We start from the raw sequence: 72089 nt of genomic DNA on the forward strand, positions 1-72089 counted from the left end.
GATAAAAGGCACTGAACTATGAAGCGGTCCGCGCGGCGCCATGTCGTGGTCACAACTCTAAAATCGAATTTACAGGATATCGTAAAAATTAGGGCGCATCATCGTGCGGGCCGGAATTCTGTGGGGGGGGGGGGGGGGGGGGGGGGGGGGCACAATGACGGCGAGGTTGGGCACGGGTGTCCATTCCCATAAATAAAATAAAAAAATTGATATATTGCATTTTGAAATGCATGAAATGATTTCTAAATCAATTTAAAACCGCCATAAATCAGTTTGGTTTTTTTATGTCGCTCCGGCTACATATCAGGGTGAATCAAATGAATCCTATGTATTTATTTTTTGAAATAAAATGATATCTGGGTAGGAAGAAAAAAAAATATCCCATCACTCTGAATCTCACCTGAGATAACCCTCCTGTTGCACCGTCGACCTCTCTACGTTTTATTATTCATCTATTAATCTATTTATTTTTTTTTACAGGATTTTCTTCTGCGTCTCGACCTGGAGATATCGAACGAAATTCTGTATTTTCCTCCCATGAGCTCTAGCAGCTCACTGTGGACAGATTCACACGGCCCGCACTTCTATGCTTTGCTTGATTTACTTCATTGCCTCCGGTGTCTTGTCTCCAATATGTGCGTTGACGTTTGCATTAAGTGGGTGAATATGTTTTTAATCCTCGAATCAGTCAGGGCCTGTTTGGAGAGCAGGAGTTTCTTTGGAGCAAAAGTGAAACACACAACCTTTTCTCTTGTCAGCCCCCCCCCCCCACCACCACCGACCGTGAGGCACCAAATTTAAAAATAATGGCCCCATTTTCTAGCAGCGAACTCGACCTTTTAAGAATCCTAAAAGCACGGTCGAGGCCCCCCCCCCCGCTGCCTCTTCTGCTCGAGTGCCGCTCCTCTCTCCATTGGTTGCCGTGCACTCTGCTGCGGCCTAGCAACTAATTCTGCAGCGGACGCCTTTACATCGCGGGCCGGACACCCACTTGCGAAGCGGGGAAAGTGCCCTCAGTCACGCACAGGCCTTTTCCATGGACGCAGCGCCGCGTGCAGCAGACGGGGGTCCAGCGCTACGAGGCTTTTTCCATTTTCAATTCTTTTCCCTCCATCGTCTCTCAATGCAAAGCGCAGGGCTTTTTTTGGGGGCGTTTTGGGACGCGGCTAAGTGGATGACTATTCCGTTGACCTTCAGAAGAAAAGAAAACAAAACGCGGCCGCGTTTTGGATTGGACGGCTCAACTGCAGCCGGACCGCCTGCCACCGGCGAGCTGCACAAATGAACGGTGATGACCGTCTGCCGGATTCATGAGGGGCACTTTCTTCTTCCCTTTGTCTTTCCCCCGTGTTTTGCTCTGTCTGGTGCTCTTTCAAACACACACACACACACACACACACACACACACACACACACACACACACACACACACACACACACACACACACACACACACACACACACACACACACACACACACACACACACACACACACACACACACACACACACAGAAGATTCTATTAAGATTAACCCGTACGGAATTGTACAAATAGAAAAAAAAACGACTGAAACTTCATCTTCTGCTCCAAATAAAGAATACTATGCTCAAGGTTTTTTTTTTTATATCAGCCCTCGAGTCTTTATTTTCTAAACTAAACCAAAAAAAGGAATCGCCCCAGCAATTTTCTGAATACCTGCCGCCCAACAATGAACGCGCGCAGAAGACTATTTCCTAACCGTTATATTTAATATGCACGGGGGGGCGCAAACCCAACAAATCCATTTCAGCCGACGGGCGCGCTCGGCTGAAAGACAATGAGAAGATAATTCAGTATCACAATCCGTGTTTTTATGTCTTGACGACCAGCGCATGGAGTGATCTGATTTCAATCTCAATTTGGCCGGAATGTTTAAGTGTCGTTTTAATGGGGGCAATTTTCCAAAGCGTAAAAAATAAATAAAACTTCACAACCTTTTTACTGCGGCTACCCACAGTTGTGTTAATGTCACACGACCACGGTTGCCAAACACCCCCCCCCCCCCCCCCCCCCCCCCGCCAATCTCAAATTTCTAAAACGGCAGATGAAATCGAAACAAAACCCCACCGTCCTCTGTGTCGGGTCAACATTTTCCCGACATAATAAGTCCGACGGGGTTTTTCCGTTCACGCATCCGGCGACTTGCCTCTTTCGTTTCTCCTCAGCGGTGCCACACGCCTCTACATTGAGCTCTTGGGTTTTATCCGCACATCCCTCTCAGTCAGCGCTTGGCCGGTTCTGTGTCACAGTTCCCATAAGCCACAGGCGGTGGTCGGTGCACCGAGGTGCCGCATTGATAAGTTTCAGTATCTATAATTGCCTTAAAAAAAAAAAAAAAGAATCGCCTTGTTCCAGGCTTATTGATGCCGGGAGCTGCGGACGGGCTGAAGGCTTCGTCCCTAGCTGCCGTTTTGAAGCAGTTTTTTCATTCTTCTGCCGTCTTAAAAAACAGAAATGGTCTCGGCCCGTCTCTCGTTGTTTCTAGCTCCGTATCAGTCACAATCCCCGTCCATACTAACGCGCCTAAAACGCGGAAGCACATTGTCTACGAAACCAAACGTACCAATGGCGGAAAGACTTTTCGACGTGTGTGAAGTGTTTCGCCTGTCGCGACGCCACTATCCGACGAGAAACCGAACCCGGGGGGCCGTTTCCAATCGCCTCCACTGTTTGTGGGAAAAACTCCCGAGTGGCGTGGGACGGCGGGCGCACTGTGGACTGTGGATGGACTGTACATAGCCAAAGGTTCCACGAGTGGCAGCGGCTTCCATCGCCTGTTCTTAAATGCACATTTACTCTTCCCGATCCTCTGCACCTCATGTGCCTCTCCCTCCGTCTACGCCGACTCCCGGCGCTGTCGGGTCTTTTTTTCCCCTCTCTCTTGGGCTGTTCTCTTCCCTAAACCGCTTTATTAAACCACACGAACGCGTCAAATAGCCTTTTGGTGCAAAGTGAGACGTGTCCAATGTGTCTATTGTAAAGTTACAGGATATCAAGCAGTATTGTCAGGTTATTTGATCCGAGCTGCGATTCCACAAATTGAAATGTGGCTTTCACTCATCACCAGGGAGCCAGTTTCAGTGTTTAGATTCCTGGATTCTCATCGGCGGGATAATTTGATTTGATAAGCAACTAACCAGCCAAACGCTCACATCGGATCTAAATCCAGGGTTTAAAAAAAAAAATCTCATAACCGCCAGAGAGACGAGGCGGCGAGATCCGTCTCGCCCCCGTTCGGACTCTCGAGACAAACAAACATCCCTTCACGCGGGCCATCAAGCGGACGCTGGCGGGATGCGGTTGCCGCGGTTGCCACGGTAACCGCCTGCTTATGGAGTCCCTCCCTAGTTGCATCTGTCCTCCATCCGAAAGTTTCCCCACGTCGAACGCATGAAATTTTTTTTTAAAAACTCGGTCAAATCACGTCAACTGGCCGCTTCCACAGCGGCGGCAGACGTCGGTCAGATTTTTTGTTTCCTTCACACGTTTCGTGGGCTGCGCGACGCCTTCCACGGAGATCCGGCGCCGCGCAACTCAGGAGGGTTTTTGGCTGGGTTTTTTTTTTGCAGCTTGTGCATTTGATTGCAAAAAGAAACGTCGAGGAACAGGAATCAGCTTCCCGGACGGCAGGTCGTTTGTGACCGGCTTCCCCTTCATTTTCTCCCAGCGTGGCGTTTGCACAGTTTGCCTTTGCTTCCTCTTCAAACCCCCTCTTGATGGAAGGTACTCTCCGACCGGTATTGATCACCTCGCACAGGGGGGGGGGGGGGCTGAGGACGCATACATGAATTGCAATTATGGCCCCTGCCAGGGGTTTTGACGGATCTGGAAGCGGAGCGAACGCCTGCGTCCGGAAAAACAACGCTGCTTCCTTCACTGCAGCAAACAGCCCCGGGACCCGGGAGCAGCAGGTGTGAAGACGTGTCGCAGGAAAGGCCGTCTCACATTTGGATAATATTCAGAGTCCGCCAACTTGTGGCTATCTGCTGCTACGTTAGCCTCTCAAGGTTTTTATCCTTCCACCTGTTTTTATTGTCCTTCTCCAAGACATCTAATTTTCAAAAAAGTCGTGAGGGAAAAACCGCAAAGTTGCTTTAAAAAAATACTAGGTTGTAAAAAAACACAGCGATGAGTGAATGAAAAACTTGCATCTGGGATCTTGGTGAAAAACTAAATTGACTACCATATTTGTTGACACTGGTAAAATCAAAAGTCACTTTGATGAGCTAATATCAGCCAATAACTCGGCTGAGGTCCATGTTCGGCATGTATATGTCTAGTTCCACATGCTTTTTAGTTGTTTTTTTTTGTTTTTTTTAAACGAAAGACGTACCAGTTCAAAGTACTGTCACCCGGGATTTCGCTCGCACCGTCGTGCATGCGCCCCGTGTGCACGCACGCACGCGATGCGCGGCGGCTGCGTTTGGCCTCATGCTGCGGGCGAGAGAGGGAATGTGAATTCATCCAGATGCGCGGATGACTGATGGCTGTGGACAAGGACACGGGGCGACCCGGAGACACGGGGCGGACCGACAACCCACGGTATCCATCACCATGTCAAAAACATGGTTTTCTTGTTGAATTTCAAAAGAAAAAAAAAAGGACAATGCCAAGGCTCCGGGCTGAATCCACTCGCCCCCCAGCGAGTTCCATCGACTCACTCCGTCCTCTTGAGGTCGGGGCCGACCGGGCGGGACGGAGCCCGACGCCACGGAGCAGGAGAAGGCCACGCAGCATCAGCGTCCCGTTTTTTCGCGACCGCCTCATCGCCACGGGAACGCAAAACTGGAAAATGCGCCTCCCTCGTCACTCAAGAGAAATGTCACACCGGGTGTTCGGGTCTTGTTCATCAACCGGCTGGCGGGTCGTCTAGGTTATTTGACCGGTCAGCCCCCGACACAACATTTGCGTCCGACGCGTTTGCTTCGAGAGAAAAAGATCACGTGACACAGCCTCCGTTTCCAGATCATGTACTTCCTGCTTGTTTTTTCCGCCGTCGCTGATGTGTATCGACAGACCGTCAGCGGGGGAGGAGGTGCGGCGGCTCATTATGATAATGTGACCTTATCCGCCCGACTGACCTCTGCCGCTACTGTCGAATGACTGACACGCGACTTCACGATCAACGTCAAATGTAACCCTCAACGCTTGGGGGGGGGGGGAGGTCCGACACAATCGGACCCAAGATTATTGAACTGTACTTTATTTTACTCTCAAACAACATTAAAATGGATATTTTAAAATTACACTTGCTTATACGGGTCTTATGAAGTATTTCCCTCCCGTTTATCAAAATGTATTTGATACTCACTTGCTTTTCATGTATTGCAAGTACTGTAAATCCTCATACTGCGTTCGCCTCAGTTACAATATAGCAGTGAGAGCTTTCCCACTGTATGTTCTAATCATCACCTGAGAAGAGTTTTATTTAGTTGATTCCATTGCTCGCACACTAAAGAGAATTGCCGGCATTTTTAAGCTTGTACAAAATAGATATAAATACCTGGTCACTGTGACAACAGGAGTTCTCTAAATCCCGTCCTGCACTCGCAGCACAAAATGTTCGATGAGCAACGCCCACTCATAAAGCTCAATATAGTTATATATTGTTTTGCTGCAATGTGCCAGTTGTCTTTTTTTTCCCCAGCATTTTATTTTCGGTGCTTTTAAAAAAGGTGCAACCAATGGAGACTATAGTAATTGAATGGGAAAAGGGAAAGAAATGATACATTAAAAGGGAGCACATTGCTGTCTTGAAGCAAAATGGAAAAATGTACATTTTCAGTTATGGTTTACAAATGTCCCTCTAATATTTCTTGGCGCGGTGCTCCTCTTCATGATGGATGAAGGCTGCTTTCCCGGTTTTATTCTGGGGAACTTATGGAATATTTAGACGACCTGCTATAGAGGACCTTGGGGCTCGCGGTGTAGTTTAATGTGCCCGAGCGGGAAAGTCCGAATTTTTTTTGGGCGCCTTGGACAATTCGTCCTCCACAACCCCCCCGCCCCCCCCCGGGAGACACGGAGACTTGCAGACATGCTGTGGAGATGAACCAACTCAAGAAGCATTTAGTCGAGCCTTTGATAGATTTTTTGGGGCAAAAAACACTTCAATTCGTTCTTGCCAAGAGTAAGATGAACAGATCGATACGGCTCTCGTGTCTGCACATATAGAGTCGCTGGGGCGGCTCAAACCTGACTCACTCCAGAGTTCAACGATAGTACCAGCGGATCTAAAGCGTAGGAACCAACACGGTGGATCCTCTTTAGTATCAATCTGTTCACAGGCCGAAATGTGCAAATCACACGTTGGGGATTGACGAGGAGTTAGGAGCAGAAACGGTGCGGCGACTTCCGAGGGCCAATCCGAAGTGACCTGGACGCGTGTGTGAGGTTTACAAGTTGAGTCGAATCATTTAAAGGTTTTTTTTTACAATGCTCACAGTCTCCCATTTTACTAATTTCGGTTCACCCAGTTGTCGTGTACACGTTTGTACATTTGATTGTTAAAAAAAAAAGATTTGCTCAGTCTGCGTCTGCGCTTCCCTCGGTCCCGGTCCTTCTAGCTTCTGATTGGTCGGTTCATGAACATGTGATCAGTAATGGCGCGGTGTAACCAGGGGCAGAGGTTGTTGTTGTTGTTGTTGCTGCTGTTGGTGATGTGAACTTGCCGAAGGTGAACAACAAGTGCGAGTGCCACTTGAGGGATATCCGTCTCCATCCCGTTGCTCCTCTGATTACGGATAAAGCCACACGCACACAAAGCACACAAAACACACACACACACACACACACACACACACACACACACACACACACACACACACACACACACACACACACACACACACACACACACACACACACACACACACACACACACACACACACACACACACACACACACACACACACACACACACACACACACACACACACACACACACACACAAAACTGTAACGGACAAAACAAACTGCAGCCGCACACTGAGCTCAAATCACGAGCTGAATGAGACTATTGATTGGCGAGTTGGCCGGCTGAAAATTTTACATTTTTGATGAAATACGCGTATGAATGTGTCATTTGTCAGGCGACTATGCCGAACGTCCATCTTCTCAACAGTAATAATTGGCCGCTTCCGGCGGGGTTTTCAAGAAATCTGATTACATCTCCTCGGGCTTTAGGGAACAACTGCGACGGCTTGGTTTCCACCCCGTTCTCACAGTTTACGGACGAAAACATTTAATTGTGCAATCTTGTGCAGATCGAGGGATTGACAAATCAAGTCCTCCGCACAGTTACGGGCAGATTCGGAATCCCGATGGAATCCCATTGACGATCATTAATAAGGTGGACGTCTTATTTTACTCTTTTTATTTCTCCCGTCCGCAGCCACTTCACTTATTGATTTGCTCACAATTCCTTGGCGGAAGATTATATGAACCGCCTGCGTTCATTAAAAAAGGAGAAAAAAAAACGAGGGGGGGTGTCGAAGAGTGGAAATATAGCGACGCCCCGCCGAGTCGATGATGATCACACAGACCGGGGGGGGGCATGACGGTAATCATGCCCTGTCTGGAGGCTGCACAGCCTCCTGGTGCATAGAGACGCCGTCCTCCTCGCCGCCTCTTGAACAAAGAAGCTCTTCCTGGAAAATTGCAATTAGAAAATGACTCATGTTGCTCCACTTCGCGTGGGAAATATACGGCTAACCACTTTACACCACCCGCCAATTACAACAGGAACTTAAAACACTGGGAAACGTACTTAAAGTCTGAATTTGTAAGAGTCTAAATGGTCTACATGCAGACGGTTTAATCGCGCACGTGTGCAGCGTGGGCGGACTTTGAATGTATCTTTTTCAAATTGAATTATGCAAAAACATATGTGGAAAGTGAATGACCGCGGCAACCGGGCCAACAGTAAACCCTCTGCAATTAGCCGTTATGAAATCGCTCGCCGCGACCCCCCCCCCGCCTGCCTTTCACCACACGTGTCTATTTCAAGACTTATTACGTTGGAACGCAAGTAATTGGCGACAGCAAACACGTTTGCACGCAGACCTGATTAGGTTCCGGGGTCAACGTGAGGAGGAGAGAAAGAAAAAAAACGCGGAAAGTACGGAGGGAAATTGGACTCGAAGTGGTCCCAAAGCACGCGTGTGCTCCGGGATCTACAAATGAACGACAAGACGTGTAACGATGGTACGTAGTTCTGGGACACACTCCGGAAATATTTACTTCTAAAGATGCGAAAAGGTCGACCCCGGGAGGATTGTTCTCGGAGACACACGCGGTCGGCTTGTTAGATGAAATCATCTCTGAGTATGTGACTGGCTTAAAATATTAAACAAGAAAACCTGACTACGTCTGACATTCAGGCGAGCGCCGACCCGTGGAAGATCGCCGTGAGACTGTCCAGACTGACCACACGATGGTCGGATACCGCAGATGTTCTTTTGCCCACAGCAGGAGAGAGAGAGAGAGAGAGAGAGAGACGACTACACTGCAGTGAGGGAAGAAAACCTTTCAGTTCAGCTTTGTGGCTCTCTGCAAAAAGCTGGACAGTGTTTGCTTTTTTTCGAGAATTTTTTTTTTGGAGATAATAGGAATAAATGGGAAGTCACACAATTGATATGAGAGAAAAATGATCTTGTTTTCCGTTCAAGACCATCAGATGTCGGGGGTTTTGTTGTTGTTGTTGTTGTTGTTGTCTTTGTCGTTGCAGAGGAAATAAAGGATAGTGAACAATTCTGTACATGGCCAATAGTAAGTGGACACCCCAGCGTGCAGGAGCCACATTATTAGATCAGTTATGGTCGGGCATTTTTCATGTTTAGTTGATTGCTATGATCACCGTGATCGGCAATGTCGATCCGTGTGAATCTGCCAACATCAGCACCGGCTCACCTGTGTGTGGGAGGCGGAGAGATCGACCGTCTTTTGGTGACGTGCATTCTGCCTCTCAGCGACTTCTCTACTTTTGCTCCCTGAAGTCACTCTTGCAGCCAAAGTGGTGAAATAAGTTCTGCGTTGCAAAAAACTAAAAGTCTGACCAAAGCAGTTATTGTCTCATAGCTGCACTCTCTAACCCCCCCCCCCCCCCCCCCCCCCCCCCCCCCCCCGTCACAAAAATGTCAAAAAGTCACGGCATATAGTGTGTTGCAAGGCTAAAGTGAAAGACGTGTCAGACTGAGACTATTTCTGATAATAGGCACTTATAATTTAACATGGGGGGGTTAGTTCTTTCTCCGTCTATTGTGCCTGAACAAACTGAAAGGCTACTTTTCCAGGAATGAATCATAATGTGGAACAATTCAACAAGGTGAGACTGCATCAAATGTAACTTCATGGGTGGTTGTCAAATGAAGAAAAATGAGTGAATGAATGATACTTCAGTCTGACTTTTTAAGCTCTGCCAAAAAAAAAAAAAAAAAAAAAAACCTGCGATCATACAGCAAGTCTGTTACCAAAAATGATACGCAGAGCTGTGTGCTGAGAAATGAAGTATACGAAAGCCTGTGTGACCACTGACACGCCTGCATTCACAGCTCCTTCCCAAATAATTATGCAACACGAGGTGGGATCAGGCACAGGCCTCCCACTCGTGCTCTGATGAAAACCACATGTGGCCGCGAGGAGCACATCTCCTCCACCAGGGCACCGATGTGCTCGCGTCGGTGACGATGAGGAGGATGGAGGAAGGCGGTAGCACAAAAAGCTAATCTCTTCTTCTTCTTCTTCTTTTGGTACCAAATCAGCTCTTGAACACTGCATTGGAAGGCTTTCCTCTCTCTCCATCTCCATCCCTCTCTCCTCCTCCTCCTCCTCCTCTTCTTCTTTTCTGCCACATTCGCGCGCGCGCGCGCTCCCTCCACGCGCAGCCCGGGCGCGCACACGAGGACCCTGCTCGCCCGTGCGTCGCGCAGGAGCCCCTCATCTACACGCCGACGGTGCCCGCGCCCGCCTGTGTGATCGCCGGCTGCCTGGCGTCCGTCCCCGCCGCCGCGCTGGATGCTCTGCGCAGAGGACGTTCCGCCTCCGCCGGCGACTGCGTCGATGTCCGCGGCGCGATCCAAGCCCGGTTCCCTTTTGGCATATTAACTTTTGCAACGCGTGACCTTCTTATTTTTTCCCTTTTTTTCCTGGAGAAGAGGGGCGGGGGGGTGGACCTGTTCTGACATCATGCTTTCCATCGGGTGATGGGGGGGGAAAAAAACCCTGTTTGACTTCCAGCATCCAACTTGGGACTTGATGGCACAGTCTTTCGCGGCGGCTCTGGAAAGTTGCACTGCGTCAGGCGCGCAAACTTTACAAGCTTCTCCCTTTTTTTGTGTGTGTGATTATTATTAGTATTATATAAAATAAATAAATAAATGAATGAATGCAGGTGAGTCAGCCGTTGACTGAGAGGCGCGCGGAGCTCCACGCCCCCCCCAGGTGCTGGGGGAAGGAAAAAGGAAAGAGACGACAAACCGGAGGGAAGTCGTGATCGGATTGCAGGACGGGAACGGACCGATGAGACAACATGGGTGAGTGTCGTTTGGAGATGAGCCCCCCCCTCCATCACCACCAGTGCGCCTATTAGTTGACATCACTTGTGCTACAGTGTAAAATGTTATTCATGTGACATCTGCAGTGATTCAGAGCAGGACCCCCCCCCCCCACTGTTCTCTGCGAATGTTCCCTCAGATTCAGTTTTTTGAAAAGCAGCGAGGTGCTGCTCCGTCCTTCCTTCCTTCCATGTCCCTGAATATAAAATAGGATAAAATAAATAAAGAAAGAATGCTGCAGCCGGGGAGTGTTCGTGTCCCTGACTGTCAAGGGGAAGACGCGAGAGAGACAATATGATCGTCTCACCCTTCTGTCAATTTATGATGTGGGCCAGTGTTTGTGGACCTGTGTGCCAGTGCACGTCGCAGCTAGACACACACATCACCTCATTATCCGTCAGGAAGGAAAAAAAACGATGGTCTGCGCTGTTTGGTGTGGTTTTTTTTGGAGGCTGCAGTGACAAGTTAATCCACACGCTGAACTTCGACGGTATGAAATGTGGTGAGAGACGTGTCTGTCTGTCTGTCTGTCCTCTGCGCCCCCCCCCCCCCCATCCCCCTCCTCATCCTCAACCACATCCCCTCCTGTTGTCCCCCAGCTCTCCTCCTCCTCCCTACATGGCAGCTCCGGGCACCTACAGTCTCATCCCACACTGCCTGTATCCATCACCACCTCCCCCGTGCCAGTGATGGAGGGGGCTCCAAAGCCTAAACAAAGCCTCACAAACCCACACTTCTCTCCCTCGCGCCGTGTTCAGATGCAGGGGGCTGCGCAGCTCCAGTCCCCCTCCCCCCCCCATCCCCCTAATCGAACTGTTCAGAATTGCCTCTGAATACGCGATGAAATGATGCTGTCACTTTGAAGGAGCTTCCCCCCCCCGATGTTTCACGTCCTCCCTTTTTTTCCAGTGCCACACACACACACACACACACACACACACACACACACACACACACACACACACACACACACACACACACACACACACACACACACACACACACACACACACACACACACACACACACACACACACACACACACACACACACACACACACACACACACACACACACACACACACAGTGATGTTTGACAGGAGATTATAGATGCAGACAGACATTGGGAGTGGATTTGTTTTAAACTGCACCTCGGCGCTTCGCGTCGTTTGCCCCTCGGCTCCCCACTTGTTGAATCGCTGCTGCCGTTTCTGTTGCATTTTCTCAAATTTCCCACGTGGTGGTGAGATGGATTGCGCGTCAATTCCTTATATTCACTGTGCAATCCGTGCGTCTGTTGTGCGCCTTCCCGGCCTCAGTCTCAGTGAAGTACCCATATGCCTCATATCTCATCTCATCGTATGATTGCAGGCTGCAGGGATGCACGCTGCTGCCCACACATCTGCACCAATTTGTGGCATCTTCTCCGTAACGTGCAGCTCAGTGCAGCGCTAATGAGCGCGGCCCTTTTTTAATCACGTCACCACGATCACCATTATACAGCCCGACGAGCCAAACTAAACGGTTGCACTTGTTGGAGCATCAACAACAACACAAGCTCCCCCCCCCCCCCGCTGTGTCCGCACCATCCCTTCGGGCGCGTTGAATGAGAAATAGGCTTTCGCGCAGTCTTCAAGGACGGCCAGTCCAAACCCCGAATTGGACAGTTAAAAAACTTGACATCAGCATGATCTGATTCTCCCGATCGCCCACGCGACAAAAGGGGGCAGTGGCAAGTTTGAGAGCACGCAGCCGTCTGTTGCTGTTCAGAGACGCTCCTGCAGTTGCAGTGAATCAGTCTTCAGTGTGAACAATTGTCCTCGCGGATCCCTCCAGATGGCTTGTCTGTTTTGTGAACAACCGACCGGCCATAGCAGCAGAATAAGGGGCAAATCCTCCATGTTTTACAAACTCGACGACCTCGACGCTGACGATTTTTGGAATTCACGTGACCTGTGACGTGTTCGTTCACGCCTCCTCCAAAGACAGGCGAACAGCAGAGGACAGAGAGAGTCAAGTGCTGATTTATAAAAAAGAAATACTGTGGCTGAAGCCGTCAATAAGGAGGATTCTGTCAGCGTGGAGCACGTGTCGATTCCTCATTTGGAGTCTGTGACTGGAAGCCCCCCCCTCACACTTTAGCAATATTCACTTCGCCACTGCCCACGCATGCCATCAAACCATCACAACACGGCACATCACGTTGAACCCCACCACTGCAACTCTGCAGTATTGAACTGTCATCGACGGCAGACACTTCTCCCAAGCGGCCGTTTTTCCCTCGAGAAATGACTGTAAAAGACTCCCACCCCCCAACACCCCCCAAAACAATGTGTCCTGCATATTGAGCTCCCGCAGCGAAAAAACACGGGCAGAGACACAAAAGTGAGAAGTCTGGCAGTCGAACACACACAGGGAGCTGGGCTTTCACCACACACACACACGCGCACACACACACACGCGCGCACACACACACGTTTTTTTTTTGAGTCACTAAAGCACAATACTGCTTACATTAGGTTGCCATGGTGTCGTACGTTGGATTTCAAAAAAAGCAAAGAAAGAAAAAGCCCTTTGCAGCCTTAACGAATAAAGATTATACGTCAGTGCCTTCCATAAACGGCGTATAGTACGAGACAGATTTGTCAGTTTATTTTAAAGCAAATTTGCCTCAAATCCCTAGTTTTTCCTTTGAACATTAAATATTAAAGGATCAGTGCGAAGGATTTAGTGGGCATCCATTTGAAGAAATTCAATCTAATACTCATAATTAGTTTTTCATCAGCATATAACCACCTAAAACAAAATAGCAAGTGCAGCGGGCGGCTGCAATGTTCAACTTCGCCCCTAGGTGCCACTAAATCCTGCGCACTGGAAACCCTTAACAACAACCAGCCACATCTGTAGGAATCATTTATGAAAGTTCAGCTCTTCTGCTTAACCAGGACCACGTGAGTGTCGTTTTAATCACGTGGGATTGATCGTAAACATTGATAGCTGCCATATTTTTAACTCAAATATTGCTCGCTCCCGAGTTGCGTGACACATCGCCTTTTTTTCTTCTTCTTCTCTTCTACCCGAGCTGCACTCGCCTCGGAGCCGCGAGAGAGGTCGGGCATGAACACATTAGACAGGAATCTCTTATGGGAAATAATCAGACCGTCCCAACTCTGGCAGCGAAAAGAACAGAAAAGAAAAAGTGAGCTGATGCAGGAGGCCATTGCTCAAACTAACAAGCTGACTGAAGTTAGGTCTTCAGGGTCTCCAACAAACGACCAACGCTGTCATGTTGTTCTGATGACGACAACCGCTTGGCTCGAGAGGAAGGGACAAATAAACAGATGGGGAAAAATGGCTTTTCCCTTAATTTTCTTTTTCACTTTGTCTCACAAAAGTTTAAATCACAGAGATGAATGTTCTCCCAGACCAGGAGAACAATCTGGACGTGTTTCTGTGCCCAAGTTTTATGTCAAATCTATGTTTTACATTCAATGAGCACGGCGCTTTGGTGCCAGAGGCCGGATTGCCGTCGCTGAAATGTTCGGTGGAAGGATGGGAGGAATTGGCCCTTTTGTTCTCCGACCCGCTGTCATAGTTTTTCCTCCACGTTCCCTCGAGGGAATCCGCCAGGAAACGGACAGGTGGCTGACGCGCTATTTCTGGAGGCAAACCGAGCCAGTGTACGGTGAAGACAACGGGAACAATTAAGTTCACTCTGATGGACGTTGGGACTGTGTCTGGTCTGAGCGAAGGTCCAGGTTTGTCATGAATCTTAGAAATTGGCAAATACATGTAAACTGATCTATTGGCTGAGACAAACCACCCCTCCATCCCTTCGACCCCCCCCACCCATCTCCACCGGCGGTACCCACAGTCAATCACATCTGCAGCAGAGGGGGGAGGACAGAGGACACGGGGAAGGACTAAACTTCTTGTCTGTCGCTCGTCATTCTACCCAAACTTTACCCTGGAACATTATTTATTTTATATACCAACATTTTGGATTCGTTCCCAGCGACACATTATTGAGTTAATAGTGACTTTGCAATTTGCGAACATTGCTGTTGCTCGTCCAGAGACAGTTAGTAAAATATGATGTAATGAAACTTCAAGATCAAGTTCGGTTGACGTTTCCCGTTGTCCTGTAATTTGGAGGGAAACGGACGATAAAGCACAGGATGAATTGGAGCGTGGATACGGCGTGATTGACAGCTGGTACGGTCCAATCGGTGCATGGTTGCAGGTGTAGGTGGGCGCGTAGTGGACGAGCTCTCGGTTTGACCACACACACACACACACACACACACACACACACACACACACACACACACACACACACACACACACACACACACACACACACACACACACACACACACACACACACACACACACACACACACACACACACACACACACACACACACACACACACACACACACACACACACACACACACAACGTCTGGTTGCGAAAAAAACCCAAAACAAGATGGCGCCGGTCAAAATGCGAAACAGGAAGCCACACACACCAATGGGTGACATCACGCTGGGTTGGCGTGCAGATACGGTTACATTGTCCGTAGCGGACGTATCTCTTTTTGCACATACAAGCAGCATAAATTAGCCTTGATAAGACAATATAAATTCACTATACGTTTACAATCAGGTAGGCAGACTGATTGGGGGCGGCTCGGGGTGCATATCGCTGAAATGCCCAAAGCTGGCGACGTGTTTTCTCACTGGTTGGCTTCCCCACATCCCCGTGGAAAGCCCTGGTCAGCACTCGTATCGACCAACGCGGCTCCCTGCACAGAAGCCAATAACTCGTGTTTGTGTGTCTATAGGAAAGCCAGTGGCAGTGAACTTCCTGGCGTGTGTGATATCATGGGCCTTTGAGCCGAGTCCAGATGTCAAGCGCTGCGGGCGCACGAGGCACAACACCTATGGAATTTTGCCGATTGACCGTCAGAGAAATGAAACGATCGACCCCGAGCCGCGCGAGTTCAGCGGTGCGATGAGTGATGTCGGGAAAAATTGACATTTTCCTCCATACATCCATCGTTTCAAAATAAAAGAACCCAAAGGTTGACTGCACTTCTTAAATGTCATCCGATATGCTCGGTTTCTAATGGCGCTTTAATGATTTGGGGAGACGCAATAATCAAGTTTTGCGTCTTCGTGGCCAACAAGTTAAACTCCTGCAAACATATACGACAGATAAGATGGCAAGCTGTTTCATAACTTAGATTATCGTGTGCCTTTTCTATATTTACGCATTTCTATCAGGCACAGACATCATGTCGGATCATAAAACACCGCGGCGACATAATCACAGTTGTTTTTCCATCAGTGCATGTGTTGTTTTTGTGATTCTGCATTCATATTTCATACAGAGGGGGTGCTCAAATACATTTAATGTTTAATAATGGAAATGTACGAGGCTGGAGCTCCTCTTAAAAAGACATTTTTCCCTAGTGGACTTCCATCCAACACTTCTCATTAGAGCCGTCTTTTTCCACTGCAGGCGGCTTCCATGGCCACGCACAAAAAAAAACCCCTGCTGGTGTAAAAATGTTGACATTCAGAATAACCAATTAGCCTTTTTTAAAGGTCCTCCTCCTCGCTAATTATATTGTACACCCTCGACAAGCAGAGTATGTGATTTCTACTAATCGGCCGCAGGACTGAAGCTATTAGCTTCTGTGAGAACCGTTGGTTTTTTCGTTGGGAGTTCTGTCATTTGTTCTTTGGCCTCTCAGATTTGTTGTGAACAATTAGCTGATTAATCATGTCGCACACGCCGCAATTTAATAATCACCTGGAGAAAAAAAAGGAACCGTGAACTATTCAGTCATCGAGCAAAAATGCAAAACAACCGTCCTGTTCCAGCAAATCAGATTAGGGGAAAGGAGACAACAAGCTATTTTAACGTGTCTGAAGAAAAAGATCTACTTTAATCAATCGGCTAATTACTTAACGATGAATCATCATCAGCAGGTTGTTTAACCTTACTTGTAATAAATAGAGACATATTCTGTCGTTGTTCAGTTTTGAGGTTTGTGTACGTGAAGTTAAAAAGCCTAAAGATAGAGGGAGCTCCTCTCCCCGACTGGAAAACACTTGAAACTCCCGAAAGGCCTCATCCGGAGAGTCAGGCCGTACCAACAATGACGCCGGCAACTTCTTCCAATCTTCCCTGTACATTTTCTTCGCCAAACAGAAAAAACTCATCCAACAACAACAACAACAACAACCCCAAATGATCGACAGACCACGCGTCTGATTTCCTCTAGCCCAAATTCAGAAAGCGATGATACGCAATTTTGACGATTGTCATTTGGCTTATGTGCAACCGTGGCCCTCGTGTGCTGCAAGTGGTTGACCAATCGCAGCAGCGTGGACCGGCGGGCCAATCAGAGCAGACTGGGGTTCTAGCGGGAGGGACGGGGGGGCCTTAAAGAGACAGCAGCTGAAACCAAGCTTTTTCAGACTCTTTTCAGAGGCTGAAAAGAGTCAATGCAGAAACGTTTTCTGAACATTAGAGAAGGTAAACCTTTTCAAGCAGTAACCCAAATCGAAAATATGAACCTGAATGTGAGCATGTCACCTTTAAAACACTAAAACTACAGGTGATACTAAGTCTAGGCCTCCATGTCATTGGTTATCCTCCCTATACCATCGCCAAAAAATGACAGATGTACTACAATTTATATTTAATCCCATTTTCTGTTTTAAATTCCATCATGTACAGTGTCGCCGAGTGGATTCCTGCATCTAGAATTGCTGGGCAACTCCGACATTTACGGTGGAACGAGTGCATTTCACTCGGCCGGGCCCCTCGATCTGCGTGTCACACTCTTACCTGAGGGCATCTCAATTTTTTCTTTATTTCATGCAGGAACATTTCCTCTCTCTCCCCTGCAGCAGACCCCAGAGGCTGTTAGCTTTCCTGTGGCTAGAACACTTCCCCCTAACCGTAGTGGATTCTAGATTCACACCATCAAAAAAAAAAGAAGAAAAAAAAAGCTGGAATGTAATTTGTTTAGTTTTCACGAAAAAGCCTATTTATATATTTAATTATATTAGTCCTACATTTAAACACAGCCTCTGTTGTTATCTTTACCTAACAGTTCTACACTGGCCCGTTAATTCAGAAAAATAATTGGTTGTGCTGTGTTGGCTTGTGCTAAAAAAAGAGATAATCTACATCTGCCAGCCAATCAGAACGGAGAACTCTCAGGAGGCTCCGGCGTGAGCGAGCGCTGGGTAACTCGATCGATGGACGTGGCGCGGCCTGCACTGCACTTACTGCGAGAGGCTGACGTATATACGTTACAGGCAGTTTCTCCTGCGGAGGAATACGAGCTCGGTTCCATATGCTGCTAGTCCCATTGATCCGGGATGTTGATGCTTAGACTTGGCCAATCCATACACCTAATCAAGCCATTAGGTCTTTAAGTGGTCATAATTTAGGCGTTTTCCCATAAAGTGGCCCCTGAAGTAGTCCTGTGAGAGCGAGCTGTCCGTCTCCATTCCCCTCGTTGGCTGTAACGCTCGCAGCAGGCCACGCGCTCGCTGGACCCCGGTCACATCCCTCGCAAGTCCGGACAAGAGGAACCGGCCAAACGAAAAAAAATTAACGGCTCGTTCCATTTCAACTTTTAATAGATACTCGCCCCTACTTATGCCGCATTTCTCCATTAATGGTGCGGCATTTTCCAGCCGAGCTCTATTTTCCATATATATTGCGCCCCGTCGTACAGCGTAGTGTGTGTGTGCTCAGGACCGGCCGCCGCCGCCGCCGCTCCTCCCATCTCCGCATGTATGTGCAGCTCCAGTCGTAGTAAAATAAGCTTTTATCATAAATCAGCCCCTTTTATACTGCTCCACGCTTTTCGCCGCGAGTTGAAATTGCTGCCGGCTCCAATTTTCAAATTAATGGGCATAAAATAAAGGGTTTTAAGTGTGTAAAAGGTACTTCGTTTCAATATTGTAATGCTAGCGCGTCCAATTAATCACCGCTGCGTGATGGGCCCCGTGACTGGTGATATGTCACGCACTTCTGTGGCCCCCGAAAATATTTTTTAATTTTATGTGCCTTAAATCTGAGCGAACACACTCAATAATGTAATATATCACACACGCTGTTGTGCCCCCAGAATTTTTTGCTTGCCTAAGCTCAGTCACACATCACACACTTTAAAAACCCTTGGCTCCCGTGTCGGGGAGGAAGACAGTTCGGGGGAGAGAGGAGGGGAAGGCAGGGGGAAGGCAGGGGGAAGGCGGTGCGGGCGGCTGGAGGAAAGAAGAAGTGCACATCTGAAGCTCGGAGGTCTGCAAAAGTGCATAGAATCATGTACAATACCGTTATTTACCTTCAGACTAAAGCCTACAAGCTCTGCGTTGCTTCCCCCTTTCATCGTACCTCATTTTTGAAGATTACACTTTCACATACAGACACATAATACAAATTTTCGAGGTTGGTCGGAAGTGAGGTAAAGTGGGTAAAGAAGCCATATGAATGCGTGAACCAAACGCGGATTTCGTTATTCAGCCAGTCAATAACCTTGAGCGGCTGCCACAAAGAAACATTCGCTTTAATGTGTATAACCTGTGGTACAGCAGGGGCATTTAATACGAAACGGTAGATATACTTTGTTTTCTCGCGCACTTTTCATTTCTCTGAAGTGCCCCAGTGTGCGCGGCCTGAGCACTGTTGGCCAACCCACTCGGGCACTCTGGGTAATAGCCTTTGCATCAGTGCTCAGCGCACGGTGCATTCAAATGAAATATCAACTTGTCGCACCGCCAAGGAGGACGACAGCTGACTCTGCTGGGTCTGCCAGAGCCCACTCTGTCCTCTGAGGGGAGGGGGCGGGGGCGGGCTCACTTTTATGAGATTTCAGAGAGGTCGACCATTGGGATCCGACCTCAGCTGACGTTATTGGGGAAGAGAAATATTATAGGAACAGTGTGCTAATTCATCTTTTGCTGTTTTCTGCCTTTGCGAGACCGTTTGTAGTTGACGTTTTGGTGTGAACATTGTGAGTCTAACTTCTTGTTGAGCCTGGGGGTGGGGAGGGGGGGGGGGGGGGGGGATTGCTGGATCACAGAGCCTGTTCTTTAATTGATATTTATCTTCGACAACTGGATCATCAAATCGTGGCGAAGTCGTACACGATGAAAGAAAAAAAGTTAAGTGCTCCAGTTTGCCCGGAGGCACGTCTACACATTTAGTCCTTCTCAAAGAGTTCTGCTCCGATGGCTTGAGTGGGAAGTATTTGACCTTAAATCCAGATTTTAAAACGTGTTAAAAGGGAAATGCATTGATTCAACAGGTCCTGATGAATGGGATAAATTGTGTCGAGCAACGTCTCCATGGTCCGCATTTGTTGGGTCGGAAGATAAGATGACACGTGACAAACCCATGCCATTAACATCAAATTGTAAAAACGAGCGAGAACGAAAAACATACCGAAGACTTAAAAAGTTCCCTTTGGGTCCGATTTTCTTCTGTGATAAAAATGCACCAAGGTTTACTGAAGTGTCGCTGCACGACAAGCCGTTCAACTCGCCAGGACTTAACGTTCTACACCAGATATGAAATCTTCAAAAAAAAAAAGAAACCCTCAGGCCCTGATTGGTCAAGCTCTACTAAGAAGAGGGAGTCAAGTAAACAGATGTGTGTGGCTTACCGCAGGAGATCCAATCTCCCGTGAGGAGGAGGAGGAGATCTGATAGCAGTGCCTGTGTGAACTGCGGTTGCAGGATTTTACATGAACTTGAGGTTAGAAATGTAAGGATTTTCTTCCAATACCTTTTTTGGTTTTTTCGCCAACAATGATGATGCTAGGACAGACATCTTTCTCATAATAATCGTGACTGAAGGAAGGTTTTTTTTACTTGGTGTACCTTAATGCACAACAACCGAGAACCTGAGTGATGCCGGCACTCAACACCACATTTAATGACTGGATAATCAATCTGTGCTAAAGTGAAAGTCTCTCTTTAATCCGCCCTGTTTACCGTCCCGAGGGAGCCTGTTGTACACGTGTCCAGCGGATTATTATTAACCCCCCTCCCGTCTGTGCAGAAATCCACGCTGAACCGACGCATGCGCTAATTAACGATTGCCGTCATGCGGAGACGCCAGTGGCGGAGAGTTGTTCCTTTCAGTCGCGTCGTACCGCCTGGAATTTTTTCAAACTCATAAAGTATGCCAGAGTCCTCTCCTCTTGTTTTTTTTCAAGGGGAACATGCACGCCTCATCACCAAAGTAGGTGCAAGTGATGACACGGTGAGCTTTCCCGGCCGCCTCACAACAGACCCTTCTAAATGCTCCTATGGGATTATCACTTATAGGGACAAGTAATGAGTGTATGGAGTTCTGTGGATGCTTGGCCAGATCACTGGGTACCTAATGGAGGTGATGGAAGTGGTGTCAAACACAATGCTTGGAGGTTTCAAGGGATCTATTTATAGCACACTCGTTTCACATAGCGTGTATCTTAATTCTCACATACTCACTAGACCTCATTTGCTCCCTCTACCAACTAACCTCCTTCTGCTACTTCATCTACTTTGCGCTCGCACTCCGGCGTGGTCATGGAAATCTTTTACAAGATTTTGTGTTACGTCTCGTACGATTTCACTTTCCCGTCGTTACAGTTGCATTACGCATGAAGTTGAACGCAGCAGGACATTTCAGAAGGGTTGACAGTGACAAAATTACGGCACTTTTGAGCACGGTTGCCTCTTTTCCACTATAGGTGACCTCATACGCTTGGAAGAAAATGATCTGATTTATCGCAGCCATTTTTGATTTGATGCTGATCCAGATGCACAACAGTAATTTCTTGGCATTTTGTGTTATTGAAATGCCCCGAGATTGTGCAATGGTGTGCAGTACCAAACAGATTAATTAATGTTACACAGGAACTGTAAACTCCAAACCAAGTTATACATCAAACTTTGAATTTGGCGTATTGTACCGCGCCTACTATTGTCTAGTCAGAGCTTTCCTTTAAGTGTCGGCTTCCGGCCAAACAGCAAAACAACTCATTTAAGTCTAGCTGGCTACTTTATTATATTAATTTTTTGATTCTAATGAAATAATTTTGATTAACAAGTTGCAATTGGATATATGTGTACATAGGGTTAGACCACTACAACCACTACAGTAGCTTCCATTGAATATATACAGACCCAATGAGACAAAAAAAATGTTCCCTCTAAAAAATGATAAAGGTTATCTATTTTTTGTTGACGAAGAGTGCATCTATGTTTCTAGTGATAAAACACATTAACCATCACTGTGACAGTACTTGATTATCTTATAGGTGGAGGTGTCATTGATTAAAATAATGTATAATGAATTTTAACTTCAAGTGTAGTGTGAACTATTAATGGCTATTTACATGCTATGAGGGATAAAACACTCAATAAGTAGAAATAAAGTATGATGCCCTGCATCTTCTCGCAGTAATATACTGTATTGGATCGATTATAGAGGATAGATGTTTTCCCATATTACACATTTCATCCATGGTTAACAGTTTTGGGTTATTTGGATGTTCAAAAGTGGATGTTCATTCTTACTTTTTATTGAATTATTTATTTAATTTACCAATTGCCATTTAATCTAGCTAATTAATGTAGCGTAACTATTAGTGCCCCTAAGACAACCCTATCTGGCCACTTTTCCCCACTAGTTGGATACTACATATGAATTGTGAAAATCCCTGCTAATTAATTCCTAGTCAAGAACTGCTGAACAAATTCTGCAGCGAAACATTTCATTCGGAAGATGTATAACCACAAGAATATTTAATCACCTGGCAAATGTCATTTTCAGTATTCCAAGGCTGAAAACAAAACCTGCCTGTGCAGATGTATGGCATAATGATATGGCTTGGAAACAATACATGTTTGCTACAAATTTCAGCATGAATTTTCAGCATGAAAACAGTGTTACCGTGCATATGGTGTGCTCTGCATACTACTGTACATACACTGGTAGGTTAGCACACAGACATGATTTTCTGAGTAGAGTTGGTGCAATATGTTTAAGCTACACAACGAAGCTGTTAATTATTACAAGAGGCATTACACTATGGTCCATTGTTAATTTACAGCTTTCTGAGCACTTGTCAATTTGAATACTGATTGCAATGCAGATGATGTGCAAATTTACAAACTTGCTTTGTGATTTCATGTATTTTCCACCATCTGTATCGTCTCACTCTCTCTCTCTGCCTGTGCATCTTTAACAACGTCTGCCTGTCTGTCCACACTGTTCTGGAAAGCTAAAATTCATGTTTTTCCTACAGTGATTCAAATCCTTTTAATCTCAGTAATTCAACAGTTTACTATACCTCTCAAATTGCCCCTTAACTGTGTTAGCATGTATTATTAGAAAAGGTTTGCCTATGATACAAAACCGCTAAACAGATCCCTGTTGCAAATACTGCTTTTTACATCTGCTCAATACTGCTTACCCACTTCCAACACTGAAACTCTGCCATTTCAGCCTGTCCACACAAGATTAACTGCCTCCCTCCCTTTGTGCCTTTCTAGCTCTTTATTGTTAATTGTCAAATCTGAAGCTGTTTAACTGCAAAGCTGCTGCCACAAAACTGAACATGAGAGCGAACAGATGCCTGAGGGGAGGCACAAGTACGTTTGAGTGCGGCATTGTCTTGAGACATGAATATCTGTGGTGTGATCATTACTCAGAGTGAGACCAGAGGAGAGCCCTGGGTCAAGGATGTGTCCCTTGACATAGAGCTGAGTCAAAATATATCAGGACACTGACACATCCTCTAACCTGCTGGGTTTCTAGTGCACCGTGTAAGATTTGAAATCAAACTAGATTGTAAGGTTAAAGGGCTGACTGTTAGCTTTTGTGTGAGGGTGATATACTTTAGATGACTGACTTTGACAGTCAACTTTCCGATCTTTAGTCTTCAAAAAACTTTGATTGGCTTGAATCATCTTCCTACTGCTTTGACCTTGACAAACTGTGTATTCAAAGCCTTTAAGGAAGAACCCAGAGTTTATCAGCATTTACATGGATTGTAAAAGTTGAGGTTGATCCAGATCACAAGATAGTCCTGGCGTGTGCTATTTAAATTGCTCTTTAGAAAAGGTTTGCTGCTAGGTGCAGCCATTGGTGTCCATGGCCTATTTGCAAATAATACCTCAAAATATGATATGATCATCATTAAATTCCTCTCCTCTCTCTCCATCTGTTCATCTCTTTTAGGTCCGCTGTTGTGTGATGGACGACTGACACACCTCCTCTTTCCTCTCCTCCTCCTCCTGCGGGCTCCCCTGTTGTTCAGCTTCGGTGAGCGCACCTGCCCCAATAGCTGCCGATGTGAGGGGAAAACTGTCCATTGTGATTCATCTGGCTTCATAGATGTCCCAGAAAACATCTCAATAGGCTGCCAGGGCCTCTCCCTGCGCTACAATGAACTGCACACACTGCTACCGTATCAATTTGCTCACCTCAGCCAGCTTCTCTGGATATACTTGGACCACAATCAGATTTCAGCTGTGGACAGTCGAGCATTCCAGGGGGTCCGCAGGCTTAAAGAGCTAATACTGAGCTCCAACAGGATCACGTCCCTGCACAATTCAACATTCCATGGAATACCCAATCTTCGCAGTCTGGACCTGTCCTACAACAAATTGGAAAACCTGCAGCCAGGTCAGTTCCATGGCTTACGAAAATTGCAAAATCTACATCTACGCTCAAACGGTCTCTCCAACATCCCGATTCGAGCATTCCTAGAGTGCCGAAGTTTGGAATTTCTTGATTTGGGCTACAATCGAATCAAGGCTCTTACTCGCACCACCTTTTTGGGCCTACAGAAGCTTATGGAGTTGCATCTGGAGCACAACCAGTTCTCACGGATCAACTTTTTTCTGTTTCCACGGCTAGCCAACCTGAGATCATTGTACTTGCAGTGGAACCGCATTAAGGTGGTAAACCAGGGCCTCCCGTGGACTTGGTATACACTGCAGAAGCTTGATCTGTCAGGAAATGAAATCCAGACCCTGGACCCTGCCGTTTTTCACTGCTTGCCCAACCTTCAAGTCCTAAACCTGGAATCCAACAAACTGTCCAATGTGTCTCAGGAGGCAGTGTCAGCATGGATCTCACTGACCTCCATCAGCCTCGCAGGAAACATGTGGGATTGTGGAACTGGCATATGCCCCCTCGTGGCTTGGTTGAGGAATTTCCGGGGCAGTAAAGACACCACTATGATATGCAGCAGCCCAAAGTATCTCCAGGGAGAAAAAATTATGGAAGCCACAAGGAACCATGGTATTTGTGAGGAAACTGACTATGTTCTGACTGAAACACCCTCACCAATGTCAGAGCTCATTTCTGAAGCCACTGCTGAACCTACTTTTGGCCCTACTGGCACCTCTCCACCTATGCCACCAAGCAGCACCTTTGGTCCTCTGCCACCATTCAGACCTCGACCTATTCCTCATCCTACCTTGCCAGTGCATATGAACAAAGACCCTAGAGACTCAGTAGCTCGCACTCGACCCACTATCATACCACCACCAGTGATAGAGCACATGACTCTGCACAAAGTGGTGGTAGGCGGTGTGGCACTCTTCTTCACCATGTCCCTAATCTTGACGGTTATCTATGTGCTGTGGCGGCGCTACCCAGGCGCAACCAGGTTGCTGCAGCAGCGGTCCATGGTGGGACGGAAGCGTCGCAAAAAGAGTCCAGAGCCGGAGCAGAACCTGAGCTCCCAGCTCCAAGAGTATTACATGAGCTACAACCCTGCAGCCACACCAGAAGCATTGGAGGTGCTAGGCAATGGCACTGGTTCCTGCACTTGCACAATTTCTGGCTCCAGGGAGTGTGAGGTATGATCCATCGCATCAGCCTAAAAATAAAAACTCTAAATCAAAATACAAAGGCTCAACAGAGAGGTAAATCCTTTATTAAACATACCCACTAAAATAGACACTATTAAATCACAGTTAAGCACACCCTTACTGTTTGTTCATAACATGCTTGACTTCAAATGTTAGATGTCTCCAATTATTCAGGGTTTTACTCTTTAAATCGAACCTTAAAGTGAAAACTAGAAAACAACTATTCTGATCCATGGGAAAAATTCTGCAACTCCGGTTTAGAGAATAACATCATACGAATAATACAATACTGAATTTTGTGTTCTCTGAGATTGCATGTAGCTTTAAATACTGTTCTGCAACTCAGCATTTATCTCTGTTGTATTTGTTATCTAAATTCTGACACTTTTCCCCTCTTGTGAACCATGAGTAATTGGGACAATGTCTAACAATTTCACAAACACCGCTTCACATCAGCATGGCTTGTCTCATTCATGTTTAAGAAATCGGTTTGGTGTCTGTATGCGTGTGAAGGGGAGATGAAGGGGGAGGGGTATGTTCATGATATTGATTCAAACATTGAAATTGCCATAACTCTATTAAGCTTCTTGCAAGGCAACATTAATGGTGTAATAATGTCAACATTCACAAGACGGACCATGAAGTGCTTTGATTTTGATCAGAATAGGACAATTGTGCTTGAATTGCTTTGTTTTGTTTCAAAGGTCTTTAATTATCCAAAAATGCAAGACGGTAGCTTGTTCTTTACAGGGTTGTACATCATTGCATAGTTTCACCCTTCAGTGTTGAGCCGAGTTTCTCTAGAACAGCGCAGCAGCGTGTGGGGAGATTTATGCTAATCTGCACAGAGGCGAGGCAATGTGGAAATCCCAAAATTTATGATATGGCTTACATGTGGATCCCTCCGCTGTGATAAGGGATACGGTTTTAGACCAGGGTCATCACTATCACCCAATAATTTAGAATCGTAGGTCTTTTTTTTTTTTAGGGCTGATCTCAGCAAGCACGTGGCCTCGTAGAACAATGCAAACACATGACAGCTTCAGCAATGGGTCCAACAGAATCTGAAAGGTCAATTGAAACACTGCTAAATATTTTGTTAAAAAAAATGTAACAGTATATTATACAAATGGCAATATGTCACATTTAAAATGAAAAGTCATATCCTTTTTTCTTAAATCTTATATGTTGTGCAAAACAAATTGTAAGTGTACATCTTTGCAGTTTGCCTTTATGAATTAAGCTTAAAAAGGGATAAACGGGGATAATTTGATCATATAGGGCACAGTATGTTTTTTTTCTCTGTGGGAATTGACTGTATTACAAATTTAAGTCAAATTAACTTAAAGAAATTCAACCAAATTAGTCCATTCTCTTAGGGTTGCAATGGTTTAAGATTTTCAACCGGTGATGGTGGAGCTCTCTTGAAATATTTCCATCATCTGCAACTCATGATTATTCTCTATACTTTAAACCTTTATCAAAATATAAGCCAGTTTATAGTAAGCCTGGGACACCCCCCAGAATTGTCCTGTCTGTATCTTTAACGTTTTTTATGTTAATGTTTCTTCATGGGGTCAGAGTGAGTTTTTTGTTAGATTGTACCAAATGGACAAAAATGGAAAATGTAGCAGGCAGCCACAAAAAAAATACTATAGGGCATTTTATGATTGTTGTTCAAACAATTTTCTCCCCCCGTCTGGGATTAATGTTACAAACGGGTCACGTACTTTGATCTGAACAAAGGGATGGTGTTCTTGACGATGGCCAAACTCGTTTGATGTGTTTTCTCCTCTGGCAGTCACTCTGCGTCCACAGTTTGTGTCAACTGGATATTTGACCTTGAGGACAACCCACGTTTTTTTTATGAGATATCCAAAATAATCCTTTGCTGCTTTTTTTTGGGGGGGGGGGGGGGGTAGGATGGAGATCATCAGAATGCTTTATCAGATTCACTTGTCTATGCCAATTTCTTTGCGGATTTGCACGTGTGGTGCCTGTTTGCCAAGTCTGACAGGCAGTTGAGGAGGACCAGCGTGCTGCACGCACCTGAGACATTCGCCATTCAATTGCATTTTTTCTTTAAAATACCGGTAACATCCTATTACGTACAAGTCCTAACTTTCCTGATTTCTCTCTCTCGCAGTGACAATAAAACTAGTGTACTTACAGGATAAACCCCAAGCGTTAAGAGCTATAGTGGAATTATTGGGATTTGGGGGGGATTATGTGCAATTTTAAAAAGGAAAGGGTAAAGAACGGCATTGTAAGACCAAATTGATTTCTGAGGTTCCGCAATGCACAAGGAGGGAGGAAATTGTCTGTTTTTTATCCTGCCTCGGTGACAGACCTGCATAGATGAAACTGAAATGTTTTCTCACACTCATATGTATGCATATGACTTAGCAGCTGATCAAGCAGGAGCACCTTCTAATTTCTCTCTTAGAGTGAAGGATCATTTCAAAAAGGTACAACCCAGTGGCGGTGAAGGTGCCATTCCAGTGTTAAATCTAGAGCCAATTAGGATGCTCTTTGGCAGAAAGGTTTGCACTTATGTTTCCTCTTGGAAATTCAGCCGCTCCACTTAACTCACTTCTCCAGTTTCAATTGCAACTCGTGGCAAAAGGAAACTTTCTAAAAGAATTTCATTCCTGAGCCTGTTCATTTCTGAGCTTCTGTCCGGAGATCGAGAAAAAAAGGCAGTTACACCGTTTCCTCAGCATCAAAAAAAAAAAAAAGAGAAGAAGCTGGGGCTTGCGCATTTTGCATGAAATCACTTGCTTGATACAAGGGTTCCTCAGAGACCGCCAACTATGCAGACTGCTGAACGGAGGCGGAGTCATGACGCTGTCAACGTCACTGTGAGAAGAAGAATGCTGGGAGTTGATATTGTGCCTCTGAATTCAAAGTATAATCCACTTTCATTCTTCAATCCCCGTTGGACCATGGCAGAAAATTGACTTTGAACTGTATTAAGTAATTCAATAACCTTGAAAGTTAACCGCTTCATAAAATTGGTTTAAGAAAAAAAAAAAGCATACATGCATTTGTTTATCAATAATAACCCTCGATCAGCTGTATCGAGGAAAAAGGCTGATACACTTCACTGTGTTACTTCACTGCAGTTTGCTACGCAACAAAAACGATGTTTGCGAACTGTAGATATAGAGTGTTGTCTCTTGCTGCATAACAATAACCCCAAATCTCATTATGTCGAAAACAATCTCCCCCTTTACGGCATCACTGACCGGCCGTCTTGCCGTATTTCATTTGGAGTTCAGTGGGGTTCTACACCGTTGCCGACTTCAGTCGCTTAATAATTGACAAACTGGCGTCGGCCTGTCTTACTCTGATGGAAGTGGCTGGCTGGCGCCACAGCGGGTTAAGCCTTTCATTACGACTCTGTGCAGCGCCTGCAGCCCCTGTGGACGGCAGCGTCGGAGAACAAAAGCCAAACGCAACACATTCAACCCTGCTGCGGGAAGGCCTGAGCGAGGTATCGGCACAAAATGGTGTCAGAGATCAGCAGGAAGGCAGTTTGATCAGTTCACTGTCTCTTTCACTTTGGTTGTTCAAAGGTTCAGATGCTGGCAACGCACCAGCCCCTGCACCCACACAGGGTTTTTATCATATAGTTATTTTTGGGTTGAAGTTGGATGCGGCTCCGCTGCTGGGAGTTTGCTGAGATCACCAAAATCCATTGTCAAACGCCGCTTTCACATCAAATTGTACAGAATGGGAAATATGGCTCAGGCTGTGTTGAGTAGGGGTTACTGGGAATTTCTGACAGCTACAAGATCTCCCACTTGGAGAAAAAAGAAAAAAAACAGACGAATGAACAAACTGGTCCCGAAATAACCGCAAAGCCCTCAGCTCCGGCTAATCCATTTCTGACACCTAATGCAACCAGCTGTATCGTTTGTGTTTGCCAGGTCGGAAGGATTCGTTATTTTAGTATCAAAACTGGGATTTGAAAGAGTGCTGAATGTTCACATCACCAGTGCCCCACATTGTAATTCACAAACTTGCATAATTAAAAGTGCCTAAATTATTCAAATCGTCAACAAGTGTAGCACTGTATTTGTACAAGTTTTGAGGCGGCTCCGATTAGGAAACCTCAGACCTCAGCGTCCAATCAAAGTTCGGATACGGATTTCCTTGGTCCCAGTTTGCAGCGCAGGATATAGTTTAAAAAAAAAAGAAAAAAGGAGCCACCTCACCCTCACCTTCACCTTCACCTTCACCCGACCCGACCCCCGCCCTCTCACTCCAACCAGCACATGACCGTTACACTTTGATTTCATTATAGCGGTTATCTCCTAATAGAAAGCCGTGTCCTCCCCCTAGACGGACAGTGACGTTGACCTGATTTCATTTTTTGCATGACTGAATGGTTTGGCTCAGAGGGGCGGTGGAGTAACAGTCTGAAGATATTGCCGTCTTTCCCTTTTTCTTTTCTATTAAACTGAGAATCAAACGTCAACTGATTCAAAAACAGAATTCTTTAACAGAAAAACACTCGTCCTTCAATGAGCTCCAAAGCTTTTGTCGCTCCCATATATACATGCGAAAAAATGTTTTCATTAAAGAACAACTTTTTTAGCCGCCGTCCCCATCTTACTTCAACTATTGCTTAATCTCATACGAATGTCGGAAACTAGAAGAGTCCTCGTCTTGCTAGCCTTTTACAAAATCATCGCCGAACCAAAGGTGCGCTCGCAACGGACGCGCCGGTATCGAGAACAGTGAAGCTGCTCGTGACGAGAGCAGCAACCTTCTTGCTGTATTGTGACATGTAGAACCATTTCCCCGCTCTGCTGGTCACAAAGGCTTTCAAACGCGATCCTTCAACGACGCCGATGTTAGCGCACACGAGAAACACTCCGGCGATGGGTTGATGTAGTGGCTGCAGCCCTGGTGGGTCCATTAATGCAACTAATGAAGGCCATAAAGAAATATCCAAGCCTTCAAGGCCACACACACACACACACACACACACACACACACACACACACACACACACACACACACACACACACACACACACACACACACACACACACACACACACACACACACACACACACACACACACACACACACACACACACACACACACACACACACACATTCTTCAAGCAACAAAAGGGTTTTGACCCGGTGGGTCAACGATCCCTCTTTACTCAGTGCAGATGCTTTGATTTCAATGGTGGTTCCATGGCTAGAGTCATCAAGCAATTTTTCAGTGAGACAAATCAACAAAAAAAAGAAACAACAACAACAACAACAACAACAACAACCTCTGCGACCTTTCTCTCCGGGCAGAGAAGCAGATTTAATGGCTCGTCAGGCTGCGGACTTTCAGCAGCAGCGACTTCGTTTCTGGGCAGGATCATTTTCTCCGCGCTGCAATTTAATGTGCCATTGTTGTGAGACGCTGGTGGATGCATTTAACACCGCGGCTTCCAGCGCTCAGTTTGGTTTTTAAAACTAAACGTCAGCTTAGCCTCGGTTTCTGTGGTTCGACCGGAGGCGTCTCTTCGGGTTACGTTGCCAGTGATTTTGGCGCCGCAGGGTTTCCCCCCCCCCCCGCCGTCAATACGACACACTCACGTTTCCTCTCAATCGGTGTGGGTCCAACTGTAAACCTGTTTTGTTGCCGTCATGTCGGGGTTTTTTTCCCCTCGACTGTATTTTATATACCTGTATGATAGTGAGACACTGTTGTGCTGCTGTCATGTGGAATCATTATGAAGAGGATTCAAGCCCACAGGAAGAGAAATGTACATACACAGACATAATCCTTTGTCTCCTCTTTTATTGTCAATGAAAATAATTCAATAATTGATATAGTCAAAGTTACTAATAGCAAGTCATTTTCTCACGGTTAACGAAAATTAACATCCCGGCTAAAAACACTGTTGCGGCCAAATTAGGTTTCCTGCTGATGTGATGGGAGTATGTTGTCAATGTTCACATTTGGCGAGTCAGAAACGCGTTCGTACTCGAGTGTTTCGGCGAACCCAGATGTTGCCACCACGGCGTCGTCGGGACAAAAGCAGTGGGCTCGTGTACGAACACAGTTTCTGGGACACGGCGACGTCCTATATTGTCACGCTTTGCATATGTGGGCCCCGCAGGACAGTGGCACTTGTTCAATTAGATATCAAAGATAAGACAAAAGGGAATTTGTAAACCCTCATGTTTCATGTCCTGTCATGCGTTGAGGGGTTCTCTAACAAAGCACAGTCATTATTCATCAGCTCGGGGTCCGGGCTGCCGCAGACCCCCCCCCCCCCCCGGACCCCGGTGGCGGACGTGAAACTGAGGAGCACTCACTCCGAAGCTACGTCTGGGACCCTAAACGTCCCCAGAAGTCTACAACGTGCACGCTGACATAATGAGAAGGAAGAAAAAAAATACCGAGGGGCCGACCGCGACTGACGATTCAAATCTTTTTGACTTTGCCTCATCAGTCTGACAGGAGGGGGTTGAGCTCCGACTCTGCCGCTCTGAAGGGGGACGAGCCGACAGGGGGGCAAATACCCTCACAAAAGCCCCCGTCTGAGACACGAGCGCCGGGCAGCCGAGGTGGCGACGGCATCGCGCGAGGGACGTATATAAAAAAGACCTGGTTTGCAAGTTGGCCGTCTCTCTCCGGTCTTTTCCTCAAGCACTCCCTGCATCGAGTAGATACTGTGCCCCCCCCCCCCCCCCCCCCCCCCAGACAGCTCTGAAGAGAGAAGGATGTCACACAGCCAGCCACGGCGCTCGCTTTGCATGTCCCCCGGCTAATTCCCCCTCCTCCCTCCGGTCGCGTTCCACTTGACAGGCATTCCTCCAAAAGCCATTTAGAAGAACACTTTCATTTTCCACTCCCTCTCCCCTTTACCTCATCAGTTTTTTAGGGGAACCATTAAGGGCTTAAGTGCACACAGGCACACGCCGCCGACACAGAGAGAGAGCTTAATGAATCTACTGTAGGTCTCATATCCCAGGTTCCAGTTAAGTCATTTGCTGCTCGGCCACTCCCCCCCCCCCCTCTCTCTCTCCCCAAATTCTGCCCCGTGGGCACGGAAACGGCAGCTTTCAACGTGTGCATCGTCAAATCCTTCCCCCCCCCCCGTCTTAAATGATTCATTTCGTCATTTTCGGTGATCAAACGCAATATAGTTTTAAATCGCTTGAATTATTGAGGGGTTTTTTGGTTTTTTTTGTGGTTCATAGAAAGATTTTTTTTTAAAAAATAAAAATTTGGTTACAACTCCACTGGAGCGGGATCGCGCTCGCTCCCGCCGTCAGCCGACAAACTGAACCGCCGTTAACGACGACGGGGGGCTAATGAGGGCAAGATGTATGTCCCCCCCCCCCCCCGTCTTTCATCATTGTACAAAAATGCGGATGGCGAGAACAGCTGCTCAGGCGACAATGCCAGCAAAACCCCCTCGGCGGCAGAAGTTGCTCACTTGTTCAGCGCAACATCCTCTCTTTTTTTCTTCTGTCCCCGGCGCCCCGCGATTTCATGCCCCCCCCCCCTCCCTCGACTGCCGGGTCATCGTCAAAAGAACTCCTCCCGGCAGAGGCCGTGGCGGACGATGGCGACGATGCTGCGCGTCGTGAAGTGCTGTAAGTGTCAGGGACGCCCGAGGCGCTCCTCCCTGTCGCACGCGCAGTAATACAGTCGTACACACTCCCAACACAAACCCCTCGCGCGCCGGGTATTATTAGCATCTTCTGCAGCCCGGGTTTGTGGCCTGCGGCGAAGACAAACAGCGAGAGCCGCTGCGTTACTGGAAATCACAACAAATACAATGAGAGAAGAGGCTACTGCAGATTTCTTCTTCTGTTTTTTTTTTGTTTTTTTTAAAGCATATGCATGAGAGTGTGTGTGTGTGCGTGTGTGCGTGTGTGTGTGTGTGAGACTAAAAAGGGGGAAAACAGCTCAGTGGCACCTTATATAAAAGATCCACCCACTCCATTGCCCTAAATTGAATTTCATAATCTCCGATACCAGCCCCCCTTCCCTACCGCGGGCCCCTGGCAGCCGCTGTATACTTCATCCTCCGATAACAGTGGCGTCAACCCACCCACCTTCACTTGTTCTGTCGAAAAACACACCAGCGTTCTTTTTTTTCCGCCAGTCTATATAACTGCGAAGCTGTGACGAACACACGCGCGCACACACACACACACACACACACACACACACACACACACACACACACACACACACACACACACACACACACACACACACACACACACACACACACACACACACACACACACACACACACACACACACACACACACACACACACACACACACACACACACACACACACACACACACACACACACACACACACACACACACACACACAAAAATGTGCCAGATACTGAATGGCAATAAGTGTAACTAGCATGAATACACAACGCAGATTAAGTGTAATTACAATGCACAACACTCGAGTTCACACTGGGTCGCAACAAAGTGCCTCGCTGCCACTCGCGAGCAGTGAAGCTGTGCTACAGTGCTGGAACGGATGAGTTGATCTATAGTGAAAAAAGGTTTTATCAATTGATACCTTTTAAACCCCCAGAACACGTTGCATAGTTGCAATGTAACCGATTGTTAAGGGATATATTGGTTTTCGTCAAAAGTCTTATCAGTCAAATGTGGAGCCTCAACAGTTAATCGATTATTAAATCAATCGCCAACTATTTTGATAAGCGATCAGTTGGTTCAAGCCGTTTTTATGGGGGAAAAGTAAAAATTCTCTGATTTCAGCTTCTTTAATATGAATATTTTCTTGTTTCTTTGCTCCCTTGGACAAAACAAAACATCATCTTGAGATTATGAGAAACACAATCATAACTTTTCACCATTTTATGACATTTCATGGACCGAACAACTAACCGATTAAACGAGAAAATAATCAACAGATTAATCAAAAATAATGGTTAGTTGCAGCCCCTAGTCAATTGTACGTTGGCAGATTGGTCAGTGACTCCTGTGTAGGGCAACGACAATTCGTTGATTAGATGATCAGCAGTAAATTAATCTGCAACTTTTTCTCTCGTTTTTTTTTCAAGCAAAAAAAAAATGTATTTCCTAATGTGAGCTTGGAACAGATTCTTAATTGTGAGGTAAAATTGGCAGTTTATTCAAGTTTCGCTCTGTTGGTCAGACAAAACAATCGATATGGAGAAATTATAATTGACATTTTTCAGCTCCGCCAAGGAGTTTCCATCCCGGTCTGTTTGTTTGTTGCTTGGTTTGTCAGCAGGATTATTTCCGAGGGAATAATTCATGGATTTTGATGAAAAAAAAAAAATCTGGCCTATTTAGGGAACGAATATATCTATAGATATAGATATCTGTGAAATCTGTGCAATCTGGTGCAGGTTGATAGGTCATGATGGAGCTACAGTATATGGTCTATTGGATGCCAATCTAGTAATGATAGTACGGACTGAGCCTCTTGGACATAGCTCGTCCTTGGCTTTTTTTCAGACTTCGTCTTCATTTGTTTTCGTATTTTATCTACACCATTCAAACTATTGTACAGCTCGATCTGTCGTTCATGGCCTTGTCGTGCCCTCATCTTTTTTTCATTTTTTAAATTTCTTTTGCAGAAAATATACAGTATTTTTTAACATGTTTTTTCGTCTTCTTTGGTCACATTAACTTTATTCTCACAAGGCGGTGGCTCCTTCTCAGGCAAATGTTTGAATTATTAAAGTGTGGTTTTCAGAAGGGAGCGGAGACATTTGTGGAGATCACTTATCTTTTTTTTTTTTTAAATGGTGCCCTGTAGGCATAATGATTTGCTGGAATCAGGCGGCAGCCGCAGCCGCCCACGGAGGTCCACTCCCGGAAAATAGATTAACGCCGCCGAAAGTTGCCACTTAGAGTGACCTTTGTAAGTTTGATGAGTTTATATCTCGTCATGCCGTCCGTTGTGAAGTTAAAAAAACAAAAGGCGGAGAAAGAAGTTGTTTGTCTTGGAAAAGTTCCGACCAGCTGTCGGCCATTTCTTTTCTGCATCTAGCGCCATTGTATGCCTGATGAAGTTGCTTACACATGCTGTAATGCCACACGACTACATTCTGTCATATCATCTATAAAGAACAACACTAGTTACTCAGTGACATAAAAAAAAAAAGGAGGGAAGTACTATGAGTGAGGACCTTTTCAGGGAAACGAGAGCAGCAGCAACAACAGAAATAAAAAACTGCCATAAACATCGTGCAGATAAGGTTGTGTCAAGCCGCAGTGAGAAACGGTTCAGCTGGGACAGATACGGGGGAAATAACGGCCGCTGCCAAACCCCCAAAAAAACTACCAACGTGAACAAAATGTCACGGTGAAAAATGAAGCGAGGCAAACTCACGACAACATCACCCGTCGCGTGCTACAGTGTAGTGCGAGCGGCCAATTAATCAAAGAAATTTAATAAGTCATTATTTATTGCTCGATCATATAGGTGATGGATGCTTTTATTCTTTAATATATTCTGGTTCCAGGAACAGTAAACTCAATGGGGAGACAGGATTTGCTGACTTTTGGCTTTTGGAAGGGTTTCTGACAAAGGGTGATGGATAACCCTAAAGAGTAGACTTTCATATTTCATGAAACGAACTGACAAACAACTAACACACAACCTAAATACTAACTTAAATGTCATCCAAATCCACTACTAAAGTGGGAAGACTTAACCCTAACTCAAACATCAACACAGATTACCCACAACATGAATCAGGTCTGTCCACTGACAGCCCATTAAAACAAGGTAAACTCACAGTTTTCATGTAGACATAGTCCAAACTTTGTAGGATGAGGCCTCCACCATGTGGCCAGCCAGGTCTCTTTGTTCAGAGAAGGTGAGCCAGGTGAGCTGACTTCCTGTATAGATTCTGTGGGTGGAGCCACAGGAAGCAGGAGGCCAGGTGAGGGAAGTGGGAGGGGATAAAGTTCTTAAACAAAACTGTCTTGATTGAAGCTTTTTTTCTGTTTTGGATAATTGTAAACTGAATATTTTTTTTGGACTAAAGCTCAGAGGGGCCAAGAACTATGAAGATGTCACAATGGGTAAATCAGGAAAAAACAACAACAACATCAATAATCAATAATTAAAACAACTGTTGCAGCACTATCACATCTCCTGACTGTCATATACAATCAATATACAACGTCTGGGATACATAATACATGACAAGTGAAGATTTTGAGCAGGCAGCATTTGAAGCAACAACTGCACATTAGTTACGAAAGGGTTGTGATGGGTTTAGCTCATCAGTGAAATTATATTACATTATATTGTATCAACAGGCCAAGTCGAAATATTATTTTTTGGATGTATAATTCAATAAAGCCACAGTCAATGGCTCACTATGCTGCCACTACTATACCACTGCATGTGACATTTCAGTCCCCAGAAGCAGCTGCCGAGTGAGCGCTCCTCACTTTCACGCTGCTCTCTGGGGCAAAACAAAAACCCCCCAAAAAAATTCATCCCCCACTAAGTCAAGTCGTCCTGTCCTGTCCTGCCCGGTGAAGATGTCCGCCTCGGTTACAGGCGGCTGCCCGGAGGACAGAGAGGCAGCTGCCAGGTCGGGCTCGGAGACAACGTTAACTCCTGCCTCCTGCTCACAAGTGGGGAATTTACAGCTCACAAGGTCAACGATGGCTTTTTTTAAAAATTTCTCTACCCTTTTTCGTGTCGGCAGAACATTTCTGATCCGTTGGCATATGTAGCACACATTAGCTTGGTGACTTGGTTTGTTGATTACCCTGGACCTGCGTCGTGTTACAAAGCCCCGCCCATTATCAGATAATCGGTTGTGATTGGACCAGCAACTTTCCTGCCGGGCAGAAAATCCCTTCCCAATGGAGGGGGATCCAGACCGAATTCTGCCGGGGCGAATTTAAATGAGCTCCCCAGAAGTCGTCCGGGTGCCGGGCTAACAAACGTGTGGTCAGTCAACCTTTTTTTTTTTATACACGTGAACCCAATAAAAAACATTCCCCGCGCCTTTAATCAGTCCTTGTTAAAACTAATGACGTGAGAAACCCTCTAAGCGGTTTACCCGACGTGAACTTCGCTGCCCATTACTCCGCACAAAGTGCATTAAGACAACACCACGCAGGAGCTGATCGCACATAGATTAGGTTTCAGACGCCAGCCCGAGGTTATAAATTGGGGATCCAATCCAAAAGGAAGACACTACGGAGCTGGAACCCGAGTGCAGAAATACTTTTCTTACTTAAACCCCCCCCCCCCCACTTGTAACATGTTTTGACGCGATGGTTTTTATTCCTCGACGCTTGAAAACGTTCCGGAATCATGATATAATTTGCATCTCCACTTCCTGGTGAATGTCACATTATGCGCCTGCTATTTGGGACGACATTGTCACTAGTAGTTGCGGTCGGTGGTGCTAATTGCACTATTACACCCTCTGGCAAGTGTCGACAGCCACTCCAAGTGGGAGGGAGGAGGGAAATGAAGGAAAATAGAGGACGTGGCCCTGCAGGCCATCTGGCAGCTCTTCAGGAACAAGACGCGCCAGAGAGTCACAGAGGATTTGTGAACATGTGGATGAGGAACTCGGGACAATAGAGAATAGAAAGGCAACAACAACAACAAAAAAAAGAATGCCTCCAAGTTCCCACATGTGTCCAAAGACATTAAAACATAGACAGGCAGATTTTATTTGTTGCTGGCAGGGTACTGTCAGAAATCAAGCTACGGAATTAATTAAGTACAAAAAGTGAAACTTGTCCAACTTGTCGAGACACCGGGGGCCGCTGTAGCCCGGAGACGAAACTCTTGTTTGTGTTTTGATTAACACGAGCGCTCTTAAATCCTGTTACATTTGAATGCACCTAAATTTCCATAGCATGTCTCCATTGTGAGAGACATCCTCTCTTGTGTGATGCGATTCGAAGGATGTCAGGTTCTTTTTTCTATCCGTCCCCATTCAAAGCCAGGAAACTAACAAGGGGCTCGTGACTTTTTGACCCCAGAGCGCCATAGGAACATTAAACGTGACACTGGAATACCGAGGTAAAAATGACGCCATCGAAGAGGAAAATCTGTTTCACGAAATAGGTGAGACAATCCCACCGCGATCCTTTTCACAAAGCTTTTTAACAAGGAGCCCTTTTCGATCAAAGGGTCAAATCCATTTCCCATTCGAGGGTCGGCAAAGTGGGCGAGTAACTCTTCCCCGGTCTTTAAATGAGTAGCGAATTATCTCTAAATTAGCCGCAGTTCACGCCCATGCAACGCGAAATGCCCTGTAGACGCGGAACGAGTCAAGTAGATACAAATTGACGTCTGGAACTCAAATAGTCGCGTGAATTGGCACAAATTTGACATTGCGGCCGTCCATTACACCCCTCATTCTAACTGTCTCACACTGGAGATGAAACACAGATGAGAGTTAATGACCGAGCCAAGTATGTTTGAAAAATCTTATCAGTGCAGTCGGTCTTGGGTTTCTCTCGGCTCTCGACGCTCGAGTGGTGATTCACCTCAAGCGCTTTTGGTAACTGTGTGTCGTGAAGTGCTCTGTCTGTTCAGGTAGCAAGGCGCTAAACAAAGAGAGGCCGTTCGTATGTTCGTGTGATCTCATATATTCATATCAGTTAGTCCGCTGGTTATTTTCTCAATTAGTCCATTAACGGTTTTGACCCCCAACATTTCTGAAATCGTGAAATATGCCCTATATCACCTTAAAATATCTTGTTTCATTTGACCAACAGCTCAACACAAAACTCAGGGTTGTGAACAACGAACGCATCGGATCGTCCCATCTGAAGAAGCTGTAACCAACAAATAACTAATTATTACAGTGTCAAACAAGCTGTGGATTGTTCTTCTCAGGGTCGGCTATTTGTCGAGTCGTTCCAATTGTGTAACCTGCTTGAAATTAAGTAAGTGTTGTGTCTATTGGAAGAGGCTGTAGCAAAGTTAACAAACAGCCACAACGAGCTGCCTTTTCCATTGTTAACTGACTAATTCAACCAGATCAGAAATGAACGACTCCACTGGTTTGCAAAAACAAGTCTCTTGAGAACACGATTCTCCTTCTCACTTGATTAATACCGTCAGTAAACATTTTGCCGAGGAGTTCATGGGCTCAATCTCTGTAGTTTCATGTCCTCTTCAATACGTGGATACGGCACGATTGACAGCTGGTACCGTCCAGCCGGTGCATGGGCGCAGGTTGTTGGTGCACGAGCTCTCAGTCCGACCCATCCCCCGCTTCCATGTCCGGTTGCAAAAAAACCCCAACATGGCGCTGGAGAAACACAAACCAATGGGTGACGTCGCGGTGGGTTGCCACTTGTGAGGATCATAGCTATTGTAAAGCTAATGTTATTTGACATAAGTTTTCAGGTCAAATCACAAATCTCAAAATGTGCATCTTAAATGCCTGTGATTTCTCTGAACAATTCCTTTTTTTTGTGCATGGCTCAGTTTACTGCCAGCTGTAACACTGCCATCAAGGAGCTATCAGTATTCTTAACTCACCAATCAGCTCTGCATTGTCAAAATCAATTACCCAAGACACTTCATACAAAGTACATCAGCTACAGCAGCAGAGCATTATGGATATAAAAATGGCCTCTTTCGAAAGCATTAATTTGAGTTGACATAGTTCTCTTTTATTCCTGATAAAATAAGATTGTACCAATATCTGTCCAAACCCCAAAATGTACTCAATCATCCAAAAAGGTTGTTTTTTTTATCATGATTATTACAATGTGAAGGAGTCCATTTTCATTTACATCTGTCTCTCTTATTGATGCCAACAGTGCCTTGCTGCGACAAGTGGCCAAATATCTGTCCTGTCGGAATAATGGAATAATAAAAGTGTTTACAACAATTCAATCATACTTAATCACATTACAGTGCATTGTGTCGCATCAGGACAGACCTGGGTGGAATTTCTGAGCCATCGAGTACAAATCTGGATTCATGTTTACTCAGTCAAAGTGAGAGGTGAAGATACAGTCTCAGTGAAAGTGACGTTTTTGTATATCACTGGAAATGGATATTTTTCCAGACCGAAATGCTGCTGCTGGAGTTTTGTACAATTTGACACGAATCCACGGAGCAGGCTCTCGGTTTCCCTTGTGCCGCTTCACTAATGAGTTATTCATGCTTATGAAATGTTGATTAATTGAACTGTCTCGGGCCTCAGAAAGACTCTAATTTAGGGTGACTTCTCCCTCCCTCAATTAGTCACTATTGGGTTGTTTTTTTCATACAGCGAGTCATCAAGGCCTGTCGCGCGCTCATCCGCAGAATTTCTCCTGTATAAATTTAAATCAATAACAGAAAATTGGAAGAAAGATGAATGAAGAAAAACAAGTATTGTGGCACATTTACAGCTTTGGAGCTCAAGCATATTATTGAGGCTTTTTAATAAACAAGACAATGCAAAGTATTCACAGAGGACAAGGCCGAGGATGCATACGACCGAGTTCACCATCCCGCTGGTCTGAGGAAGAAAAATATGTCTCTTTGTGTTGGACTTTGTGTCGCTATGGGTGTTTACCTGAGCACAACGGCTGGAATGGTTTACGGCAAGCGCGGCGTTGGTAATTCACGAACCTCTGGTTCTGCCCCCTCCCTATGGTGTATAGGTCCTGCAGAGTTGAGAGTGTAGATCACATGGGTCACCACCAGCGCCACTCCCTGCAGGGCTCCACAGTGCCCGAGCAGAGCAGTTCGCAGACTGATGGCCCCTCTGTTCGGATGCCTTCCGCACAACCAGGGTTGAGGATAAAAGAGAGGGAAAGAAAATTGTTGTTGTATTTCAAACTGGTGGGTCATAGTGGGCGCAAGTCTTTATCGCTGGTGAGTCACGGGCACTGAATTGTTGCCTTCCGGCCTCTGCCTCCATTTTTTCTTTGCTGCCTTTTTCTCTTCCATTTGATTTCGCTCCTCGTCTGCGGCATCCAGTCCGAATCGGAATGGCACTCAGCGGAGCGCATACCTCCGCCGAGGCCCAACGGTCCCCTTAAATTCAATCAAGCCGCACCAAATTGCACACACTCATAGATACTACCAGTCTCCTATAAGTGCAGGGTCATCGAGATCTGTGAATTATTCACTGGAAAATCGTGGGGGGGAAATGTCTCGCCATGTTTAATAAAGTGGAAACAAAATTATTCGGAACCTGCCCCTTCGTCCAGATCTACGCCAAAATTGAATATCGCAATCCTTCCGCAGAGTTTGATGGAAACCGTTCTAAATCTGTTCTGGCATCGAAGCCAAGTAACTCGAGATCATAGGCATAATAGTTCACAGGCTAATCCACCGTTGCGTTGAGCGTTTTGAGATTCCTTATCTTGGGGAAAGTCTGCCTCACACATGTAAAAGCAGGAAATAAGTATGACAGGCTCAGGTGGCAAGTTGCCCCCAGTAGTGACTTTGGCTGTTAGCACAGTTAGCGATGATGGCCTTTCCGGGCCAACCGCTTTCTGTGTTTTACTTCCACATCAGACGAGCATCTGAAATGACCACTCAACATGATTCAAGTCCATTCAGAACACGGTTCTGCTAAAAAGTCCTAGTTTCCCCCAAATCTTGGCAGATGCCAAGTTAGCGCGACCCTTCGGAATCACAACGGCCAACTTAATGATGGCGTGGGAGCTGTTCCTGATTGTGTAATCAGCCACGAGAAAGAAAACAAAACCTGCTCTGATTTTCTCTCTGTAAAGCAAGTAACTTCTCTGTTATTTGCACAGGTGTCCTGCAGGTTTGAAGGAAAGCTGTGGGGGGGGGGGGGGGGTTGGAAATGTGGACAAAACCGCAGAGGCCGACATATCTTCCACCGGCACAGATACTGAAGAGACGGGGCGGGGAGCGAGAGAGAGAGAATAATGTAGATAGCATAATGGAAAAAGATGTGGAGAAGGAGGGAGTGAGGGGTGTAAGAGGTTCGAGCTGATGCTTATCGCCGTTGAAAAGATCCTCTTCATATCCTGTTGTACGTGAGGCCGTGCTGTTCCTCAAACTTAAGTGTATATTCAAGATTTCGGAACCGATAATCACTGAACCTCCGCGTGTTGAAACCTACTTCTGAATTTATTAAGACTTAAAGAAATCTATATTCTTGGCACGGACATGCACTTGTCAAGCCGCAGACATCAACCCTCTTATGTTTTAACTAAGCTACACGTTGCCTAGCAACGCAGCGGTAGAGAATTGTGAGCCATTGCAACCGTTCTTGTTTTGAAGATGTTGATTTCTTTTCAACCACATAACTAGAAGCTCAGATTTCACTGCAGCTAAGAAAACACTCAAGTCCCATGGAGGTATTCGTTCGGTGACATGGGCGGATAACGTGCGGCGGAATATTACCTCTTCGGGTATTAACCCGCAGATGATACATGTACCCTAACAAGGGCTAGGAGTTATTGATCACTTTGTTTATGTATGTATTGTCTGTTCCGCAAATGTGAATTACACATTTTATTGTGCACCACATGATGCATCTGTGGTGGTGGTGGTGGTAGGGGGAAGGGGAGGGTGCTGTTCCTAATGTGGTCATCCATCACCTGCATAAATCCCAATCATCATAAATCATAACCCCCCCCCCTGCACAGATATAAACATGCATGTGCATGCAACGTACCTGAATGTGCACGCGTGCAACCGGGACATTTCATCAGGGACCCGCTCGGTGCGCTCTCCCGGCCGCAACGCGGTGTGTCAGATTTCCTCGGGGACGCCTCCCGAGCTCTATACCTTTTTTTCCGGCCGCGGTTTGCATCTCATGCTTTATGCATACGCACACACACACACAGAACCGCTCTCTGTTTAACTCCAAATGATGATGTTCTTTTAGAGCGGCTTAAGCTCGATGGCCCACTTACGCTGTGGGCCTGCACAAGCCTCTAATGAAATACATTTTGAGTTGTCAAGACGAGGACAGTGCAGAGGTCCAACACGCAGGCGTCTTATCTAATCTCATGACATACATATGTTCAAAAGAATCTGAATGGAGTGGGGGCATGTGTGAGGTGCCGACGACACAATAAGAATCGTCCATTCCTTCATATGAACATATGTTTTAAGATTTAAACTTAAATAAAAATAAATTCATACATTCATGCTCGCAGCACCAATATTAATCTGTGTATATACAGTATATTTATGTCCTTGAAAAGCAATGGAGATGCATAACAAAACTGGAATAATATTATGTGCACTATATCTCTTCCCCTGACTACATCTGGAAAAATATCCTCCCGGATAAGTCACATTGAAAAAGATTAACAATCTTACACATATAAAAAAAGGAAACAATTAGGATAATTTATCTATTATATAGCGCATGGCATTATAAATATGTTGCGTTAATAGCCGGACCTGCCCGCTTCGACCTTGCTGCAAACAATTTCGGAAAAAGTCTCCAACGAAGGACTTTTCTGTCAGACCATTAGTTATGGAAGTCCATTATTTTATTTTTCCAGCGGACAGTGTCTGGGGATCCCTCAGTTCTCACCGCGTCCAAACCCGACCTCCTGCAGATGTTTTTTGGTTTTTCTGATTTCGCCTTTTGTACTTCAACGCTCTCGCACCAGCTACTGACAAAATAAATCAATGCGGCGATTGTTTTAGCCGAGACACGTCACTGGGCCGCGATTAAACGCGGGCCCGGGTGCGCTGTTTGTCTGTCAGGGCGGGCGGGAGGGAGGGAGAGCTTAAGAGAAAGACTAAGTGTCTGTGCCGCTGCAGAGATCAGGAGCTTGCACCGTCGTCAGCTCCCCGGGAAGAGTTCCCTTCGTATAATAATTGTTGTTTTTTCGCTGCTAAACAGGAATCAGCCACGGCTGCGGCGCCTTAATCCGCCCGTCGTCTGCAGCGCGAGCGGTGATCAGAGCCGATCCGTGTCTGTCATGAGGCCGCTCGACGTGCAAAACACGCACGGCGCACGCGCATGACCGGGGGGGGGGAAAAGCTGCTGCGCTTCACACGCAGACATTCGCTGGTGCGTCCACGATTTCCCCCGGACCCGGCGTCTGCAGTGCGGACGGTGTTTCCGCTTGTCTCATTAGCTTTCCTTTTTATCACCAAAATAATTGACTTTCGGTCTAGCCAGTCGTGCCTCTCTCGCCGCGTGCCTCGTCTTGCGGGAAATGAGGGGCAATATGCAACATCGCACGCGGCGGGGGGGGGTGCTGGGTGTTGGTTGGGGGGGTGGGGGCGGTGGAATTGGAACGGAGTAATTGGAGCCCTGAGTGGAGCGAGAGGCTTGCGATCGCTTTGTGAGTGGCTGGCATATGTCTGCGTTACTTCCAGCTGCCGTGACTGTGAGTGAACTAATTACATCGTGTTTGTATCCTCGCTAATTAGTATCCCAATTAAAAAACTAAAAAAAAACCTATACATGCGTTTCGAGGGGGCGGGCGGACGTCCGACCAGAGCTTAGTCCCGGAAGAAGTTTGTCTCTGTAAAAGCCGACAGGGCAGCGGAACAGCACGCAGAATCGAGTGCCTCTCGATTATGATTATTAGAGTTTGATTGATTTGCAATAATATCAAAAACGTGATATGGAAGTTTCCCCCAGCACAACTACCACTAGTGGTACTACTACTGCCGCTCAGGCGTATTCGCGGTGCATAAATAAAACTGCCATATCAAAGGCCAACTTTTTTTGCGGAACCTCCAGTGATTACACACGAGTCGTACCAAGTGCGTGTTCCATCCACCTACTCTCACGTGTAAAATTAAAAGAAAAAACTAAAATAATGCTTATGCTCGGCCTGGCTGGGAAAAAAGTCAAAGTGCAAAGTGAAAATGGATAAATGATGTCGTACGCGAAGCAACGTTGACTCGAGCATCAGCTTGAAGCTTCAACTCTGAGTGGAGAGTGAAAAAAAAGAAGAAAAATTGGCGTCAAACGAGATCGTCGGAGCGACGGGGGGGAGAGGCGCGGACGTCACTCAAATTAATGCGGCGCACAAATCAAAACGTAAACGCCATATTTCAATCGTATTCTTTCCTGCCGTCTTTACCGTTTGAATGACTCTTCCAATTACATTATCTTTATGCTCTTTTCGCGGCGGGGTTTAACGGCACTTGACTGTAGAATTATTGCCGCCGGCTGTTTATCTTGACGCTCCCGTCCCCAAATATTTGCATAACAGCGGTAAGTCGAAACGCACATTCGCTCGCATTGTTTTTTCTTTCGGTCAATTTTGGGATCCAAATTTTGCGGGACATATGAATGGAGACCTATCACACCAATGTGCCCGCCTTTCATTATATTAACAATAATTAATACTGACCATTTATATAGCTCCTTTCAAAAACAAAGAGAGTATTAAATCATATGCAGATCCCATCTCAAATATCACATTAACGCCATTCTGTTTCGCTTTTCTCTTCTTATGCAATGTAATCGATACGGGGTTAGACTGATGGACGTGCCGACCAATAATATCCGTGACTGTGTAAAGGATGGACGAGGGGCCTTCCATTGATACAGTGATTTAATCTTTGCAGCCTTCATACAGTATATATTGTATATGCATACTGAACTTTCAAGGGCGTACTGCATACGGGGGGACATCTGGGGCCGGTCCCTCCGAGGATTTCACTGAGGCTCCATCAGCCAAGTCATCTCCGGGCACCAGGGCGGAGTTGTCCAGCTGACAACTTTTCTCATAACTTCTCTTTCCCCCCCCCCCCCCCCCCCCCCCCCCCCCCCCCCCCCATGTCTGGGGACGGAAGGCATAGAAATGCCGTCTTAAGTATCCTGTGTGTTTTCTGCGTGAGGGAAAACACAACGTTCCCGAGGGCAGATTCTAACGAGGGGTAGACAAGTCCTGCGAAGGCCAGCGAGTGTTTTGTCCTTTAGGTAATAAACCCCCAAAAACTTGGTTTCGCACTCTCCGAGAAATTCTAAATCACACCCAGGATGCCGCGATGCGTCTTGACAGTTGGCCTGTCACCGGACATCGCACGAGCCCTGGCGTTTCACATCGACAGTGACGGGGGGGGGGTTCTCTGTGATCTTAAACAGTATTAATAACCAACCGCTTCCCCTCGACCACGCGCTGCCATTCTGTGTTAGCGGGAACGGAAGGCCCTGGCCCCTGAGGAGAATGTTCTCTCCCCAAGTTCTTGCTAGAACCGACTCCCACTTTATGCCATTGCGATGTTGCTCCTTTTTGTAAAAAGGCCACGGGATGTCGTCCCTGAAGAAAACCGCAGCGGAGCGGTTTCGTTTCCTACAACAACGACGACGACGACGACGACGACAGCACATGCACCTGGAAAATTCCAGTTGTGACGGTCAAGCCGCTCCCCGTCACTGCGCAGCAGCATTCATCCCTTTGTCACCATCGCGGGCGCGAGCGGGTCCGTCTCAGAAGCGCTGAGGACTGGCGGAGGGCGTTCAACCACATCCTCAGCTACCAAGTCCTGTCATGCCAAGAAAAGATACACGCAATACATTCCTTTTTGAAAAACCACCGCTCAGATGTCCGCGTAGCAAACAGTTGCACATTATGACGAGCAGCGAATCTAAAGGGAAATCAAGGCGCTGAGCGCAAAAAGGCCCGGTTAGCATCTTGGCTCTTCAATGTCACACATTGGACCGCACTGTCGACAACTTGTGCAGCCGTCTTCTCACCCCCCCGCTCGCGCTCCGACCTGAGAGCCCGATAAAGAGTTGAGTGAGGACCCGTCGGCTCGCTTGATAACGCTCAAATCGGAGTTCTGCTCGGGCCCCCCCCCCCCACGTGTCACGGAGATGCGCGCCGCAGCCCGAGCGGCGGAAATGAGAGGGGGGTGGAAAAAAGAAAAAGGGAAGAAGGTTGAGCCGGGATAATTTCCAGCAGGTTTCTGAAAAGCTTTAGAAAAAATTGCTGAGCCTGGCGGAAAAAAAAGGGCTCGCGGCGTTTGTGTTATTAAAAGCCGTGTGTGTTTTTACCTGTAGCCAAGTCCCCGAAAAGGCCCTTTATAAAGGTTAAGTCATAAAGTAGAGGGGTTTCCAAACACTAGTGCTGAGAGGCAATCTCGAATATATATATATATATATATATATATATATATATATATATATACATACACTGGATAACTGTGCCTGTTTTTCGGCGCGTGGAGATCAGTTCTTAAAGCGGGGAGCAGAATGTCAAAAATCTCTCACTAATTTGCGACGTTATCATATCGAGAGAAGAAAAAAAAGTATGAATATGTGTTTTTTTTCTAGGTTCCTTTTCATTTGAATCGCTTTGTATTTGTCCATTGCGGCGTAGTCAGTAGACACTGGGGCTGCTTACACGATTACTTGCATCCTTTACCATGACCACTCTCCTTCTCCCCTGTTCATAAAGACGCCTTTTTTACTGCAGAAAAAGACCTTAACCTTAAATAAATGTGCAGGAAATATATTGCCTCTTTTGAAAAAAATCGCTCCGAGGCCGATCGGCGCCCGACTGGAGCGTAATTGAAATCTCATTGGCGGTCGGAACAATGCACGACACAAAGTGACGAGACAGGAGGCAGGTTCCCTTTTTTTTTCTTTTTCTCGTCGTCGGCTTTAATTAACACTTTTCATGATGAAAGCTTGAGAGGGTTCTGTGTGAGACACCGGCGAGGGGGGGGGGGGGACCTAAGCCTTCTGAGCTATCTAAGCACTTGATGTTTCATCATCTGCTTAATTGCTTACCCCTAATTTGCTTTCGCTGGCACTGTCACTGCCCCATTGTGCCGTTATCGAATCACCGGGCGCCGTAATTAACTTTTACATTGTAACCACCAGCCCTGCGACCGGCGCGGGAGCAGCTGTTGAATGGCTTTAACTTCCATTGTCTCTGTCTTTCTCTTGCCTTCGCAGAATGAGTACACGTGTCCGCGCCCCCTACCCGGTGCCTGGCTGGGAGACGTGCCCACCATCCGCTGACCTTACGAGAAGAGCCGGGAGCTGGAGGTTCTTTTCCCGCTTCGGACGGTTGCCAGGGATACCGGAGGCCGGCGCGCGAAGGACAAACCCCGTGAGGATGCTGGCTCCCATCGTCCGCTTTCAAGACATACGTTTAAAACAAGGACATCAAAGAGGAGAAAATGCTGTTGTTGTTGTTGTTAGTTTTTCTTCTTCTTCTTCTTTTTCTTAAGATTTTATAACGTCCTTTTTTGGCCTGTGGTCATCGATCATCAGCTTTTTCTTTTGCGGTGCGTCACGCTCTCGACCGCACGAACAGGCCGCTCCGCCGTCAAGAGTTCGTCGTCTCCGCGAGGCCTGGACCGTCTCAAGGAGGCTTGACAAAGGGAGAAAAACTGGGCAATGAATTGTTGACTGCACACGCACGCGAACGCGTGGCTCCGCGCCTGCGCCGCCAGAACGCGTGCGCGTGCCACTCAGAGTGGGTTTGCATCGCGGCCGCCGTCTCTCGCTCATTTGGGGTTTCATCAGAAACACTGAATCAAAGTGCTACAGGATTTCCGTGCACCCGTCAGTCAGTGGCGAGGAATCTGCTCCAATGTGGGGGGGGGGGGGGGGGGGGGGGGGGGGGGGGGACTGCTGGAAGAACTTGTTTTAAGGAATTGTGGAAGAGTTGCCTGAAGGGAAGCAAACGTCCGTCAGTCAATGACGTGTGGTGAAGGTTTGTTTTTTTTTTTTTGGGGGGGGGGGGGTCGTTTGTTCTGTTTTTCTAATTGCAATCAAATCTCGACGAGGACGGGACAAGCAAAGGGGGGGGGGGATTAAAAAAGAAAAGGCTCCTGTCAGGGGTACAAATGTACTTTTTTTCTGCAGATGTAACGTTGTTAATGTTGTACTTTATGAACATGTGTTTCTGCCGGGGGTTTTTTTTTGCAACGCCAAATACCAAAGAGCCAAAACGGAGCATTTTCGTGGCTTTTTGGCTTTTTGGCTCCGAAAACCACGGGTGGAAAAATCGATCCGGTGTTGTCCCTAAAATACAAAATCCCAGGAAAAAAAACAAAAATCCAAAAGAAGCCTCAACTCGCCCCCTCGTTCCCGGGTCCCCCCCCCCCACCACCATGTGTTGTGTATCGTGTACGTCTTTTGTGAACAGACCCTGCGACATCAGGGGGAAGCTCTCGCCCTGAAGAGGTGACTCCGACCCACTGCTTCACGTTTTTACGACTGACGTTTAACACACGCTTCACTTTTCTTCCCCCCCCCCCCCGGCCCCCGTCCAGCGAGATGTGTCCCTGCGCTCTCCATCAAGTCCCCACACGCATTCAAGTTGTGGATTATTTGTCCGTTTCCTCTTTCTTATGCAGGAAAATGGTAATTTTCTATTGTAAATTTCTGCTTCACCCCCCCCCCCCCCCCCCCCCCCCCCCCCCCCCACCCCCACCCCCTCCTTCAATTTGTTGATATTTAGTAAGCACTTGTATTCTTTGTTCACTTTCAACAGTATGTTTTATAAGGAAAAATAACGACTTTAGTGGTGAGCAATATGAACTGGTCAGAATTAAAATATTCATCAATCATTTATTTGGGTGTCGAAGCTCTGTGTGTGTGTGTGTGTGTGTGTGTGTGTGTGTGTGTGTGTGGAGTCTTTCTCCTATTGCTTGTGTCCACTGTGATTTAATAAGCTTGTGCTGTTCATGTCTATACTCACACCCGTTGAAATCTGTCGTCGCCCCCCCCCCCCCCCCTGACGAGGGGCTGTCACATCCACATTAGCCTCATTAATTTAGAGAGCACAACATTGATCTCCGTTTCGACCGAGCTCTGCTTTTTTTTGCGCGAGGCCACGCCCCCCCCCCCCCCCCCCCCCCCCCTCTAATTACGCCTCTCGTGTAATGGCTTGCATATCTCCATTGGGGGGGGTGGTCGAGTGAATTTTCTGCTCGGCGTTCGCTGCCTTCGGAACATGACGGGCTGTCGGCTCTGAGCGAGAGACTCCAGATGGCCGATCCGCCCGGCGCTCCCCCGTGGCGCTCTTTTCCCCCACTCTCCTCTCTACCTGTCTTCCCTCTCTCGGCCGGCCACTTCCTCCGCCGCCCACATCTCGCTCCCAAAACATCGCGCTTGTGACGTCAGCCGACCTCGACGCCGTCGCACCATATTGCCGCTAAACTGGGGTCAGTTCACCCGAGCTACCGAGGATTTTTTTCCCTTTTAGCCCCTTTAGTGGTATGTCACTTTCCTAGAAATGGGAGGACCAACCAGAGTGGACAGCTTTGTGCGCCGAAGTACGGCTTATTATCTTATTAATGATGAAGCTGCTCATCTGCTTTTAAATGTATCAGAGAATATTCACTCGCATGCTTCTCCGCGTCATCGCTGTTTTGCATTTTTTAAGTCATTTTGTCTCACGAACAGGCCAAAAAAAACAAATGATTCAAATAAATTCATTGGTTACGTGAAACAGAGAACAGCAGGGAGTGTTGTTTTTTTTTTAACTGTTTAGCTTGAGCACGACTTGGAGCGACGATTGGCCCGGCTCCCTGAATACTGGAAGTGATGTCACTGTAACGGAAACACCACACTCCAATTTCTGGATATTTCAAGAGTTTCCTTGTTGACTATGGCACAGTAACCCTGTTCATTTTTAAAGTCTTCTGAGCTGATCCGAATTCTGTATTAGCCTCGAAATCGCTGGGCCCGACTCCAGCAGCTCAGGGCGACCGACTGTCGCTAGATCGCACTCGTCTTGTGGGAGATCCTACGTTGCATAGCGCCCGAGCAGGCAGGCCAATCAGAGCGCAGCGTGGGAATGACAAGAGGCGCCGTTCGTCCCCAAGTCAGCGTACCGGCCAAAGGATTTTGAGGCTGCCGTTGCAATGTGAAATAGATGATTCATGCTGCTTTTAGAAGTTCCTTTTGTTTTCGAAAAACACAGGACGATACGGTCACGTGCGTCACTCGTGACTCATCGTGAGAGTCTTATTTTTACACCTTGAACATTAAAAATGAACGGAGAACGTACCTGACAGATTCATTAATAATGAGGGAGAAGGCTGCTCGCAGTAATCGGAGTAAAACGGATACTTTCGGAATATCTTTCACGTGACCTGTGTTGCACATCTTTGCGTTTCTCTCCGTCTCACATGAATGCGCCGCCGTTCCCTCCGCGATGCCGGTGCAGCTCGGTCTGCTCCCCTCCGGCGCGGCTCGTGCACACAGACGGCGCCGTATGCCCGCGGGCGGGCGCCATGCATAATTCATGCGGCCTGGGCCTCGCCGCCGACCCGAGTCCAAACGGTGTGCACCACCCCGGGGAAGAAGACGTTATTAAAAACTATCAGCAAAACACACTGATCTGTAAGATTTATCGAGCTGCCACCCTCCCCCTCCCCCCCTCCCCATCCCGGCGTGACATTGTAAACATCGTAACTTCTCAGGCGACGTCCTCATCTGCCGTCGCAGGCCGGATGATGAGGTGCCAGTTTAAAAGTCTGAAGCAAAGAAATGCAGGGCTGAGCGCGGTCACGGAGTGAATGCACTGAAGGCAAAAGATGTGGTGAGGAAAGAGTTCCTCGACTCCGCTGTGACCTGGTCAGATTTCGTGGCGCGTCGCGAGCTAAAGGTCAAACCTGACGAGAACCCGAGAGGAAGCATACGACTTTTGGAGAGCAAGCAAATCCAGTGCTCAGTGTCGCCGCGGCGTCCGGAGCAGATGAGTCAGCGACTGCGCAGGAGAGAGGTGAGTGTGTCGGGGGGGGGGGGGCAAGGATACACCAAACTCCGTCATTGAAGACGAGCGGTGAGGCTTTCGCCGCTTTGGCGAACCCACCGCCAGAAGTGGCCTTCGACAGATCGTCTGCCTCGGCCATCTGCCGCCGACTCGGGGTTCTCGTTGAGATCATCTCTGGTGCCGTCATCGCCAACTGCTGGTCTTTTCCTCTCTCTCTCTCTCTCTCTCCCCCCTTGCTTTTTCGCCTCCTTTGGGTTTTTTCTTTTTTTTTCATTTCAATCAGGAAGAGCAAACAGCGCCGTGGGAACTGAGGAAGTGTTTACTCTTTGGCCGCGTGCACCATCGATTCCGAGGAGGAGGCTGCCTGGAAGGCATGTCCCCCTCCCCGTCCGCAGGTCAGAGTCAAAAGTTTTTCAAAGTCAGAAGTTTGTATTGCAGTACAATACAATAAAACAACGCTTCCTTCCACAATGTCGGTCAACAGCAATTCTAAAAATGAACCTGAAGGAGCTGTATTTCATTTCTCTGACTCATAAGAAACTGGTTTATTTAAGGGAACGTGACATAGGATGTTGATATTTGGTGACGTTCACGTCGTCACTGTCCACACACCAAGCTAATACAGAAATAAACTGACTGTACAAGCATACATGCTCTACATGACATGGAATCTATCTGCCGTCCGGCATCACCAACCTCCTCTCAACGACATATCATCTCTTAATATCTCCATTCGCTCCATTGCAGCGGATTTCCTATTTATATAATGAGGAGCTGATGGAGCTGAACTGCAAAAATCCGGCTGATATGAAGCACCAGGCAAAGACATTACATTCCCGAGCGCCGTGCCTCGGAGCGGAAAAAAGTCATACTTAATGGGGGAAAACCACGTGGCGCCGATTAGCAGCAGACGACCATCAGTACGTCGGACGTGGAGCTGGAGTTTGGCCTTTATTGCGGAAACGGAATAAGCCGCGGAACAAGAGCTCAGCAGGTGATGGTGGAATAATGTATGACAGCGAAGCAAGCTGCCTCGCATGACCTTCGCTTTTTGGTTGACATAGTTCCCCTCATATTCAGCTGAATATGAAGTCTGTGGAGAAAATGTCAATGTTGCCACGGAGGCATATTGTTTTCTTTTCCTTTCTTGAAGCCAATAATAGAAAGGATATTATTGAGCTGTGAGCGAAACAACAACCAGTCTGGACTGAAATAATAAGAAAACAAGATGACAACCATGCAAACCACGAGCGCCTATCAATTAAAAAAAAAAGAAGAAGCGAAATAAACTGCGTGAAAAGCGCCACGATACAAAAGAGGCACCCGAAATAGCAACGTACAATTAGAACAGAGCTTAATTGTGACATGAATCACAACACACTTATAAGATGAGATAAGATAATCCTTTATTAGTCCCACTGTTGGGACACTTGCCAGCAAGGGGATTTATATATTATGGCATATAATATATATTATATTATATGCAATATAAACATGAGGAGATGTACGAAATAGAATTAATATGAACAATGTAAAGAGATTATATACAGTGTAACATGATAAGACTTTGATATTGCACAGGTAGAGAAGCCCGAGACATCTGGTGACTCACAACCGCGCCGCAGTGATCTTCGATATTAAGATTCAAAATTTGACGACGTGAGTCTCGATCTCCTTCTTTTTTCTCTCCTTCTCTTCTTCTTTGAAGCCGAATTTATCCGAGGCTGTCCAAATCGGAACTCATTTCAACCGTGGCCAAACCATCTCTTAGGAGAGTTACCCATTGATGTCGGTCGCAATAAAAGGCAGTTGAGTTTTGTTTTGTTTTTTCATCACGCAGAAAGACTAGAGAAAACGTGTTGTGAGCGGAGCGGAGCGGTAAGGGTGCGTCACAGTCGAAACTAATTCATTTCCCTGTGTTCCCTTGCCAATTTGGAGCCATCCAAGAGGAATTTCACTCGGCCGCAGGTGATACCGCCCCTCGCTATTTTGATGCGCTTCGATTCCCACAAGACACCACCGGGTCCGTGCGCAAATAATATCCCCAAATTAGTTTTTTTGGGGGACTGCACTCCAATCAAGGTAACGTCTTCCTCTGGACAGGGAAGGAAATGCGCAGCACACATGTTCAGATGCGCAGCCGAGAATCCCAATTAGACAGATTCCGATACAAATCCACATCGAAGCGACCTGCCTTCAATCATTCGCGATCTTCTTCTGATCTGCAACGCTGCCCTAGCAAAATAACATGATTCATTGCTAATGAGGGGACATCAGGTATGCGGCAGTAACTTTGCTCTTTGCCAACGCCGCTCACAATAATTCCTCCTGCTCGCCGGTGATCACGGTGAAATGTCGCCGCGGAGACAAAGGGGTGTCCCCGCGGGGGGCCCGTACGTTACGTCCCCCCGCCACGTCCCGACCCCGCCGCCAATTCAGCAGTCTGGGCTGCTCGCAAAGCCGTTCATCAAGCGTCCGAATATCCTCCTCTCCAGTTTTATTAAGCGCTTGCCGCTCGACACGGCGTTTGTTGCTCCATGTTTTCTAGTTTCAATCCGCCGGGTTTTTATGATGAACTCACCTCTCGCCCATCACCCCCCCCCCCTCTCATCGGATGGGTTCAGCGGCTGAACGATTGTCCAAGGGAGTGGAATCCTGCCGGAGTCCCTTTTTTTGTTCCAATGCACCTGGGGGAGAGAGAAAAGTGAAGAAAATCATCTTTTGAAAATGTAATACCGACATTGACTCCCTGCAGAGAGCCAAAGGGAAAAGCATCATCACGCTCAAACATCTGTAGCTACACATTTCCTTACATTCTAATTAACATGTTGCATTTTTTTTTCTTCTTTTTTAATTGTCCAGGCGTCTCTCCGATACTTCCCAAGGTTCCGGCTGCAGCTTGACCCCATGTCCTACGAATTCAGAACGCTAGAAAAAGCTGTGACTTTGATTGTGCACAATGTGCAAAGTACTTACCGTGTGCACCCTGACCCTGGCTATGAGGCTGTTCCAACTGCTGCGACCTCCGACACTGGTCAGTTGTTTGTTCGATTGCCAGCTCCTCTGCGGGTGTAGAGTCGGGGGCAGCCGGACCTCCCACTCTTCGTTTTCTTCTAGTTCTTAGCTCTGCCCTCTTCCCGTTGGCTGCAGAAATCTGTCGCACTGTCGCCAATGCATAGGACGGGTGAGTGAAGTAATCAGCCATAGATGAATCCGGGCTCATCTGATCGATCTTGCACCTTCATTCAAAACTTTAAAAATAGCCGGATCCACAAGGCCCAGATAAACACAGACAACATATTTTGCATCCCTTCAGCAATAAATACATTAAAAATGAATATGTGTAAACTTGTACGAGCCTTTTATGTTCTAGGATTATTAAAATATGCATGAAAACACATGGAAAGTTTCCGTCAATAAAAAACGCCGCGTATTATTCATGTCGCACGGACGAAAACAAAAGCAGTAGAATTTAGTGGCTGGGTCCAGATGAAGTCTAGTGTATTGATAAATCGAAGTTGAAAACAACCACGGGCATTTAAAATGCTGTAAAAAAAAAACAGATCATAGACAAAATGTAACAGAATTGCAAAACAACTCATCATGGACAAACAAGGGACATGGGGGAAAAAAATGAGTTTGGCAGATTTCGCAGAGGGCTCGTCCCAAAAAACTTGCAACCCCAAAAAAGCCCCGAGCTCTCCGCGGAATTACCGAGCGCTTTCTACGAGTTGACCGGAGAGGTCCCTGCCATCTGGTCCACTTGAAGGCTTCACAACACGCAGCAGGAACTCCGCAGAGTCCAACCGGGACCCGGGCGGAGCGCTGATGACCGCGGCGAGGTCGCGTCATCTCCCCCCGAATAGCGAAAGAGCCGCTCCACTGTCCAAAGTTAGCAAGGGCATTTCGCACAATTGATTAAATGCTGAAAAATCCGAAACAGTTTAGGGAGACACGGAGCTGCGAGCCCGATCCCCACGTAGCAATAATAAGTTACCAAGGACAATGAAATCAATGGGCTGTGTCTCCTGAAGGGGGGCATACTAAGGATGAATTAGACCTCTAGGAATGAATTCTGTGACTGAATAACTTGGGTAGCCCATGAGATCTAATGGCCTCCAACGGTAGATTTAAGAGGTGTTCCTAAATCTTGTACAAAGAACAAGAATTCTAATCGAGTATGACACAAAAAGAAGGTGTAATAAGAACTGGGAGGAGACGGCTTCGAAGCCATCGACGGGAAAGTAGGTGGACGGTTGGAGAAAAGTCTACAATGTCTATCCCTCATCCAGTGCTTACGATCTCCGTCTCGAAAAAATACCTGCAGTTCTGGTATTGAATGAAAATAAAGGACTATCTAGGGAGCGACTCGGCGTTCTGAGGTCATCATGAATAAATATGATATAGAACGAGGCGTACACAGATACGCGAGGGAAGAGATGAATGGTTTCCCTAACGTCTTGTTCTCAGAGCAGCTTGAGATCGTCTCCCTACACGGAATGCTGAATACACTACGTGTGCACACGGACGAGCGATGATCGAGTGTTCATTTACACGCTCGTCAAACCGTGTATTCTCTTCAAAAGCCACACGTCTTAGTTCCGGAGTAGCTGAATCTAAGGGCCCTTACCATTCGACTTGATGTCTCATAAGTGCAGTACAAGTACACGTACATCACATCACAAACGATATTTTTTTCTCAAGGATCTATGATGCACCAGAGGTTCAGCAGCAAATGTCTGCTCATCTTGAAAACCCTCTTTATTAATTTTTTTTTATGTTGCCTTCAAATATTACTGAGCCTCTGCAGGCCTTATTTGTCTGTATTTACACAAAGGAAGAGGGTAACAATCAAAAAGTACATAAAGTGCACCAATGCATCCAGAAGTTATTGCCTCAGATATGCAATCAGTATTTCTATCAAATAATAATTCGTTGATATACAATCAATGGATATGCAAATAGCTCCCGTTTGTGCAGGTGGGTTGGGGGGGGGCTGCAGCTCCAACACTGAATGTCAGATATTTGTAATTTGCTAGCAGGCAAGCTAGCAAACAACAGTGGCGATCATGGAGCCTGACCCCCGTCCACTGACACAAAGGAGGCGGGGCTTATGACATGCTGCAGCCAGCCACCGGGGGGCGATCCAGATGTTTCGGCTTCACTGTTTTTGGGAGCCGTCACGTCACGTCGTCCATCCCTACGCACAGACGCTCGGGATTTAGCAAAGCTAAAACTACAGCTTTTACCGACAGCGGCATTCAAACACAATCAGCTCACTTGGAAGAATGTGGTTCTAAGGACACACTGGTTAGAAATTACAGATGACGGAGACAGATGCTATAGCGCATATTGTTCTCCCAGTAGTTACTGTAGCTCTACCCTGGGGCAGATGATTCTCCCACTGCATCCAAGCATGCGTTCCTTTTTTTTTCCTGCACTGCCACATGTGGAGGGGGAAAAAACAGAAATTGTATTTCTACCTCGCTGAACATCATCGAGCCACGTTTCACTCGCGGCGAGTCGGTTCGAGCAGCGCGGCCCTTGACAGAGAACTTACCGTGAAAGTACAGTAACGACTGAAAAGTTTTTTATCCTCACGGCCTTCGGCTGTTGTACTAGTGAACAAAAAGGTTATTTTTCAGGACGTTGTGATGCTTCGATTCTGCTGCATGTTTTTTCTGTCCGCAATCCGTCTGCTCTCCCGCGTGTCGTCATCACTGTCGCCGTCCTTGGTGCAGAGTCGGGGATGTGCTGCGAGCGTACCAAATCTGTGTGTGAGTTTTGTCCCCAGCCCTTTCTTTTTTCGAGCTCAGTTTGCGTTTGTGCGTTCACAGACGTTAAGTCGGCTCTGGCAGCTCAGTAATATTCTTCTTGTTCACCTTCCTCGGAGGCTACCTATACGTCATGTAGTTGTTTTATAAGTGTCGTCCCCCGCGCCCCGTGTGGAAACCCGAGCAGGAAAACTGTCCGTCAGATTTGTTCCGGCACCGGTGCCACACTGCATGCGCTGGATTGTTGGCCTTGATTCAGCCCCGGACCAGCTTAAAGAAAAAGAACAGGCCGCTGATCCACTGCAGGCTGGTGATAACAAAGACAAATAGCGAGCCTTGGCACCAGCCTGCAGCTCAATGATCGGTGGGTGTCGGGGATACTGGGGGGAAAAAAAGAAAAAAAATCCTTTCAATCAACAGTGCAATCAAGTGATAATGTTTAAATCGCTTTCGCTGGGCTCACTTGGCGGTATGATTGGGTTCATGTGGTCACAGTCCAGTCTGACTATGTTGTCAGGGTGTTGTCTTATATTTTCCTCAAAACACACTCATTAAAACGATGAGCAGAAAAATAAATTTGGAAAGAAAAATTATAAATTTGACTTTGGTCAAATAATTGGTCGATAAAATTATCCTAAAAAAATAGGATGGAAATTTTCAAAAAGACGGAAAGTCAACATTTTCAAATATGGACAAACCAAGCAAATCCACATACAGTTACTTTTATTAGTTTAGATCGCAAATATATTGTTTTGACAATAATTGTACGTTGCAAGTATCGATGCCACCGCCCTAATGTGGAGGGCGGTGGCATGAGATGGGACAGTGCACAAAGAACGCTGACGAACACAGGAGGCAATCTGGTGCCGCGGAATCGTCCGCTGCGCAGAGGAAACTCTCCCTTAACTCTGAGGTAACTAAATCACAGCCGCAAATGCAGCTGCAGAAATGACACTTTAAGTTTTTCGAAAAGACACTCAAAAATCAAGACGCTATGTTGAATACAGCAAAATCTCCTTTTGGCAAAGACTAGCGGAGGCCATGTGAGCAAAACCAGTGCCAACATTAACTGAGAGGTACTTGATTTGTTATTTGCATAACAATAGAACAAAAAAGCAGTCTAAATATGATTGCCATAGTTGCATCAACCCCTTCGCTGACACAATTTAAAATATATAAACATTGTAAGCTTCGCAAGAGGGTTTAATCCACGGTTTGCTGGACTGAATTGTAATGGTATTCTTGTTCTCGCGAGCCCTGGCATGTCTAGATAACATAGAACGACATAATGTATGGTGGCGAGTGCATCCGCTTATAGAGAAAGAGCCATTGCTTTTAGTTCTGAGGATGCATTTGTTTTTGATGGCAAATTCCGGTTTCACTGTGCTGCAGTGTATGAATTTTTTAAAGTTGCTGCTTTTGCCCGGAGGCAAACGCCGCGGCAAGTACGATGGCGGGTGTTTACAGAGGCTACAGTAATTACAGAAACATTACTCGGGGGCCATTACTGGAAATCTTTTATTGGAAATTTGATCACATTCCCACAAAAACACAAGGTAACACTGTGCACAGTTGACATGCCGCCCGATGAAAGAGTCATGAAGGTGACAAATGAAGGTCGTTAAACAATGATTTAACAACCTTCATATTTTATATTAGAAATATTATATATTAATGTGGTGGTGGTGGTGGGGAAATCGGACCTTGACATGTTCGCGAAAGATGACCGCTGCTTCAGATTTCTCTCACATCTCACTGCCGTATCCTTTGCGCCGTTCAGCTGCCCTTCAAAAGCCGAGCCATTGGTAAGGCTAGTTTATTAGATTGAGTATTCAGCAGACTAATATGAATGCTCATCTTTCACAGTGATCATGCATAGAATCTCGGAAGTGAATGGACAAAACTCTGTAGCGACGGTGGCGAGGCGCGGTGCCAACCCCCACAGATGGCAAGTTACCACGTGCGTGCCCTGAGCTGGCCATGACATATACCGCCAGACGAAATCTTAGCGCTGCGGAGTCCTCTAAAATAGCGCACCCATCTGTTTTGCCCCGCGTCTCAGTGGGGTCAAGTGGGGGCAAAGGTACATCTTTCCTTTTTTTCTCGAACGAGCTAATTTCAAAAACTCTCATCCGCATGACAACCATAAAACCCATTTGCCTGTCGACCTAATCGACCGAATCGGTGGCCGTGCATGCGCAGAGATGGGTCGTGGGCCTCGAGTCAGCCGCAATTGGCTCAAATTAAAACCACGGGAGAGAACGGGCAGTGGATTCGTTGCAGGCCGCTGATAACAAAGACAAATAGCGAGCCGTGGCGCCAATGGAGACGGAGACCGCCGTCCAGCGATCAGCAGGCATTCGAGCTATTCTCCGGGAGAGGGGGGGGGGGGGGGGGGGACTGACGAAATCGTTTCAATCAACTGTGCAATCAAGTGATAGCGATTAAATCACCTTCTCTGGGAACGTTATCATCGTGCGACGGCTTCATCCATCTCTCGCTCGTTCCGAGGGAACGTGGCTCCGCTCCAAGCCTCTCAAGCCGCCTTTTTTTTTTTTTTTGACGGCTCTCTGGGAAACAATGCCAGGCACCGGGTTGCGAAAAAGCCTCATTCCTTCTGGTTTAAACACGACATGATCGCTCTGAAGCTCTGAGCTCACGAGGCACAACACATGAATTCACTCATTTTCAACCTTGCAAAAATGGCTTGTCCTTTTCATTTGTCGCGAGCAAAAAATGAAAATGTGAACGACAATTGTATGTCAAACATTGATAGACTGTTACAAAATGTAGTAAAATAAAATGAATCTGATTGAGTTTAACTTAATACAAATACTAAAATCAGTTAACAGTAGGCGAGCCGTCTTCCATGTAGACTCAGGAAACCCTGCACCCGTTCATTCTGTCCGTTGGACAATTGGAATATATGACATTTGGTTGTCAAAAAGATAATGTCCGTGTACATTTGGAACCTGTAGGTATGTGAGTTCCGGTGATGGTGCGTTTGCCGCGCAGGACCCCTCGAGCGCTTCCTACTCCTCGGGCTCCAGGCCCGTGGGGCGGAGTTCGGCCAGCACCTCCAGCGCCGCCCGCTCACCAGCTTGCACCGCGCCACTCATGTACCCGCACCACTGGGTGGCCGTTTCGGTGCCGGCCCAGTAGATCCTGTAAAAATCATAATCACCAGCGAACCATGTTACCGAAATCACTAAGCTTTATGTTGCTCCTTGATAAGCCATGCATTTTATCCTCTATTGGAGTAATTAAGTTCCCCCTCTCGGCACGGTGTAACACAGTTTCCTGTAAGCCATTAACATTCATTTGCCATAATACGTTTTACTGGTCACACGAGATGCCGATAAGCTTTTCACTCTGATGAACCGATGCAGTGGTTTTGCCCTTTAACAAGTCTCCGGTGGCTCAGATGCTCCGTGTCTCTGCGCGGGCTGAAATTTGCAGGTACGCGCTCAACATATGAGGTTCCTCCTCTCTTGCACGTAATGAGAAAAAATAAGAGTTCGATTTCATCAATGAAAACCTGTTTTGCATGACAAAGACGCAGTGACCAGACGGCACCGATGTCATTGAATGAAAACTGTGTCCATATAAACGTGTGTTATCGCTCATGAAAAGAACACAAGACATATTTTCAGTTACGAAAAAGAAGGAGACATTACTTAAAGTGATTTTTTTTCCCGAACAAAACAACATCATGCCGATCCTCCGTCGTTGAGCGGCTGCGCTGCAACATTTTCCTCCTGCACACTAGTTTCATCTTTCTGGTGATTCTGCACAGCAGCGCTGCAGCATCATCAACGGACGGCCCAGAGCGCCGGGCTGGACGTCAGACCACATAAACGCCACGTGTCTGTCAGAGATCGATCAACAAAACAGCGGAGGGAAAAGAAACAAAAATCGAAAAAAAAGTCTGGCATTTGGCCTCACTTTTAAAAGAAGCGAGGAAAAGGTAAGAGTCTGTTTTCTGTCGGGAGAGAAGCCCCGCGGCTGCAACATCGCTGGTAGGAAAACCCCAAACCTGAAGAGATGCCTGAAGACCAACCACACGCAACCCAAGGTTACCAAGGTTACAATGCTGCATAACGCTACTTTACCTTTAAGGAGGGAACCTTTTAAAGGCAAAATCCCTACGTTCCCTCATTTCTACCACCAACCCCCCATAGAAATGGATGACGCCGACTGAAGATGATGCATTACAGCGGCAGACAGCGGGTTGCACCGCCGACTTTGGTACAGGAAGGCTGGGGTTCAGTTGCAGGTCGTCCCAGTGTGGGCCCTCAGGCGCCGCCCACCGTGCTACCTGCCTCCACGATTGTGAGTCGCCCTGAACGAACGCGTCGGCAAAATGAACTGTAACGTAACGGAGGTCTCACCAGCGGCATTGTAAAAGTATTCCACTCCCCCCCCCCCCGCCAATGGAAGCACCTTAGCTGGCCGTCGGCTATTTTTCTTTCCGTCCTATGACATTCCACTCACTGTAGGTAGGAGACGGGAGCCGAACACGAGCTCTCCAATGGAGAAAAAGAAGGACACCAAGGGATGAGCCCTTGGAGAAACCACCCCACCGCGCCATTGTACAAATCGAAGAGAATTGATCATTGCTCATTCAGCACTGATACAGATTCATGCATTGGAAAGGTGAGGCCGAGACAAAGTCGCTGTTTGAATGAAACTGATTCAGCCGCAACCTTTCAATGGTTAAAGGAGCTTTTTTCTGTTTTTCCTCTGGCGTGTCACATAGGTTAACATGACCCACGGAAAGCAGCCATTTTGTCTATACTTTGTTATCTCGTAGTCCAGTAATGTTCCAACGCATACCAAAACAAAAGAGGTGACTGATAGGATCTGTTTGTGTTTGTGGATCCGCGCGCCTCAAGGCGGGAACATGCTAATGCGGAGCCGCGTGTCGGTGAATATGCGCGGACATCGTTCAGACACGTTCACGGGGGCTGTTTCCTTTATTGAACCAACCCCCCCCCGAAAGAAGTGCTGTGTTAACCGACCGGCTTCTGTCCGCACGACACGTGTTGAGGTTTGGGATGCACACGTGTGTAGCCAGGTTGAAAATATTCATACACCTAGATAGAGATGTAATAAATAGATTCATAAATAGCATTTGTCAAGAGACTATGGTTCAAATAGATATATTTCATTGTACGGTGACATATGATGTTCATGGTTGAAAAAGTTACGACTGTTTTTTTACAATACATGTGGGTGTGTCTATTGTGTAAGAGGTTAACGTCTACTGTACCTTCAGACTGACTGATAAGAGGTGCTTGCATACTGTCTTGAAGGTTTATTGTCCATTATTTTCTGTAATGCATTGAGTAGGACTCTAGCGACCCAAGATAAATAATTCAAAAGATAATTAGAGGTTCCTTGTACAGTTTATTCAGATAAAGAACTCCACTAATATATGAGTCAAAGTATAATGTGCATCTGTAACACATGGCTGCTCACCAGCCCATCATTCTTGCATATGTTAAAGTTCGTCTGGGACCTCACCAGCCCCCCCCCCCAGTCTGCCAATCAGAGGGTTGGGGAAAGGGTTCCCTCTTTGCACCTCTAATCTGGCCAGCAGCGTATGATGATGAATTGATGTTGTTTGAACAGCAGAGTTATCCTGCGATGGGTGTGCAGCTGCTCTCGTTTAAACTCGGCCGATGTCGGCTCGTGAGCTCTCTGCACGCCGCTGTCAGTGCTTGTCAAAGGCGGCTTGTGAAGGGACGACTTCAGCTCGGCAACACCGCTGTACGGCCGAGTGAATGTGCTTCTTTAGTTCGAAGATTCCCTCTTTCCATCAGCTCATGTCATGTCACTGTCAGGTGGTGTCTCCTCACCCAACTTTCCCTCCTACCATATCAATAATTCAAGCGTATAAACTTTTTTTTATTTTTGAGCCACGACCTGCACCCGGAGGCCCATTAAACCGTTGTAAGAGGTAGTCTACGGCTGTCAGATACATTGAACTGCCCTTTGAATGATGTAAATATAATTTTTGGAGATAACCAATACTGGGATTGGGGGTCACATTCACACCTACGGTCAATTTAGAGTCTCCAATGAACCTGACCCCCATTCTGCACGTGGAAGGAAGCCGGAGAGAACCCACGCACACACGGGGAAAACACATCAGATACAGGATAATACCAATGATAATGCTCAACAAAAAAAAAAAAAAAAATGCATACCCCATATATGGTAATAAGAAATTAAAAACCAGGAGAGAGGGATCCGTCAACGCGGCTTTCTCAGCAGCCTGCGTGGCAGGTGGTGGTACACAGTACAATGAGCGGCGGACATTATGAGAAGAGCGAGAGCTCGTCAGATTGAGGAGACCGCCTCGTGGCCTCGATCGAACTCGATCGGCGTCTCGTTTAAAATTGGCATTAGCAGCCGCGACGTCGCGAACGAATGCGACGCGGCGCCGGTGTGAGATAAGTTCCGAGCTCGAGGAACGAAAGATAAAAGAATCCCTCTGAGCTACCGGGACATCATTCTCGACCTCCGCCGTACACAAACTCCTCTTCTTCTGTTGTTCAATTTTAATCACATTTCCCAGCGGGCTCAATGAAATAACATAACAGGAGGGAAGAAAAAAAAGGAAGAAAAGGGCCACGTTGACACATTAAACACGACAGACTCGGCGAAGAATAAAGCTCCTTCTCCCCGTTTCTATTATGGTGTCGTTGACCTTTCGCGAGCAATTTGAGCGTTGTCTGGAACAAGCCGGCGTTGCTTGTACTAAAATATAATGAAATGCCTTATCTCTGCGTATGGAGATGTTGCAGGGACTGACAGATTGAAATGTAGATGATGCTCTAGGGACACTAGGGTGCGCGTTATCCGTCTCACTTTCACGGCCTATAGAGTCGTGAAGTGTATCTGACAGTCAGGGGTGGGGGCTGGGGGGCTGGGGGGGGCACACAATGGGTGTATATTTGTCCTCGTGATGACCCTATTCAAACAGCACAATCATCTTGCCGGCTGTAAATATATTTTTCTCATAACTGTGCTGACAAAGACCCTCGTAGCATCTGTGCGGTGAACGGTGTGAGGAGAGATTGCGGATAGATATCTGGAGATGGTCGACGTCCTCCGACGCTCCCCGACAATCCGTATCCACCTCGCTTTAATTCCTGGGTGTAAAAAAAGGTCGACTGCAATTCGTCATTTCTATATCTTTTCCTCACGACACCAGGAAGTCGGTACACCGCTCCGTTCGTGCGCTCGCGGGATCCCCGCCGCGTCGCAAGTCGGCGCCTGCGACAGTCCCAAAAAAACGCCACGTGCACGCCGCGGGAAGTCCGAGTCATTTCCCTCCGTGCGCCGTGTGACTCAGCAGGAGTGTGTGTTGAAGGAAGATGGGGAGCGGCACTCTTCTTTCATCTACGCGCCCCTCGGCACCACGAGCATCTTACCACTCGCTTTCCTCCTTTTGATGCCGTCGGATGAAGAAAGTGAGGATTATTGTTTTTTTTTGGGGGGGGGGGGTTTCTTCAAATTATTGGATGGTTTGCCAGAACATTTCCCGCCTAGTGAAACTTCCAATGAACCCAGATGAGCTCATCAGTGTGGCGTCATCCGAAAACAAAAGTTCAGTGGGCGTTTTATTATTATTAATATTTCGTCCACCTCCATTTAACTCTCCTACATTTCTAGTTCTGCCCCCCCCCCCCCCCCCCCCCCCCCCCAGTTTTGTGGGATGTCAAGCGAGGCTGCCGATTCCGGCACCGTTAATAAGTTTCGCTGAGCAACGCCGGCTCACGCGGCCACAAGAGGCAATTCGTTCCGCTGTGCTCCGAGTCGGAGGAGTTTTTCGTGCACGGGAAACAGACGGCTTTCAATCACTTGACCGTAAATCGCACTGCGTGGCCAAACTGTGTACATTCCTCACGATCCCCGGCCATTACTGTCACAAACACGCCATTCGACTCCATTCGGAATTTCTGAATATTCCAGCGGTTTTCCTCGTTGACTATCGCAGGTGAAAGCCGTTTTTTTTTTTTGTTTGTTTTTTTGTTTTTTTGAAAAGTCCTTTCATGTGATCAGCAATTCAGTGCCGCTCTTGAAACCCGCCGGGCCTGATTCTGGCAGTTTAAGCCACTGACTCCCGTTCAGTCGAGCACCTCTCCTGGGAGATGGGATTCATTCAGCGTGCAAGAATGCACTTTGAGGGGGCACGGAGTGGGAAACCAACGAGGCGTCGGTCTCTCCGTGTGCCGTGAAGGCGAGTCCGAAGCAAAGTTATTTCGAGGCACAGTGTTGCGTTAACTGTCTTCTGGTTAGTGTGGAGAGATTGGTTCATTATATTTTGGAGACCGTGGCAATTTTTATTTTTAGATTCACTCAATCTCATATACGTTACGCGTCCTCCTCTTGTCGTCTCGATAACCATCCCTCCTTCTGGGTAACACCTGTGAACTGCCCCCTGTGTTTCCCCCTTGGCATTTTTAAAACGGGTTGTAACACTGGCGGACGGGGGGGGGGGGGATGAACATATTGTAACTCTAGTCCTGTGATCACATGAAGAGCTCCCTGAAGAGTCATTCTGGTCTTGTTGTGGTGAGGAGCAGTGGCGCCGCCGCCGCTCTTAAAGAGAAGGACCGATGGGCTCATCCTGAAACGGCTGAATGGCCGGAAACGGCACCGTTGACTCACACAGAGATGAGCCTCTGAACCTGCAGACTCAGAACTCCACATGTATTCATTAGAGTTAGGTGCTAGCGTACGGATATATATATGTATATATATATATATATATATATATATATATATATATATATTTTAAATCTGTGGAATTGAGTTATCCTCCTCTGGCCGTAAACATCCAGACGATGAGGAGCAGCATTAACAGTCATTTTGTCTCTTGTTTTTAATGCAGTCTCCAATGCACTCGGGGCTCCAAACGTAGCAGAGCACAAACCCCACTGGGGTCAATTTTTATTCCTAGATCTTGCCAGCTTTCTTCCGCACATCGCTCCCCCTCCCTCCTCTCTCTCTTTCACCAATCTGGAATCCAGCAGGGAGGGGCCTCACATTCTGACCACTCAGGCAGAGTATCCACCGGAGATAATCACGCCAATTATACATATATATATTTTTTAAAAACCAAACTGGTCGGTATTAAGATTCACACTAGTGCAAATGAAGCCCCACAATCCACCAGACACTACTGGAATCCGCCGAGCCGTGCAGATGATTTTATTTCTTTTCTTCCGTCAACCCGGCACGGACCGGGCGTCGTTGCAGGTGCTGGATTAGAGTCAAGGTCGCAGTGCGTCCTTGAGGATCCATTTCCTATACGGGGTGGGAATATGGATCGGGGCTTGCCCCCCCATGCCGCTTGCTTGAGTCATGTTATGTAATGAGCTTCTCCGGCTCCCCCGTGGACCTAATGCCATTATGGAGATGAATTACCTGGATCCCCCCCCCATCTCCTCCCCACCTTTGGCTCCACCATGCCGGCTTTGTGCATCTCTGAGCAGGCCATTAGAAATGGATTAGAGGACTTTTTTCCTTTGAGAAAGCCCACGCCCTGTCCACCTCTTGCCATGTTGCCAGAGCTGGGCTAATATGTTTCAGCGACGGCACAATCACTCCCGCCACCCGTGCCGGCGATCGGTGGGCACTGGGTGCTCGCTGAACGTGCAGACATTGTTTTTTATGTTGTTACAAAATAGCATGGACGTCAACACACCACATCTCCCGGACCGTCACATATTATACATTGATACAATCTAGAAACTCACATTCAAGCGGTTTGTGTCAAAGACTGCCGGCGCGCGCGACGTATCCCTCTACATAACCAATTGTGTTTGGGGAGAACAAAGAGGGGGGGGGGGGGGGGGGGGGGGGGGTGGGCCCGATGCTGTGGTGTATTTGTCACCCGTGGTGTGATTACCTGCCACAGGGCTTCCTCAGGCTAGGGTGGTAATACGTTAGCAGTCCTGGCGCCATGACGTTCACAGGGCAGCCCCCGCTGTAGGCCTCCGCAGCCCAGTCCTGTGAGGCAGAAAAGTTAAATGCGACGGTGGCCTTGGATTATTTAATAAGCGTGGCCATGCTTCAACAAAATGACCCTTCATGGCACCTCCCATCCCTAATCTTGTCCAGTTTTATTTAACGGCAAACCTCTTTGCTTTGGGCGCCTCATCTGACAAAATTGACACAATTGCACCCCCTAAAACACAACCCATCTATTATGCCGAATTAGCTATTACCATATCCTGTTCGCAATGTGCCAAGAAAGGTACAGACAACTACCACCGGATGACTTTCGACACAGACGAAAACTTGAAAAATGCGCTGATCCCCCAGACGAGATCTCTTTTCCGTGACTCCTGTGCAGCTTTGTGGACCTTTACCCGTGATGGACATTGGAGGTAATGATGTCCTCCAGAAGTGCATGTCACCCTGAACCGGAAAATATGTACTCGACTCCAAGGAGGAGCGTGAATTCTAATGCGAACCGCTGCAGTCGATTGGTCAGTGCTGTAAAAGTGCCTCCATTACCGCCGTGAGCTGTGCGTCCCAGACGAGTCGGCCGAATCATCTTGAATTAATATCACATTACTGTAGATGTATGAAGTGATGCAGAAGCCGTCACTCCATCTTCCCTGAAACGTCTAGAATCTTTGCTCAGTCTCATGGTCGTAGCATAGCAATGGGACAGGCACCCCAGTAAATACTAAATATAGAACAAGTTGTTACCCCATCATTCAATCATTTCAGGTCGTCTTCCCTGGTACGTGGACTGAATTGCAGGTTTGTTGACACAAACCACTTGATACATGCAGATGCAGATCGGTCGAAACTTCGGGGACGTGTTATTTCATACGTTACGATACACCCGAGCAAACTGAAATTATGTGTGGGTTGACTCATCTGTGCATTTCACATTTATATAAATAACTAGTGGAATAAGCATTGCAATATAAAGAAACTGCGATGCCCATTGGGTGGCAATATAATCAGGCCAAATGGGGCGGCTGTGGCTCCTGTCCACAAAACGTCCTTGGGCGAGACACTTAACCCTCCGTTGTCTGTGTGTGAATGTGCGTGTGTGACTTGCTCTGTAAAAGCGATTTGAGTGAACGATAACATTAGAGAAAGGGCTGTATAAATACAGTCCATTCACCATTTACCATATTTCCAAACATCGATTTATCGGCTTTATTATTCTATAACATGACTTTCCCCCTCGTGTCTCTCTGAAATCACCACGTCTCCCTGAACATCCCTGCCCTCAAGTTTCCTCACGCAGGGTCATTTTCTCCCCATCTCGCCTTTCAACAGCAAAGGAAAAAAGATGTATAGAAAAATCATACATCTGCATGATAAATGCAGCGTGTGCTGTGCACCATGTAATGGACCTAAGCACTAATTCTGTACGTGTGTCCCGGCATGATTTAGCAGAGTAAGATATCAACCGCGATGCAAAGTGGTCTTTCCCATCAATGTGCCCGCAGCTCGTGTCTGTCCAGAGCGGTGGCGGTGTTGAATCCACAGACTATTTATGAAAATGGCCGTAGTTGCCGGCTCTGGAAAACATTTTCCCGAGGAGTTTATGGTCCGGTCCCTAGTTTCAAAGTCTTCTTCAATACGGCACGATGTTCGTTTTGTAAATGAGGCTGAGAAGACTGACACCTTTTAGCAACTAGTTTTGCTCAGTGTGCATTGAACCACTCTATAAATCAAGTTTGCCGCACATAATAGCTTCGGCCGCTGTAATCCAGGGTAAAAAGAAAAGGAAGAAATGAACCTATAAAGTTTGTGCCTGCAGAATTCAGCTCCAGAGCAAAGATGGTATTGTTTTATCCCGTCGGACGTCCGCCACTGAAGTACTTACTCTTTCTTCGAAGTGGATGAAGGACGCGGCCTCGGGACCCAGGTATTTGACCAGACTGGAGACCACGGCGTTCCTTCTCTGGCCGGCCTGCAGACGGAGGGAAATTGCTCTTTCACTTACATTGCACTCCAATTCATTAAGACTGCAAAACCTGCGCACCACGCTGACGCTCCCTCTCCCAATATTAAAGAAAGCGGAGGAGAGAATTCCTGGATCCTCCCGTTTATCCTCCGCAAAATGTCGTACGAAATCGGTGCTGTGGTTTTTCAGCAATCCCGGCCGGCAGACGAGACCAACAGACGGACGCACGTCAGTGAGGACAACGGCCTTCTCCTCGGCGGACGCACATGCAACAGCGGCTGCTGCAATATGAATCCATGCTCTCGAAAAAAAAACTTATATAAATAATAAAACTGCTTGGTATATAAATAAAATCTATATTGGCCGTTATACCTCTGATTTGAAATATATAATCATGGATTTAAAACTCTTTGCTCTATAAACGCAACACTGCTAATCTGCATCGCTAACGAGTTTGCCTCCGCAAAAGAGCGTCTTTGCTTTCAGATGAATTTGCCCTTCATTGGGCCAAATTAGTGGTTACACCACACGGTGCCAGTTCTCACAGACTGCAATGTGACTTAACTGCATTGAAAACATAACACAGGAAGCGGGCGGCCGATTTGAAACAACTCAAGCGCGGGGTCGGCACACGCTCCTGGTTGCGAGTTACACGCAGAGCAGCTGAGGCCCGAGGAGGAGCGGAAAAAAAAGGGGCCGATCACCTTAAAGCATCCTGACGGATTCCTCATCTGCGCGTCACTTCACCTCCGCTGCCGGCACAGAGCCGATGCTCATGTTGCTCTCAGTGCGATCCTTGCAGGAGCACAGAGAGGGAGTGGCAGTGCAGGGTGACACATTGCTTTCTATGAAGGGTGAAATGAATTGATAAGAATCGTAGCTAATAGCTGCGGGGCCGCTATCGGTGTCATGTGGAGAGTGAGAATATATTCCCCCGATGAATCCCACTAATGCAACCTTGATGTCCACCCGCCTCACATACACCGACACTGTTGTCCCCCGTTCAGCGGCGGAGCAGCGAGTGGGGGTTAATTATTTAGGGAACACGGCTCGACGGAAGCCCTCGTGGCAAGGCCGGGCTAACGGGTCGAGATGCCAAAACAACCCGTACGCTGTTTTTAAAAAAAAAAATCTCTGCAGGTGACGGGGGAAAGCAGTTAACGTTAAAAACACAGAGGGGAAGGAAGAAAACGACGGCTGTCAGCTGAGCGCAAAAGTGTGAAAAGGGAGAGCGAGGGAAAAATTACAGGTGATAATTGTGTGAGATGAGATTTATTCTTTCATCAACTCTGAAATGAGGACGTTCCGTCTGAAGAGAGGAAAAAAGGGTAAAAAGGAGATTTAGGACGGGAATGATCTTGTGTCTCTTTTCTTTCCCGTTTTTCAATGCACATAATCTAAGTTACACAATCGGAGTTACACAGTGTATGTATTGTATACTGCGCCTTAATTTAGATCCGGAACTATATGATGTGACGTGACGTGCCACTTTGGTCGTTGGGGGGGGGGGGGGGGGGGGGGGGTTCTAAAGTGTCCCACGTTGCGGATTTAGACATTAAACATTTATGGGGGTGCACAGACAAAACCATCTCCGTGCTCTTGCTTGACAATCCGCCCTTAAGTAAGTTTATAGTCTATAAATTAGGTATCTTTTTTTTTTTAAAGCCATTTCATTTGGGATTACTTGTTTACCAAGCGGGAAAAAAACAACAACCTTCAAATAATAATAATCAAGAGGCGGCTCAAACGTGAAATAAACAATTCTACAGTTTTATGGCGAGTGGGCTCTCCACCTCCACCATGTGCAATAATGAAGCTTTTTGTTTTGTTTCACTGCAACTGGCTGACACTTAAAATCTGAGATGAACCGACGCAATACCCCCTAAAATATATCGTACATTTCTTTTTTTTTACAAAAAAACACAATTAAAATGTAAAAATACTTGAACAAATGACGTCCTATATTTACCAAGCGGCAGCAGACAGCTTGCAGGAGCCCCCCCCCCACACCATTCTCGGCCTATGCGCACGGCTGTTTCCTTCCAATCTCTCATGCAATTTTCATAATGCTGCCCCGGAGACAACAACATCGTCTTGATGATGCACATTACGTTGCCTTTGTCTCCGCGCGCAACATCGACCAGGCTCAGCGCCAGACACAGGCGGGACGGACGAATCCCAACGCGATGCTGAAAATCCAACTGTA

At 46.9% G+C, this 72089-nt stretch overlaps 2 protein-coding genes across 6 annotated transcripts in view; one reads left to right on the top strand and one right to left on the bottom strand.

Annotated features, from left to right (window-relative positions):
* Positions 1-9664: 9664 nt before the first annotated feature.
* On the top strand, positions 9665-49169 carry lrrtm4l1 (leucine rich repeat transmembrane neuronal 4 like 1). 2 transcript variants are annotated; one of them, XR_004785107.2, is made up of 3 exons: positions 9665-10573; positions 23861-25557; positions 48379-49169. XR_004785107.2 is itself a non-coding variant. In XM_035609164.2 (3 exons), the coding sequence occupies exons 1-3, from the start codon at positions 10570-10572 to the stop codon at positions 48442-48444; spliced, it is 1701 nt and encodes a 566-aa protein (XP_035465057.1). In that variant the 5' UTR covers positions 9666-10569; the 3' UTR covers positions 48445-49169. The 2 variants fall into 2 exon arrangements, 1 of the variants encoding a protein (XP_035465057.1); XM_035609164.2 differs by having other exon boundaries at positions 9666-10573; positions 23861-25491.
* Positions 49170-58632: 9463 nt separating this feature from the next.
* The window catches only part of si:ch211-127i16.2 (amine oxidase [flavin-containing]), a 34465-nt gene continuing 21008 nt past the window's right edge, over positions 58633-72089 (bottom strand). For 2 of the 4 annotated variants that reach the window (XM_035609058.2, XM_035609055.2), the window contains 3 exons: positions 69803-69889; positions 67856-67956; positions 58636-61095 (listed from right to left, as the gene is read on the bottom strand). In XM_035609058.2, the coding sequence (XP_035464951.1) occupies positions 60963-61095; positions 67856-67956; positions 69803-69889 (321 nt within the window). In that variant the 3' untranslated portion in view covers positions 58636-60962. Of the gene's footprint in view, positions 61096-67855; positions 67957-69802; positions 69890-72089 lie in introns of all 4 variants that reach the window. The other 2 variants (XM_035609059.2, XM_035609056.2) reach the window with 2 other exon arrangements.

Source organism: Scophthalmus maximus, chromosome 20, assembly GCF_022379125.1.
Source record: "Scophthalmus maximus strain ysfricsl-2021 chromosome 20, ASM2237912v1, whole genome shotgun sequence".
Lineage (NCBI taxonomy): Eukaryota > Metazoa > Chordata > Actinopteri > Pleuronectiformes > Scophthalmidae > Scophthalmus > Scophthalmus maximus.

Coding starts and splice junctions, on each gene's coding strand:
- lrrtm4l1 (XM_035609164.2), top strand. Junction 25,492..48,378: donor CTGGCTCCAGGGAGTGTGAG/GTATGATCCATC, acceptor TTGCCTTCGCAG/AATGAGTACACGTGTCCGCG.